Source organism: Nicotiana tabacum, chromosome 17 (genome assembly GCF_000715075.1).
Source record: "Nicotiana tabacum cultivar K326 chromosome 17, ASM71507v2, whole genome shotgun sequence".
In the NCBI taxonomy this organism is placed as follows: Eukaryota; Viridiplantae; Streptophyta; class Magnoliopsida; order Solanales; family Solanaceae; genus Nicotiana; species Nicotiana tabacum.
This window is the reverse complement of record NC_134096.1, coordinates 98,711,559-98,783,647: the sequence shown is the minus strand read 5'-3', so window position 1 is coordinate 98,783,647 and position 72,089 is coordinate 98,711,559. Positions and strand designations below refer to the sequence as shown.

The following is a 72,089-nucleotide window of genomic DNA, read 5'->3' as shown; positions in this document are numbered from 1 at the left end:
ACACCTTTTATTTACCGCCTCTCTAGTGTTGGCTTACTATTTTGGGAGGTCTTGGTTACATGTCCCCTACCTTTGTAACTTTTGACTATCAAATAGACAAGGTTTGGGTCTAGGCCAAACCCCTCACCACCACAAGAGATGAAAGCCTGGGTGGATGGATTAAATAAAGAAAAATTACACGTGAAGCTTTTGAACTATCTAGTTGACATCGTTTTCGTCCATCAATAAATTCCTTAGCATAATGTGTTGGAAACTACTCTCTCCGTTCACTTTTACTTGTCCATTATACTAAAAATATATTTTCACTTTTACTTGTTCACTATACTAAATCAAGAGAAAGACAATCTTTTTTTCTTGTTTTATCCTTATCATTTACTACTCATTCCACAAATCATTTCCCAAGACATTTGGAAATGCTATCATTATTATGGGTAAAATTATAAAATAAATATTTTATTTATTATTTTTTAAAGGACGTGAAAAGTCCAAACACTACTAGAAATTCAGTAAAAACGACCAAAAAAACCGACCAACGTTGGTCGATAATGGCCAAAAATCAACCAAAATGCGACCATTTACGTGTGAACTGTATTTTTGTGGTCGGAAAGGCATACCGACCAAAGTTGGTCAGAAATTACCGACCAACTTTGGTCGGTCAATTAAATTCAAAAAAGAAATATTGCAAAAAAAAAAATCGACCAAAGTTGGCCGGTATTTTAATTATGTAATAAAATGATTCACCATCTGGGAATCAAACTGGGGTCTGTACTGTGGCAAGATACTATTCTACCACTAGACCATTGGTACATTTTGTTTTAAGACTGTCTTTTATTTGATTTATACTCTTTAATTATATTTTCGCACGAAAATAACCGACCAAAGTTGGTCGGTTTTATTAAAAAGTAAAATTACCAACTAAAGTTGGTCGGTTATTTTAAATGACCAGCCGAATTAACCGACCAATTTTGGTCGATTTTTTTAATATTAATTTTTATTTATTTTAATTGAAAAACCGACCAAAGTTGGTCGGTTTTTTGAAAAATAAATTTTGCGGGACTCAAAAATAGTTTCCCGCATTTTTGCGCCAAAGAAAATCGATCAAAGTTGGTTGGTTTCGTAAAAAAAAATTAAAAAATAAAATATTTTGATTTTTTGACCGATCAAAGTTGGTCGGTCGACCTTGGTCGGTTTTTGCTGAATTTCTAGTAGTGAAAGTAGACAACTAAAAGTCTAACGGAGAAAGTAATTATGAATCAAAAGTCAAGTTAATTAACACTGATGCTCCAACTTCAATATATATGTACTATACAAATAGGGTTAAAATAAAGGATGTTTACATACTCTTGACATAAAAAAGCTTCTAATGTATAGGCAAATGTGGATAAACAATTGCTTTAGGTTGCCGGTTTGAACCTAAGTATGGCAATCTTGTACTATCTTTTTAGATTTTTTGACTCCCCAAGTTGGCCGTTGATACCACCTAACAGTAAGAGAGGAGCTAGAGTATTAGACAAAGAGTGGTTATCTAGAGGCGGATCCAGAATTTAAATTTTATGGGTTCAACTTTTAAGATTTTTAATATTGAACCCATTATATTTTTAAAGTTATGGGTTCAAATCTATTATTTTTGTAATTTTAATAAATTTTTACACATAAATTTCTACTCAGCGTCGAAAGTTATGGGTTCAATTGAATCCATAACTAACACTCTACATCCGCCTCTGACTAAGACGATTTCAATAATTTTTGCTTAAGAAATCCTGTAAATTAAATATGTATGAATATGTTTAATTGCGAACCTAGTAACTAAGATGAACTATTAGTTTGGTGATAAATTCAGAACCCATAAATTTTAAATTCTGACTCCGCCTCGGCCCGACAGCTTTCATAGTAAGTGTTTGTCTGCAAGTGATTATCACACAAAGAATGCACGAAGAGTAGTTGGATTAACTGAATTCTGAAAGGATCAATCTTAGAAAGGATAATAGCCAGGGTGATGATGGCAATTTTGGGTTTTGTGGTATGCTGTTTAAAAAAGCTATAACAATATTGGCCTGATTAAAAACGGAATGTCACGAGAATAAAACCCACCAATTCAAATGGGGTTTCTTTTCCCTAAATTTAGCAATTTGTTGATGAAACGATTGACTATCATCACTTGTTCAGTACTCGTGTGACCCATATTCATCCTCATCCTCCTCTAATATTGCTTTGTATGCCCCTTGTCTTACAATTTTTCTTACGTCTTCATCATTTGGCTTCTAATGTAGTGGAGTTTGTTCTTTATAATCGATCTACATCGTCTTTTATTTTTCACGTTTTCTCTTTATATTCATTTTATTTGATCTAGCTAGATTGCTTCGTTTGACTATATGAAAATATTACAACAATAATTTTTTTAATAGAGTTCATTATATGCATAAGAATCAACCAACTAAGTTTTTAAACTATTTGAGGTCAATTAAGATTGAATATTGCTGTTTTTTCGCGAAATCTATTTTAGTAGAGCGTATAAGGTCAATAGCTCGAGAGCACTCAATGGGCTAGGGTACCCCTATGGCCCTAGCTAGTAATTAATGGTTAAATATTTGTAGACGGGATTTAAAGTTGGATAAAATTGGTTAGGTATTTTGGACAAGAATAAATGAATCATCTCATTTTTGGCAGACATATAGTACTAATATTTTAGTATGGTCGAGCAATATAAAAGATTTTCACATTATAAAAGTAAAACTTGGTTCGAATTTGATAAATTTAACTATTTATTCTTCAGACGCCAGCGTTTTCGTACCCCTTTTCCTGAATTCATTTTCATTTCCAAAGAAACAATAGATAATAAGAATAAAATTTATTTACCCTTTTCTCTCTTACACTTACTTTCCCTGCCGTTCCACCCAAATCATTAATTTATGGGTATGAAAAAACAACAGAAACGTAGTAGAAGGAGTAAAAGATCGTAATCCGTGAAGAGACAGAAACTTGTGCAGCTCAAAGAAGTGTGCGCATCACAGTAAATTTGTGGTCCACTATTATTTGGCATCATCACGAGGAATGCCCAACCGCACTGCTACTGCAAAACAAAAACAAAGACTTATATTTTACACTAAAGTATTACTTAATCATATTTAGTGGGTTTTTGGACATAAAATTGTGAAATTCCGCAAAAATTGGAAAAACAAAATTCAAGTTGAAAATCGTATTTTCCAATTAGAGTTGTGTTTGGACATAAATAAATTTTGCAGCTGGTTTGAATTTTTATGAGTGATTTGAAGTGAAAATTTTGGAAAATAGTTTTTTAGAGTTTTTCAAATTCCGAAAATTTTTAGAATTCAACTTCAACTGAAATTTGAAAATTTTCATGCCAAACACTGATTCCAGAAAAAAGTAAAAATTTTCTATGGCCAAACGAGCCATTGGAAATATGACGGGGAGCCTTAGAGCAATGGTAAAGTTGTCTTCATGTGACCTATAGGTCACGGGTTAGAACCGTGAAAGCAACCACTAATGTTGCATTAGAGTAGACTGTCTACATTACCCATAGAATGCGGTCCTTCCACCGATCTTGCGTGAATGCGGGGTATTTTATGTACTGGGTTGGCTGTTGGTTCCCCAAGTACATGCAAGTATACGTGGCCGTTAAATAATAAAGTAACTCAAAAGTCGGATGTCGAACCCACATAGACTTAGATCAATTGTCAACTAAGCAAACTAAAATCAATTAATTGCCCAAGATATTTAAGAGCGATATTTTTCTACTAATCTACTATTGCGGAAATTAAACACGTAACCAAGGGAGATATAGATTCCAGGGTTGTGGTCGGTTTATCAATCCTATTGAGTTTGTAATTACACTCGTTAATCCAAATTATCTATGATTGCTAGTTGACCGGATCGTTTATATAAATAGTATGTTCCCACAATACTATCCGTCTGTCCATAATATATCAACCATATATTCCTATGGTCTTGAATCTATCATGAATGAATATAATACGATATTCAACTAAGCAAGACTGTTAGGTATATTCCTATCCTAACCGCAAAATCTTTCCCCGAGCCACGGGTTCAAAAACAAGCTCTCTCCAATTCTACTCTAGAGAGAAGCACGGCTTTCCCAAGCATAACATAGATAGTAAATAGAACTCAACTACTGGCCAAACAATTAAGCAATTATGCACAGAATTAGAAAAACAACCAAAGATGATAACTCGAATTAACGGTAATATAATTAATAAACTTCAATATTCATGATAACCAACACCCTAGAACGTGAAGTTTAGCTCCACATAGACATGGTAGCAAAACAACAAGTCATCAAGAAAAAGTAAAGATTACTAAGTTTGATGGAAGAAAGATGGAATCTAATGAATTCCGGCTTCCACGGCGGCTCTGTGCTCTCCCTTCGTCTAAAGTCTCTCCAAAGTCGGTCTCCCTTCTAAAAAATGGTGTTTAATGACTATTTATATGTGTAGGAAAAAAACCTAGACGAAATAACCAAGCCCAAAACCAAAAAGGAGACAAAATAACTTTAAAACCCGGAATACGCTTGCTATAGACCGTGCCTCACAACCTCTATAGCGCGCTTGGTCTCGCGATAACCCTCGCGGCGCCCGCTACATCGCGAGCTAAATTGCTCGTGTCGCATGCTCTATAGCGAGCTAGATTGCTCGCGTCGCCTAGAATTGAGTTCTTCCGGCTTTGTTCATCGACAACTGAATGTTTCGATCTGGTTCGATTCATGATCGCATCTGCGACTTCTTGATGCCTAACATCAAATCAAATGTTAAGAACTCAATTATGTGCCCAACTGCTTAGCTTTAATTCAATTTTTTTTGCTGCGTAACTTTTTAAACTCATTTCTCATTCTCGTTTCTATTTCTTTTTTCAAATTCCCTTGCATTGTTTCTTTTTGTTTCTTCAATCATTGCTCCATATATCATTATAATGCTTCTAATCGATAAATGATCATGGTCCATTCTTATTGTGTATAAAATACATATAAAATTTCTACTTTGTTCTCAATTTCGTCTTCAACGTACCTACACATAAAATAGACTCAATTAAGCATAAATATAGTATAGTTTAGCATTAAAGCCCCAAAATATAAGGTAAGTAATGCACTAAAAATATATAATTATAACCAAATATCACTGACCACTCTTAGGCATCCTTAGGTTTGCAGAAAAAAAAATTGTATTGAGATATAATGCAGTAATTGTAATATTTAGGTTAATAATTCCTCACTTATTTTGTGTTTATGATTTGTTTGGTTACTCATTGCAATTAAATTAAACATACAGTATATAATCTAATATTAGTATGTATTTGGTTGTAAAGTGGATAAATTTTTATTTTTATTTTCTTGATAATATTTTGAGTAGGACTTTGGCAAGAAGGGAATTTTGTTGGTTTACTTGCTTTATCCGAATATAGTCTACTCTTGAATATTTATCCCACAATGAATGCGATATAAGGTTATACCAAAATTTCAATATAAAATGATACTGGTATTACTTATACAACCAAAAAAAGTATAACCAAACAAGCTTAATACAAGAACTAATTTTTATAATCTCGGTATCCAAATCGATCTTTGGAATTGAATTGTAGGTTTAGCATAAACATATATTACAAGTAAATTCCAAATCCTACTTTCCATTTAATAAGTCAACACGCCGTGAATTCAAATTAGTCGGAATTCTAAAGAACATTGAAGAAAAAAAAAAGTGCAAATAAATCCTACTAAAATCTTTTCAGTGCAACTGCTCTTTCTATATCTGTGGTCTTCAGCCTTGTTCCTATGATAATATGGAAGACTCAAAAACACTGCAAAATGGTCTAATCAATGCCCGACTTGGGGCTGTAGTTATAATGATTCTGACATTTGAGGTAGCCCTTTCTTCTTCTTCTTCTCATCGATTTTTGGTGTGTGTAAATGTAAAGAGTAAACAGCTACTTTTACCTGCCCCCTTTCGCCTTCTGTTGACTGCGTGCTTGAAAGTAGTTGAATCTGCAGAATTTGTAGTATATAGTAAAAGAAAAGAAAAAAAACCAATGGTCCTTTGCTAGCTATCTTCATCATTAATATAACTGGAGTGAAGTACTAAAACAGATTTGATTGATAGACGCTTCTTTCAATCTTTCTAAGATTCAATCTCCTATGACCTATCATAAGCTTAAACTACTACTGATATGGCAGGAAGGATCATCTCATTTTCTAACCTCAATGGGATTAATTAAACTTTTTGCTTATCAATGTCGTTTTTGAAAGACTAATACAACATGGCCACCTTCTGAAATCAGCTTATTTTGAGAAATATTTTTTCTCAAAAGTACTTTTGGAAATGAACAATTTGAGTTTGACTAATTAATTTGAAAATCACTTTTGAGCAGCAATTAGTGTTTGACCAAGCTGTAAAAAAGTACTTATAAGTGTATTTTTCTCAAAAATACTTCTGAAGAGAACGCTACTTTTTTCTACTTCTAATCAAAAGTATTTTTTTTCTTTTAAAAATTTGACTAAATAATTCAACTTTGAAAAAAAAAAAAATACTTTTGGCCTTGGAACCGCTTGGCCAAACTAGCTAGAAGAAACGGGAGCAAGAAGAGCCAATTGTGTACCTTTTTTGCTCAGCGGCAATAGTTGAAATTGCTGTAAGGGACACAAAGTATTGCTTGGAGCAATTTTTCGACAAAGGTTTTGTGAAACTATCGTTGTCGTTAATAGGTAGACTATCATTTTTTTTGCTACTAATTTGATTCATATAGTAGTTATTATCAAACAATGAAAAAATATTGTAATTTCTCGTTTCAAACAGAGGAATATTTTCCTTTAGTTCGTCCATATATGCGGAATGATTTTCAGCAAGCTTAGTTATGCAATTCTTGTCTGTTTAACAGGATACACGAGCTTGTGTATATAGCGTTGAATTAATACAAAGGACAAATTAATTGGTATTTACATTGATAATAGATTCACAGTCAAATTAATTGTTACTGCTTTCTTTTTCTTTTTTTGATCAGAAGGTTTATCAGAAATAGTCTCTTTACCTCAAGGTACGGGTAAGGTCTGCGTACACACTATCCTCTCTAGACCTTACTCGTGGGATTATACTGGGTTTGTTACAACAAATTTGTCGTTGTTGTAGTCATATATTTCTGGAATTATTTTGAGATTGTTTAAATATAAGTGCTAAATATACCCATAGACATGTAAATAATAACACATTATTTGTGTAAAAAAAGGTACAATCTAAGATAACATTTGGATGAAATTTGTATACTCTATGCTTTATTGATTTATGAATAAAATATTCTATAATTCCATTAAGAAAAATATGACGGTTAGACCAAAAATAGCTTAAAACTTGTTTTTCTTTTGTTTAATTGTTTGCAAGTGTCTGGTAATAGATAATTGTTCTCTGTTTTGGAGGAAAAGTGTTAGTATTGAAGTTCTAAAAGATGTTCTTTAAAAACTTTAATGATTTAACTTAGCAAATAGCAGATTATGACCGACTGAGTTGTATACGGTTAAAATCGGGACCATCCGATTATACTATTTGATCGAGACCGAGAGGTCGCATTGAAGGATGGCCTCGTAACGGAATAGACTAAACCATGAGGATAAGGTACCGAGTTCAAAATCGAGGTACTTGTCGAAATCGAGGCTAGTAGCGATCGAAGCCAAATGAGACAGGCATCGAGCAAGATCGAAGATAGCACAATAACAGAAAGGCGAGATATCTGTGACTGGTCGAGGATCATCGCGTAAATCTCAGAACAGATCAAATCAGAAACGGTTAATTAGCTAATCATGGGATTTTCTTCTGTAATTATAATTATACCATAAGTGAAATTTCTCTACTATTTAAGATGGGGTTCTAATCATCTGTAAGACACATTGTTCACATATATCAAAGTAATATGATTCTCTTTCTCGTTTATACTATTGTTCATCAGCTTGTTATATTTTAATTGTTCTTGCATCAACCAGTTTGAGGGTATCCAAATTCGAGGGCTCAGTTCCATTCTAACACTGGTTTGCTTTACTTTATAGTTCATTTCTGTTATTAATCTTCATATTTATCAATTGGTATTAAGTGAAATCACGTATCCTTAGAACCACATTATAAGTTTAATTGTTATCCAATTTTAAGGGTAAACAGTTTGGCGCCCACCGTGGGGCCAAGGGTAATAGTAATTGCTTAATACTGATTCCGATAACACACTGCTTTACACTTGTTCTCGTAAGAATCTTTATTTTCAGGATAAACATGTCAAACTCACAAGCAACGCCTACACATGGTGACAACGGCCTCGGATTTTACGGCGAAAATGACAATATAGCCGCCCCAGGGATCGAGGCACCTCAGACTGACCTAGAGGGAGCACCAATTGCAAATCCCGTCGATATCAGTTCACATGTCGCCCTAAATGCAAATTTGGGCATTGATCCCGAAGGTAGCGTACGCAGGGAAGTTCGATCAGGTGGTCGAGGTACGCACGGCGGAAAAGATGGTGGAGTTAGCCTCCAATTGATTTTTGAAATGTTACAGGCTCAACAAGCCGCTATAGTACAACTACAAAATCAGCACCGAACACCGAGTAGGATTGAACCAGAAGTCGTCCACAAGATCGAGCCTGTGCCGAAAAATTCGAACGCCAATGAATCGGGGACTGACCCCACCGTTATGAAAATGCTCGAGGAGCTCACTAAACGGATTGAATCGGGAGAAAAGAAAATCGAGGCAAATAATAAGAAAGTAGAGACATACAACTCCCGGATTGACCAAATACCGGGAGCACCACCGATTCTAAAGGGTATGGATTCAAAAAAATTCGTACAGAAGCCTTTCCCTCCAAGTGCGGCTCCGAAACCCATTCCGAAGAAATTTCGAATGCCAGAAATTCCTAAGTACAATGGGACCACCGACCCTAATGAGCATGTCACTTCTTATACATGCGCAATAAAAGGGAATGATTTGGAAAACTGTGAGATTGAATCTGTTATACTGAAGAAATTTGGAGAAACCTTGTCGAAAGGAGCAATGATATGGTACCACAATTTGCCGCCTAATTCCTTCGATTCCTTCGCCATGGTTGCAGACTCCTTCGTAAAGGCACATGCCGGAGTAATAAAGGTTGCGACTAGGAAGTCGGACCTCTTCAAGGTGAAACAAAAAGACAACGAAATGTTGAGGGAATTCGTATCTCGGTTCTAGATGGAACGCATGGAACTACCACCGGTCACAAACGATTGGGTTGTTCAAGCCTTTACTCAAGGTTTGAACGAACGAAGTTCGGTGGCATCACGACAGCTAAAGCAAAATTTAATTGAATATCCAGCGGTAACCTAGGCTGATGTACATAATCGGTCCCATCAAAGACCAGGGTCGAGGATGATCAACTGGGGACCCCGTCCGGTTCCGTTTATCCAAACAGGCCCGTCGGCAGAACTCAAAGGTATATCGACAGAGAGCCCCGGTCGAACAGAGATCGGTACCAACCATACAACGCAAATCGTAGAAACAGCGGCCTAGGATGCAATCCCATCTGGAATGATCGAAGGAACGATCGAGGACAGAGCTCTCGAGGGCTCATGAGCAAAAGTGGCTTCGATAAACATGTTGATCCCACAGAAGCACCACGATTATCAGAATACAACTTCAGCATCGACGCATCAGGTATTGTGTTAGCCATTGGGAGAATCAAAGATACTAGATGGCCCAGACCCCTACAAACTGATCCATCCCAAAGAAACCCCAATCAAATATGCAAATACCATGGTACACATGGTCATAGAATCGAAGACTGCAGATAATTAAGGGAGGAGGTGGCCCGTCTATTCAACGAAGGTCACCTTCGAGAATTCTTGAGTGATTGAGCTAAAAATCATTTCATAGACAGGGATACAAACAGGAAAAACGAGTAGGAAGAACCACAGCACGTGATTCACATGATCATTGGTGGGGTCGATATTCCACAAGGGCCCGTGTTCAAACGTACTAAAGTATCAATTACCAGGGAAAAACGAACTTGAGACTATGTGCCAGAAGGCACTTTATCATTCAATGACGAGAAAGCAGAAGGAATCTCACAACCCTACAATGATGCTTTGGTAATATATATCCTTATGAATAAAATTCAGGTTAAACGTATTTTAATTGATCCAGGAAGCTCGGCCAATATTATTCGATCGAGGGTCGTGGAGCAGCTCGGCCTACAAGATCATATCATACCCGCAGCTCGGATTCTCAATGGCTTCAACATGGCGAGTGAAACAACTAAAGGTGAAATCATCCTACCAATAAATGTAGCCGGAACTATTCAAGAAATAAAGTTTCATGTGATCGAGGGCGATATGAGATACAACGCACTGCTCGGAAGACCCTGGATTCACAACATGAGGGTGGTCCCCTCAACCTTTCACCAAATGTTGAAGTTCCCAACACCGGATGGAGTAAAAACGGTGTATAGTGAACATCATACTGTCAAAGAGATGTTCGCGGTCGACGAAGTAATACTGGGATCGGAGTCCAAAGGAAAACAGGAAGCTAAATAGCAACCACAGCCACAAGCCTCGGCTCAGTCGGAGAAGTAGGGAACGGATGAGGACGATGACTACTGGACCCCTCAATTCTTCATAAAACCCAAGGATTCTGACGCCACCAAATCGACAGTCGAAGAGCTGGAGCAAGTCATACTGATCAAGCATCTACCCGATCGAAAGGTATACATGGGTACGGGGTTAACCCCCGAGCTCAAGGAAAAACTCATTAAATTTCTTATCAATAATATGGATTGTTTTGCTTGGTCCTACCTAGATATGACAGGGATACCGCCGGAGATCACTACACATCGACTGAGCTTGGATCCGAAGTTTCGCCCGGTAAAACAAAAGAGAAGGCCCCAGTCCGAGGTAAAACATGCATTCATCAAAGACGAGGTAGCCAAACTTCTCAAAATAGGATCCATTCGGGAAGTAAAATATCCCGAATGGTTAGCTAACATGGTCGTAGTACCTAAAAAGGGAAATAAACTTAGAATGTGCGTAGACTATAAAGAATTAAACAAAGCATGTCCTAAAGACTCTTTTCCTCTGCCGAATATCAATCGCTTGATCGATGCAACGGCCGGCCACGAGATCCTTAGTTTTCTCAATGCCTACTCCAGGTACAATCAAATACAAATGAACCCGGAGGATCAGGAAAAGACATCGTTCATCACTAAGTACGACACCTATTGTTATAACGTAATGTCGTTTGGACTAAAAAATGCTGGTGCCACTTATCAATGCTTAGTAAATCGAATGTTCGAAGAACAAATAGGTAAATCAATGAAGGATTATATTGATGATATGCTAGTTAAGTCCCTGCTCGCAGAGCACCATTTGACACATTTGCAGGAAACCTTCGATATACTAAGGAAATACTACATGAAACTCAACCTGGAGAAATGTGCATTCGGGGTCGGCTCGGGAAAGTTCCTCGGCTTTATGGTATCAAATCGGGGGATCGAAATCAACCTTGATAAGATCAATGGAAGACATCACAGTCGTGGACAATGTTAAGGCCGTACAAAGATTAACAGGCCGCATAGCCGCCCTAGGCTGATTCATATCGAGGTCTTCAGATAGAAGTCACAGGTTCTTCTCACTGCTAAAAAAAAGAACAATTTTGCATGGAACCCGGAATGCCAACAAGCATTGGAAGGATTAAAGTGGTACCTCTCGAACCCGCTACTGCTTCATACTCCGAAAGCGGACGAGCAACTCTACTTGTACTTAGCAGTCTCGGAGATCGCGGTAAGTGGGATCCTAGTTCGAGATGAGCAAGGTACGTAATTTTCTGTTTACTATGTTAGTCAAACTTTAGGTGAGGCCGAGACCCGGTACCCACACTTAGAAAAATTAGCGCTTGCCCTAATAAGCGCCTCTAGGAAATTAAAATTATATTTTCAGTGTCACCCGATCTATGTGGCGACTACTTATCCCCTTCGCAATATTTTGCATAAGCCCGAACTTTCGGGCCGATTGGCTAAATGGGCCGTCGAGATCAGTGGGTACGATATCGAGTATCAACCCCGAACGACCATCAAGTCTCAAATCATAGCGGACTTCGTGGCCGACTTTACGCCAGCCCTCGTACCCGAGCTCGAAAAGTAACTATTATTAAAGTCGGGTACATCATCGGGGGTGTGGACCCTCTTCACAGATGGCGCTTCGAACGTGAAGGGGTCCGGGCTAGGCATCGTTTTGAAGCCGCCCACGGGTAATACAATTAGACAAGCTATCAAAACTTCCAAGTTAACTAACAATGAGGCCGAGTATGAGGCCATGATTGCAGGTCTCGAGCTAGCTAAAGGTTTGGGAGCAGAGGTCATCGAGGCCAAATGTGACTCCCTGCTTGTGGTAAACCAAGTCAACAGAACCTTCGAGGTTCGAGAAGATCGAATGCACTTGGACAAACTACAGGTGACTATACATCGGTTTAAAGAATGGACCCTACAGCATGTGCATCGAGAACAAAACAGCGAGGCCGATTCCCTTCCAAATTTGGGGTCATCAGTCGAAGACAACGAGATTAGCTCGGGGACTGTCGTACAACTTTCAAGGTAATTAATCGAAGAAAGCCACGCCGAAATCAACTCCACAAGTCTAACCTGGGATTGCAGGAACAAATATATCGAGTACCTAAAGAACGGGAAGCTTCCGTCAGATCCTAAGGAATCGAGGACTCTACGTACGAAGGCCGTACGATTCACATTGGCCGAAGATGGAACACTATATAGAAGGATGTTCGATGGACCACTGAAAATATGTTTAGGACCAGGAGATACCGATTACGTCCTACGAGAAATCCATGAGGGCACATGCGAAAATCATTCCGGTGCCGAATCATTGGTTGACAAAGTCATCAGAGCAGGATACTATTGGGCCGATATAGAAAAGGATACAAAAGAGTTTGTTCGAAAGTGCGACAAATGTCAAAGGTATGCACCGATGATTCACCAACCCAAAGAGCAACTCCATTTAGTCTTATCCCCATAGCCATTCATGAAATGGGGAATGGATATCGTCAGCCCTCTACCATTGGCCCCAAGTAAAGCTAAATTTATTTTGCTTATAACTGACTATTTCTATAAGTGGGTTGAAGCACAGGCTTTCGAGAAAATTAGAAAGAAAGAAGACATAGACTTCATCTGGGACCACATTATATGCAGATTCGGGATGCCTACCGAGATCGTATGCGACAATGGAAAGCAATTCGTCGGCAGCAAGATGACAAAGTTTCTCGAAGATCACAAAATAAAAGGATCCTGTAGACGCCATATCATCCTAGTGGGAACGGACAGGCCGAATCAACAAACAAGACCATCATTCAAACTATAAAGAAAAGATTGGATGACGCTACGGGAAAATGGAGAGAAATATTACCCGAAGTTCTTTGGGCGTATCGAACAATGTCAAAATCTAGTACCGGGGCAACACCGTTCTCATAAGTATATGGCGCCGAAGCTCTGATCCCGGTTGAAGTTGGGGAACCTAGCATCAGGTTTCGATACGCAACAGAAGAGTCAAATCACGAGGCTATGAATACAAGCCTCGAATTGCTAGATGAAAAACGTAAAGCCGCCCTCGTTCGAATGGCCGCATAGAAACAGCGAATCGAAAGGTACTACAATCAAAGAGCCAATCTTTGACACTTTAAAATCGGGGACTTAGTTCTGAGGACGGTCACCCTCAATACTCGAGACCCAAACGAAGGAAAACTTGGCCCGAACTGGGAGGGACCGTATCAGGGCCTCGATATCATCAGAAAGGGATCCTACAAACTTGGCACGATGAATGGTGAATAATTACCAAACAATTGGAACATATCACTCCTCAAACGATATTACTGCTAAGGTACGACCTTCTCCATTTTCGTTTATATTTTATACTAACCATTTGTAGGTGTTTAATTGAAGACACCAAAGGATTTTTCAAACACAAAGTCCCTAGGTCTGAAAGCACGCATTGCACTTTTTTTTTTCCTTAGACCGGTTGTTTTCCCAAATGGGTTTTTTCGGCGAGGTTTTTAACGAGGCAACCATTGTTCGTGCTAACTTAGAGCAATTCAACAGTATCTGAGGCTCCTTTACAATCAACCTCGAATACTGGGGGCATCACCCTCGGATAGTTACAAGAAAAATACTTCGTGTCGATAGGGTCTCGATAGGTAAAGGACCAAACGGTCAAATGAACCGTATCCATGTAGATTACTCGAGCCCTAATGGCAAAACATGTACGCATGTATAATCTATTGAAAGAAGTATTTTTCCTTACCATATGTTCCATGCTTTAGAGAAATTTATACTTTACAATTTCATACTTATGATCTATTGTGGAAACTGGTTAAGGGCCGATCACAACTGAAGTTCAAGAAATTTACCCTATACTCGGGGACTGCCGTCCAAAAAATCGACATGATCGAATTACTAAACCTCGAAATCGTAAGACCTTAAAAAGGCAATCCTCGATTTTATAGGCCACGACCACCCCAAACTAAAGGTTACGGCCAAATTAACACGGTGCGCGGACGTCCGAATTCTGTTATAAAACAGGCCTTCAAATATTCTCATAAACCGGTTAAAAAAGGCAACCCTCGGCTGAATTACTAAGGGTCTCGATAATATCGACCCTCGAAAAACCCTAAGGGATAGCGAATTGTTCGAACTCCCGGACAATTTTGTTCTAAGGCATAACAAAGCAAAGGACTTCGATAACACCAATCCTCGAAAAACCTAATGGGTACAAATTTATCTCGTGCTAAGGCTTGACAAATTTTTATGATTAATTTTTCAAGCCGAAAAAAGGGAAAAGCCATTCTTTTGAGGCCATATCGGCCTAATTCAAGAGCCTAAGGGCCATTTTATTTTTTAAGTTCGAGAAATCGTCCTTACTCAACTAAAACCTAAGGGTAATTCTACTTCGAGTTCGAGCAAGCACTCACTCGATTTTAAAGACTACACTGGTCCGACTTCGGTCTAGTTGCCTAAAGTCCCAAACTTGTGAGCAAAATCCCCATAAGACATGAAGGAATGAAAGAAATAGAATTTTTACGAAGCAGGAAATAGAATAAAGACAAGTCAAAGAGGAAAAAGATCTATTATCTATACGAAAATATTTACAAGGACCGATCAGGGTCCCGCACAAAAAATCAAAAAAGAAAAAGCCTAAGATTCCTGGTTTTCCTCAGGGGCAGCTTCTTCTCCATCGAGGTCCTCCCCATTCTCGGACCTGCTCTTGCTGCCATCATCATCATCATCGGAAGAGGTCAGCGCTCTAGCATAATCTTCATGCTCTTTAGCCTTTATTATCTCGTCGGTAAGATCGAAACCTCGAGCATGGATCTCCTCGAGGGTTTCCCTCCGAGATTGGCATTTGGCGAGTTCAGCAATCCAATGTGCTCGGGTTTGAGCGGTCTTGGCTGCCTCTCTCGCTTGGACTTGAGTGGCTTCAGCATCGGCCCGGTAGACAGCCACGATCGCCTATACCTCGTCCTTTGCCTTTTCGGCTTCAGATTTGGCCTTTGCAAGTTTGGAAGTCAATCGAGCCTCGAGCTCCTTTATTTTCTTTGCCTGAGCTGAGCTCTTCTCCTTCATGCATCAAAAATGACTTTCGACCGATGATAATTGGGCTCGAGCAGCCTCTTTTTCAGCAGCAAAACGGTCCATACTTTCTTTCCACCCCAAGGTCTTCGCCTCCATCATGTCGATCTCCTCGCGGAATTGCTCGATCCTCTCGACCTTTTACTGTAGCTGTGAGATTGAAATGTTAGCCACCGTTCCCGAATCGAGCCCATGAGCTTTTAAGATTTTTATTACCTGCTCGATTAGGTCGGTCTGATCTTGGTGAGCCTTGGCCAACTCGGCTCGGAGGTCCTTGATTTCTTTTTCTTTTTTCCCTCTAAGAAGTTTAAGGGCATTTCTCTCCTCCATGAGCCCTCGGAGGTCGGCCTCACATCAACTCAGATCTTCTCGGGACTTTGAAAATGCCTCCTGATGGAGCGCCAAAGCCTATACGTAAAAAAGAAAGGAAGTTAGACAGGAAGAGAAGAAATAAACTAAGTATGATATCGACAAAGGGAGTTGAGACTCACCCGATTCAAGGCTTGTTGAGCTTCATCGAAGAGACTCGATGCTTCATTCAGGTCGGTAGCATCCTCGACCCCGATAAAGTAACCACGGAAGGGGTCCTCCCTTCCATGGGCCTCGTCTACTTTGGGAGTCTTCATAGCTTGGGCCTCCCGAATTGCCTCCTCGGAAAATGCAGGGAGAATCGGCGAGTCTCTAATATCTATTGCCCCAAGAGAGCCACTTAGGGCGTTCTCCTCGCTGCGAAGGGCCTTGGAGACGGCCCCTTCAGACATACCCACCTTTTTCTCACCTCGGCGGGAGGCATCTTCGATCTTCGATGACTCAGGGACTTTGCCCGAGTCCTTTTCCAAGACCCCCTCGGCTCGAGGCGGAATCTCCTCAACCACCACCGACTCAGCAGCCTTTGGGGCCTCAATGGTTTTCTTCACTCGGGCCACCAATTCCGAGCCATTGTCTTCATCTTCCTCCCTTAGCCGTTGAATCACATCCGCAGGCAGGGCAACAGTGTCTTTCTTTGGCTTACGAACTGGATTCTTCTTAGGCTTTGGATCCTCAGAGGTTGAGGTCATTTTCCTCTTCTTATCCTTCGTCGGCTTTGGAACATGGGTCGAAGTCTCCTCCTCATCAGACGGGGGCCTCATGACCGCATCCTTGCCCAGGCATGTACACGAGAAAATTGAATAAGTAGAAGAAGGGCATCTTAATCAAATCATCAAATACACAAAAAGTGGGCTTACCATGAGTCTTTGCCCTCCCAGTTGCAGCATTTCTTTACCTGCTTAAGGTATCCCTCAGTTATCGAGCATATATACCTCGACATTGGCTCGCATCGACCAGGAATCGATGAGGCTTTATCGGTCTTGAAATCGGAGTTTAGCGCGCACTCCCCAGGAATGCATTCCTCAAGACGGGGTTCCACCGGCGTTTTTTCGTTGGACGGTTGAGAAGATGAAGCAGCTTCTTTTTGTGGTACCGTTTTCGACATTTTTTGCCGTTTTTGTGTAAGTTTGAAGAAGAGGAAGATAATAGGACTTGACGTTTGAGAAAGAATTAACAGCAAAACCTGAAGATTTGTAAAAGAGAAGAACTTAGGAGATGTAAAAGCATTGGAGATTAGAAGGAAGTAAAAGTAAAGTTTGAATCAATGAGGAAGGAGTCTATTTATTGGATTCACGGCGATGGTTCAAAGGCACTAGTGGCCGACCACCAACTGACACTCATTAATGACTTGGAAAACTGTACCGATGGGACATTTCGGTCACTCACGTCGCTTACGTCACAAGGATGATGTCATGACAGGTCGAGGTAGAAAATCGAAGGCTCAATTGGTTTCTTGTCATTTCACTCCAAAAAATAAGGGGACTATCTGTATACGGTTAAAACCGGGACCACCTGATTTTACTATTTGACCGAGATCGGAAGGTCGCATCGAAGGATGGCCTCGTAACGGAACTGACTAAACCACGAGGATAAGGTACCGAGTTCAGAATCGAGGTACCTGTCGAGATCGAGGCTAGTAGCGATAGAAGCCAAATGAGACAGACATCGAGCAAGATCGAAGATAGCACAATAACAGAAAGGTGAGATATCCGTGACTGGTCGAGGATCATGGCGTAAATCTCGAAACGGATCAAATCAGAAACGCTTAATTAGCTAATCATGAGATTTTCTTCCGTAATTAGAATTATACCATAAGTGGAATTCCTCTACTATTTAAGAGGGGGTTCTAATCATCTGTAAGACACATTGTTCACAGATATCAAAGCAATATAATTCTCTTTCTTGTTTATACTATTGTTCATCAGCTTGTTATATTTTAATTGTTCTTACATCAACCAGTTTGAGGGTATCCAAACTCGAGGGTTGAGTTCCATTCTAACACTTGTTTGCTTTACTTTATAGTTCATTTATGTTATTAATTTTCATATTTATCAATTGGTATTAAGTGAAAACATGTATCCTTAGAACCACATTATAAGTTTAATTGTTATTCAATTTTAAGGGTAAACATGAGTATATTAAATAAATATTTTTCTTCATTGGAAACAAGAAAGAGAGAAAAAATCAGCAAAAGGTTAAAGTCTTGGGTTAAAAAGATAAAATTCTGTAAATTGTCACGTTTTAACTTGGATCCCGAGCAGGAGCTGCTATATAATCTGTATTTGGGTGGAAAACAATAAGTTTTTTTTTTTAATTTAAAATGGTAATTTTTTTATTTTTTTTCTTTAACATTTGTGTTGTTTTGTAAGACTAAGACCTTACGGTCCTGTGGTCCAATACGTTAATGCTGCACATTATGCAATGCCCATTATACATTGACTTGTTAAAAGGAAAAACACATAAACTTCACTTCTAGAAGTGCGCAATACCAATTGCATTGCCATTCAAACTATGGTTATGGTATGCTATAATAAGGTTATCTGTTCTTTTTTTAAAAAATATTTTCTTTTAAATTCTATTTTTATTCACACAAGTAAAAGAAAAAAAAATATCGCTTCATTAATATTTCTCCTATTGGCCTTACCAAGAACGGTACAAGTAGAAACTAGATTTTTCTAAATAACAGTAGTGTCCAGAAAACTTATGTGTATTTCAACTATTTTATTGAATATTTGCTGTGTTTTATCTGCACAAAAATAGGAAGATCCAACAGATTTTTCCAATGTATCATTTTTGGGTCCAATAGAATTCACAGGTACAGGAAGAAGCCCTATTTAATAGAGATTTTTTCTTTCGATCATATTTCGATTGTTAATACGATATATAAGGACCGCAACTACAAAGAGTATTAACACCCTTGATCGTGAAATTTCAATTACTTGTTGAACCCTATAAATTGCGTGAAAGTAGGATACTCCAAATTCAGGAGTCAAAGAGTTTTAGAAAACGTTCTTGATGGAAAATAATTGAATGAAGGATCCCATTGAATTGAATTGGGTCCATGAATCTAAGAAATGGTGATAATTCTTGATCTCTCTCAATTCGAAAATCCAGGATTTGAATTGCTGTCCTCTCATTGATTCCTCCTAAATTGCATTGATTTATCCTAAAGATTTTATTTCAATTGAAATTTGGTTATTCACCATGTACGAGGATCCCCGCTAAACATTCATGGCTGAATGGTTAAAGTGCCCAACTTATAAATGGCGAATTCTTAGGTTCAATTCATACTGGATGCACGCCAATGGGACCCTCCAATAAGTCTATTGGAATTGGCCATGTATCAATAGAATCTCATCATCCATACATAACGAATTGATGTGGTATGTTCATATCATAATATATGAATAGTAAGAACAAGCGTTCTTATTGAGACTATAACTCATAGGGAAGAAAATCGATTTATGGATGAAATCAAATAAGCAGTATTTATAGACAAAAGTATTCGATTATTCGGAAAAAATTAATATACTTCTAATGTCGAATCGGGATCAACTAGGACAGAAATAAAGCATTTGTCGAACTCTTCTTTGGTGTCAAGGTAATAGCTATGAATAGTCATCGACTGCCCATCAAATCTTAGGATAAAATAAAAAAATCACATGCTCCCTCGTTTTACTTTGTTTGAACCTATTTGACTAGGTACGAAATATAAGGATAAAAAATATTTTTAAAACTTGTGATCTAAACTCTTATATCTAAGATTCGCACTCATTTTGGTTGATCATTAGACTACCCTTGGGTGCAAGGCTGGCTCCAATGTTCTACCTAATAACGCTTGTGCCTTAGGTCCCTAAATTTGGGGGGCCCATTTTTTTTTTTATAGATAGAACGGGTTTATATGTACTTTAAAATAATAATATTTTATACTTTAATACAAAAGTAGATTTTTCATATAGAAAGAAAGAAGTTTTTTTTAGATATGTAAATAAAGTAATCGTTTAACTTACTTATAAATAGGCAGTGTGAATATTTTTTCTAACGTCTGAATTTGAGTTGACGTTTTTTTGAACTAAAACGGTTAACATAAGATAATATACTCTAAAATCTAATCGATATAACTCAATCAAATAAAAAGTCTTGATTCTTTTTCAAATGCTTATATTACCTAAGACCAACAATGTCTTAATAGAAATTTAATGTGGTGGCTAAATAATCAATTGAAAAGAAATTATTAGAAGAAAACGATTGCAAAAATAATTATTAATAATTTTGTATCTCAAAAAGTTAGAAGAATAGACTCCTAATAAAAATATATTATAATCTTTTTAAAAAAATTAAATCTCATATTAGGCCACTTGAGCCGACATGCTTGGGTGCCCAAGTGGAAATAAGAATTAGGAGGGCACATAAAATTTTCCAAAAAATAAGTGAACACAAAGAACCACTTTTCCCGTTGGGTTTAAAAGACATTCTGGAATTGTCTTAGTTGGCCTCTTTTTACTCGATTAGAAAAAAGCAAAATTGGCTTGTCGTCCACTTAATACAGCCCCAAAGAATTCGACCGTTGAAATCCTTATGCTGAACGGTCGTCTTTCTGTATAATAAATAATGTAAACTCAACTGCTGTTATAACAAAGTATCGTTCTCTCTCTCTCTCTCTCTCTCTCTCTCTCTCTCTCTCTCTCTCTCTCTCTCTCTCTCTCTCTCTCTCTCTCTCTCTCCACTTTACAATTAAATCTACCTAAAATCTCTCTGCTACTTGTGTACAATAGTTCATCAATGGAGGGAAAGCAGATTGCAGTTGTACCAGAAACTCCCATTAATGAATCCCTACAGGAAACAGTTCAATCAAAAACTCCCATTAGTAAAGAAGCTACTGTTGCTGTAGAACCAGAAACACCGCCGCTACTAATTCGACCAACAATTGTTCTTCAAAATTCTCCAATCAAAAGTGGGAATACCCCTGATCGCCTTAAGCTCCCTAAGCCATTCAAATACCCTGAAAGGTATAACTTTTCTTTTCTTTTCTTCTTCTCTTACAAATTAAATTCTCTATGATTGTGGAATCAAAGTAGAGAAAATTTTATTAGAATTTCAATAAATATTAAATTTCGAAAACGTAAGTTGAAAATAGGTTCAGTAGTAAGAAATCTTGAATTCGCTTGAGGAATAAACTGTGTTTCTGCAGGTACACAAGTCCAACTGATCAAATGATGTCCCCTGTTTCGAAGAGGCTTCTAATTGGTAGAAATAGAAAGGCCAGCACACTATTGCCATTGCCACCCTCCAAAAATCGACCACATCATCAACCTATGGTACGTATATATTATATGCATTCGTAATTTCTGTTTCTTTTCCTTCATTATATCTAAGATGAAAAATGTGAATTTTGTGTAACCTTTACCCCTGCAGGTTCAAGGTTTACAGCTTCAGGAGTCTGGTCTTTGTCAACGTTTGAATTGCTGATATTGGGATTATTCATTTTTATGACTTCCATCAATATTATTGTAGCTTCTAAGTCTACTAAGTGATTTTACCTTTACAAATCCTCCTGTAATGCGAAAAGAATATGCTTTTATAAATATAAATATGTAAACTTTGACCGCAAAATTCTTGGCTTGGTCACTGAGTTGAATATAAAGTTTCCTTGTCTCCGGCCATGCTAAAAAAGTACTTAAAACACAAACACTTGTTCAAGGCCAACTTTAAAGAGTAAAGCAAATTAATCACTATTTGGGGGAGACGCTCAGCAATTGCTTCTCCATACAGTACGCAAGCTTTCTAGATATTTTCTTGTAATTACAACACACTTACTAAAATACACTCCTATGACTATAATTAAATACAGGCTCCGCCAAACCTGACTTTTGGGTGGCGTCGTTTGCACGACGGTGACCACAATTTCATGCACTTGTCGCGTTTAATTTGTTATAGCAGCTTACTTACTTATTAATTACTATTCCTTCGATGATAACAACTCAAAATTTAAATTTATAATAGGTCTTTCTTTTAATTCTTTTTTTTTTTTACTTTTATAATTTCAGCATGGAACTTATTGTAGATCTAATGTTTATTAAGATTTTAGTAGGTTTTTAACAAAGATATCTATAATCCATAGAGGCGGATCTAGGATTTTTAGTACATAGGTGCACTACTAAAAAAAAAAAAGAGAAAGAAATGTATTAAGTGGGAATTGATCCCTCTTCCTCTTGGTAAATAACTCAACTTTCAACCAAGTGCACCATTCAACCTTCTTGGAGCATGGGTGTCAGCAGTTTATATTATACCAATTTTAAAAAATATGTATATTAAATATTTAATTTTACGAAGAGACCATGGGTTCACGAACCCCGCATTTTACCCTATGAATCCGCCTCCGATACTCCGTATTGAAAGTTTTGATTCACATGAACCCGTAGCTAAAGGGCTACATTCGCCCCTAAATCTGTGTCATATAAAGTTACCTGCTATCAAATCAGCAAAGCAAATGTGCAATTGAGCTCGAGAAGAGCTTTTATGTTGTCAGTATATAGAACTTAAACTGCTGAAAATATAGGCTCCATCTCTAAATAATGAAAATATGGATAAGATAGCCTCATATCACATCCGAATGCATCCATCGATTGGGGAACATGGCTTGGAAAACGTGGGCCGGGTAGGCACCAATTGGACCAAGCATTCATACCCGACCCGAATATTGAGTATATTCTTCGGATATATAGAGTTGGCGCCAACGGTTGGTTTTACAGTTATACGGAAAAACAGATCAGTCATCACCGAAATGGCTGCTTGGCCTTCCTTTTTTGAAGCAATAAATTTACCTAAAATAAAACCCTTAAACTGATCCTTTTATTTTTTTTTCCCTTTGGTTTCTATTACTTTTTTTCTGAGCCCTAAATCATTTGTATTTCCTATTGAAGTTTATCCTCTTAGGAAAATTATAGAATTTCTTCTTTTATTCAAATTCGAATTCATTGGATTTTTCAATCTCTTACCTCACAATATTGATTGAGGGGTAAGTAGCTGTATCTTTTTTATCTTTGGATTATCATTAGCAAAAAGGATACAGCTAGTAATCAAGATTTGATTTTGAGGATTGGTGGGATTATAGGTAAATTCAATTGCTTTTGGCTCTTTTTCTTTAGCATTAAAGCTCATTTCAACACCAAATTCTGTCAAAAAATTAGAGCCTGTAAAAAGAAACTGAATGATATTTTATTTTTTTTGGCTAGGTGAAATTAAATTTGAATCAGACATATGATTGAGCGTTGGAATAAAACAAGTCCAAATAGATGAAATTGAATTGAATGATATTTCCTGAAGTGGTGCTGTTGATTAAAAAGAATTAGTCAGGATATTGTTTAAATTTCTCATTTATGTTTCTTAAAATTCAGTCTAAAGGATTTATGATGTTCATTCTGTTTAGCAGACTCCGGGTCAGGAAATTAATTGTGTTGCTATCTCCTCCAAGAATTTTAGAGATAAAAATGTGTAAGCTTTTTTTTGGTTTCACGTGTTTCCAACTTCCAAGAATGTCAAAATGACCCTTTTATTCCCACTTTATTAAGCGAAACAAATATGGTTCTCCCTCCCCTCCATTTTAAATGAATTTTTAAGGAATCCACCTTTTAACATTAATTAACAATAAAATTAATCATATTAATTTTAATTTGCTCATTAAAAAATATAACAAACTACTCCTAGGCTCTTTACTCCAATGACAACTTTAGAAAGAAGAAGTTAATTGCTTCTTGATATCTGAAAAAATCAAATATTATGAACCACAAAAAAAATACCCCAAAAATCACTTAAAGTGAACTAGAGGGAGTAATAAAAATGTATTTGGTTCTCTGAAAGAAGATTATAAAACTGGAAGAAATAAATTATAGACAAACTTTATAAGCACAGGCATTAAGTTACAGTGGTTTCTTATCACCTTTGTCCAGAAATATCAGTAGGTTATTCCAAAGCAATGTTTTACTCCCAACTTACCTTTCAATGTTTTTTGCTGAACAAGTATTTGTGCTAAACTTCATTATCTATCAAATTCTGTTTTAATATCAGCCAATTCTGTCTTAAAAAGTATGATACCATAGAAAAGATAGTATGCATTTTGTTGAATTGTTCATGTTTTGCAGGAGAAATATTACTCGAACTACATTAAGCGCTGAAAATACTATTGATTGGACAAGAAAAAAAAGGAAATGGAGAATTGGAGTAGTGGTAATATGCCTATAATGCAACATCCTGAGACTAAGCATGAGGATAGAAAACCACTTATGGAAGTGAAAACAACTGGTTTATATCCTTCCTCATCTTCTCCGTCATCGCCTTCTTCATCTGAGGATTCAATATTGGAACTAAGTACTAGTCGAAAGGACCCTCTCGGAGATTTATATACAAAGTCTGAAAAAGATTCTTCTTTATCACCTAGTCCAGCATCTTCGTCTTCTCCTGATGTTCCTAATCAGACACCACAGTGGAGCATGATAAGTGCATCTCCGCGTGGTGAAATGGAGGCTCCGCCATTTCCTGATGAATGGAATGGAGCTAACCCTTCGCCGATGAAGTCTCCTCCAATACATACTATGGGTCATCCTCCAGGTTATGACCCCAATCGTATTCCATCGTCTGTCTTCTCAAGCAAGCCTACTAATCCTATGGAATGGAGTACTGCTTCAAATGAGTCATTGTTTAGTATTCATATGGGAAATAACAGCTTCTCTAGAGATCAGTTCAACATGATGTATAGATCTGGAGAACTAACTAAGCCAGAAGAATGGAGTAATTCTCCGGCCAATCCATATAATGCACAACCTGAAGTTAAATCCAATGAAAAGAAGAGCCTACCTCCAAATCTTCCCCTGCCTCTTGTAGAAATGGCGACAGATAGAGAGGTAAAGAGTGCAAGTGTGGTGGAGGGTCCCGCTATGCAAGAAAAGATTGTCGAATCCCCCAAAATAGTCCCTGTGGAAAATCATGAAAATAACATCAAAGACAAGACATCTAATGTCGACGATGTTCAGCATTCTGCCTCAGCGCCCAACAAGTCAGATGATAAAGCTGTTCCCCCGACTGAGGCAAGTCATGCTTCCTCACCCCGCCTCTCCAATGAGAGTGGAAACAGCAGCAGTTCCTTTGCTTTTCCAGTGTAAGATCTTTTTTTCACGACTTCCAGTTTGAGGGAATGCAATGCACTATGGTTTTCTTTTCTGCTTCTGTTCGTGTGGAGGTATCTTGTTAGCAGATTGCATCTAAAACTATCCTACATATCAATTTTGTATGTTTTGATTCTAAACACAAATATCGACAAGCTTTCTCTTTCATGGGCCATATGTTTACTTGCTTCATGATTTTTAGATCTTTTGGTGCTCAGTTCACACATGCTAGCTTTCTTTAAATAAGCATTGCAAACTTGTAGAAAGTTTAGTATGTATCTAGTACTTTTTGGTCTATGTTCAGTTATAAAATTTTGCTTAAAAGAAAAATAGCCTCGTGAAATTTAAGGTGTTTTACTTTGACAGAAGCTTCTTTTTTTCTATGAGTTCTGAACTTTAAGAAACATATATAGAAGTGCAAGTATCTCTAGCAACTGATGACTTAATTGAGAAAAGGGATAAAACAGCAAGAACTTCTCTGCTGGATTTTACCTTCTATTCCTTTTTGGATCTGGACTTAATCATGTTATCGTTTTGCTAAATGTGCGGTCATAGTATAACCTTCTACTACTTGTTTTGTTCTTCCGTTGTCTACTCTCTCTCTCTCACACAGAAATAGTGTGCTCACTTCTCATTCTGCTAAGGTTTCACATTTAAGATAATCTTGTTAGTTTTTTTATTTTCAATTTTGGGTGAAATGCGCTCTGCCATTGTTCCGTGCATGAAATACATTTGAACTGTTTATAATTACTTTTGGTTCATTGCAGACTACTTAATGACGCCGGGAAAACTGGCTCACTCAAAGCAGCTTCTGCTAAAATGGAGAGGCATCAACCTCAACCTCAACCAGATTCACAACCAGCAGTGCAGCCACAATCACCACCACGATCACGGCCACAACCACAACAACAGTCAAAACAACCAGAGTCACAGCCTAAATTGGCAGCGACCACTTGGTTTTCTTGTTTCTCTTGCTGGCCGCGATGTTGTTGATATAGGCTTTATCCTTGTTCTTTGTACACACGAAAGACTAATTCATTTGTACTTAATCAAGGAGGACTCCTGGTTGGGTTAAGGGAAATTAGAAGTAGAAGTGTTTTCATGGTAAATTGTAAATTTTCTTTTGGCATGTGAGATAAATGTGAAGGCATTTGGTGTTACATTTAATCCAGAGAGGTCAATAGTATTTACGAAATAGTTCAGTCTTTAAAGAAGTTTAACACAACTATATTGGGAATGCATGATAAGCTATATGGGTTGAGTTTTGATGCCCCGGGCTTTGGTCTAGCAGTAATAACGCAACACGTGATGTGTGAATTACCTACATATCAGAGGTTCTGTTACGAATAATTTTCTCCTTTAACATACGTGATGCTGAAGGGTTGGATGCCAAACATTTTGTGTTTGAGGCTTTGAACCATTTTCCAATTTTTATTAGGCATAATTTCTGTGGCAAGTTTTTCTAATGGTAAGTTGCTTTTAGCATTAGTCACTAATAGAGTGAAAACAAAGTAGAAAAAGTTCGCATGTCGAGACTAATTAATATTGATTATTGGTCGAGGATTGTAGCAAAACGAAACCCTGAAAAGACAAGCTACTTCGTCCAGTGTTAAATAAGCAAATTGAACGTTGAATTTTACCTCACCACATGCACCCGGCACATATGGACAACATCAAAACCTGTCAGAAACTTGCAGAATTTTTTTTACCTAGTAGTTGTTCAAACAGGAAACTGCTGAAAACAAATACCATACAACAGATATGATCTCCTAACAAACTATGTAACAAGTACAATACCAATCAAATGAGAGAAACATAGGAGGGAAAAGTATGAAATGAAAACAAATGCAAGTGCCTGCCAAGTAAATCTACAGATACAATATTTGACAAAGTACTTTGTAGTCATAACCTCCAATAAACAAAAAGAGGGGAAAGGATGAGGTTATGAAAACATACGAAAATGCCTCCCAAGAATATCTACATACTCCATTTGACAGAGTACTTTTTGGTCATAAAGCTCCAAAAACCAAGGTAACTGATCTGTATTCTAAACACTCTTCTAGATTTATATTCTAGCTAGAACAACAGCAGAGATTACAAAATATTCCTGTCAACCTGCCATCCAAACATTTGTGCTTCTTTTCTACTCACCCAGTAACCATGCTACATTCTTCATGGATGCTCCAAATTCTAGTAAGGTGAAAGCAATAGTAGATTCTTTAATGGAAACAAAATTTCGAGAGAGAAGGAAATTTTAAGATGAAGAAATTTAGGATTGTTGGTAACCATGAAGCTGGAATGAAAGATTACGAGATCCATCAGCATAGTTGGGTGGATAGAAGCATGATAACAATCCATCCGTTTAACATAAGGTTGACCATGGTGCAGAAAGCTGCCCACTATATCAGCTGCAATGGCATGTGGAAAAGCATTCCACAAAAGTAAAAAAGATGTTGCTCCTACGCCAGTGTCATCGATGCACTGAACAAACCGTCTCCAACGAAATTGAGCTTCTTTTAAAATCCATAAATCCAAGATATTTGATCCATTTCTGACTAGGACATGTTAAAATATTGAAAGAGCTCTCTCAACTAGGTATCTATTCTGGTACCACTATTATTATAAGTTTCTGGAAGAGTGATAACAACTGGTTGCCAACCAGAGTGCGAAGTTTTAATCCAACGCTTCAGCGTGATAATCATATCCAGGATTTGAATTACTTCACCCAATGTAAGGTCTTTTAAGCACGAGTTTTTAAGAATCAGAGCTGCTTCATACCTGATGGCAAATGGACATCAGAAAAAACTCTGGAAATTACTAAAAAACATGCAGCAGAATTCGTTTACCTGCATTCAGATGCTGCTATTGCTGAACGTCCAGCAGCTGAACAGAGAAAATTCTCAATCGCATTCCAAGTTGCATCTCGATACTGGTTAAGATTTCCACCAAGTGGATTAACGCAATTCCAGATCCTCTCAGTCCTACCAACATATAGCTCCAAATTTCCTACTTTTATCTTTAATATCATCTGTTGCTCTAGTGCAGAATTTAAGGCTGCTGTAACATCAGTATGACGATCTTTTGAGTTACCATAACGTACACAATAAGTAATGTTTTCTTCTGTTGGCACAATCTTCTCAAGCTTCAAAGTATTCAAGGCAAGCAAGATGACCCCTATAAGACCTTGAATGTGTTCAGGAAGCTGGAGACCCAAATCTGAATTACCAGGAACAGATTTAGAAATCCCCAATGAGGATGAAGGGAAGGAAAACTCAGGACGTGCAGGACTCTTGTTAAGAGAACCGTCGATATCACCCCCAACTGCAAGCAAATTAAGCCGCCTCAAGAAAACTATCTGGCCTAATAAAATTCAGTTTCGGTCAGAATACTTCCCTATTTTGTCAATTTAAAATTAAAAGCATAAAACAAGTTAATTGGGCTATCAGATAAATTACCCCTAACAGCATCAGGATGGCATACAAATGGTGTAGAAAAAACTGCAGAACTTTCAGGTCGTGGAGGTGCAGGCTGCAAATTGTTCTGGCAAGAGTTCGAATTCACAACTTTATCTGGAACTAAAAGAGGTTGAGATTGAGTACGCTGAGCATGCTTATTTTCTATGAATTTACTGCTATGGTTCTCTGAACTATCAGGCTTTGCGAAAAACTGATGTGGTGCAAACTGCTTTGGTGCAACATCTGGTTCTTGTGGGCAATGGCTGCTACTAGTTTCTTCAATTCTAGCTGGCATACTTGACATGCCGGTCATATTCAGTTTATTCGAGTTCTTAGGTACGTAAATAGCTTTAGTTTTAGTATCAGCAGTGCGTCCAGGATTAGATAACCTTTGGGGTCCAGAAGCATTAGTATTGGCATTGGCTTCGGAATAAGCAGGTTGGTTCACAGATATAGGTTTAGTAATTGGAGTCAATGTTGATTCTTGGCGTAATGTCTTAATGCCATAAGAAAGTTCTCGTGGAGATCCTCCAGCAGCAAGGCTTGTCCACTGCCACACATTCTTGGCAGCAGCAGCAAGAACAGCAGAAGCTTGTAAAGGTTGTGCTAGAAGAATATTATATCTCCTCATGCGTAACTGATGAATGGCATTGGAGAAATCCCTATCTCCCGAAATGAGCAGATAATTCGCAGGTGCAGGATTGTCCACTGCCCAAAATAGCATGTCCACCAAAATTTTCTTGTCACTTGCATCCTTAACCCCTGTTACATGAAACAAAATTCAATTTTTTTCCTGAGAAGGCAAAATTCAATTGGCAATACGCATTTATACTTAGCTTGAAAACACTAAAATGTAAGAAGGATGTAACTAACAACAACAACTACCAATCCCAAGCAGGTTGGATTGTTAGGGCCAGCTATATGAATCCTTATTGTCCATATACTATATCTAAACTCCTTTCAATATAATATATAAAGTTAAATCTCTAGAAGGGCTAACAAACTCCTAAAAATATTGGACCTAAAGGAAACGGACTAACACAACTAAAACTTAATCCCACTAATTGGTATATCCTAATGAAGATCTTTTTCTTCAATTTAACCTATTTTTCACTAGGTCTGCATGGATTCCTCCCAAATGATTTTAGGTCTACCTCGTCCTCTTTTAAAACGTTCACTCGCTAGGTTTTTCACCTATCAACCGGTGCATCTGAAGTCAACGTAGGACATGATCAGACCATTTCAAATGAATTGCTCTCATTTTATTCTCAGTGTATGCTACTTGTATGATATACATTCATCTTAGCATCTGCATCTTTGTGACACCTATCTTTTTCTTTTTTTTAAAAAAGTAACTAAAGATTATATAAATTTATGCACTAAGCCAGTGCATCAAGCATAATTACAGGTTGTGCAACATTCACTCTGATAACACTTTGGTAGCACTTATCCATTTTAACCATCCTACTTTGGTTCAATATGTAACATCTCCATCTATCATATCATTCTCCTAGAGCATCGAGCCTAGATATCTGAATTGTTTATATTTAAGTACTGCAATCCCGTCTAACCTCACCTCAACTTCAATCTTCGTATACTAGCTAAACCTGTTGTTCATATATTCAGTCTTACTTCTACTTTTCTAAAAGCCTTACTCTCTACCGTGCTTCTCCATTGTTCAACTTTTTTGGTTGACGCCAAGCTCGCTTCCAATTACCACAATAACATCAGAAAATGTTGATGTAACCACTTCATCTGAAATCTTAAGCTGTGAGAGAATGACACCTTTATTTATTTATTTATTTGGATGAAATGACAAATGTAGCAAACTGGACGGTGAGGATTCATATAGTCAATCTCAACTAGCTTTGAATTGAGGCTTAGTTGTTGCATTTTTTACTTATTATTTATATTTGCAACATATCCTATCAAATAAGGTGTAAACCATTTCGTCTTTTAGATAGACATGTATATCTATTTTGATACATGTAGCAAGATGAAGCAAGGGTTTGCTAGTGTACCGGCCAGGACGTGATTGAGAGCGATTCCAGTACTAGAGAGAGCATTTTGAACGGGCCAGGGGATGCGATTGGTGTCGCCATAGGCAGAGATGGTGACAGGTCCGTGATAGTTCATCTTCATCAATGCCGCGCTTATATTCTGAGCGATTGAGTAAGGGTCGCATCCCCTTGGCACCTGACAGTTCTCTATATCCCACCACACCGACGTCTTTGCCCCCGCGTATTGCGGTTCCACCGCTGCTCCGCTGGGAAAATCCGCCGCCGCCGTCAATCCGTCTCCGGCCATCGCCTATACAACGATTTTCTCTGACTCTGCTACCATTTAACCCTCATTCTTCTGATTATCTTTTTTACTCTACTATTTTGTCATACCTCTATCACTTCGCAATTCCTCAACATTCAGTTCCTCACTGTCCCACTATCCTTCTCTGAATTTACCAAAATAACCCCCTCTCTCCTCTCTTGAAACTAATGTGTGGGTATTTATGGGAATTTGGTTTGCCGTTAATATTATAACTCTTCAAAAACAGGCGCGATTTCCAACTATTTAAGAGAGAGAAGAAAAGGAATGAGAAATAGAGGCCGGTGTTTGGTACTTCAATGTACTGTATTTAAAAATTTGTGTATTCGATTTACAATTTCAAATATCATACCAAAAAGTAATTCGATACACTTCATTATTTTTTCTGCTTGGTTCGCGGTGAATTCTAATTCAGTATTCCTTTAGTACTGGGTTGAGATCTGTATTCAATCCAAAATAGTTGCACTAAGACTTGAGATCTGTATTCAATCCAAAATAGTTGCACTAAGACAAGTGTTACGTTTCAGAAGGTGCAACTTATTGCTCAAGGATTCATAATCTCTGTATATATAACAATATATTGCAATCAGTGACCCACATTCCCATAAATATTCATCAACGGGGAGTTTATTGATGGATCGTATATCATCCTGAATATGCACAAGGTAATTTCCTTGTCTAGTTAGGCTGGGTTAAAGGAAAATGCTAAACAAGTTTTTATAGTTACAGGAAATACTTACCGAAAAATCAAAACTTGAATATCGAGATCCGTATCGAAGTAATGAACAACCAAAAATTTCACACCGGATAACCGAAGAACCGATATCGAAATACCGAATTAACTCGGTTCGGTCCGGTCCGGTTTTTAGGTTTTTCGGATTTTATGCCCATCCCTAGAAAAAAAGGGAAAAATCGACTAGAGAGTATAATTTTATATTTACTTTTTTCCGGGCGTATTATACTCTGTCCATTTTAAAATGTTTTGACAAACTCCATATTATACTATAATATAATTTTTACGTACTATTTTTTAATTTGAAGTCTTCTAACTTAATGTAACGTTTTTGCTCTTTCAAATTAATCTTTTAATATTTTCTTTTACCGCTATTTGTTTAATTTACACCATGACTGTAAGGGCAAAGTTACGATATCCGAAGGGTGGTGTTGAAAAATTAAATTATATATATATAAAATACTAAATTTTAGAGGTGCATAATATATATAATTAACACTCTTTGTCAGAGAATGTTTTTCGCTTTTTTCAATAAACACCCTTTCGGAATTTCTCGCTTCGCCGTCAGACTAGTTAAACCAGTATCACTTTTGATTCGTGTAATCTTAATCTATTCTCTTGCAATCAGATTGTGTTTCCATCATTAACTGTTGAATATGTACATATGCAAATTTTACTCAACCTTTCAATCTTTTATTTTACATAGAAATTGTATTTTTAGTAGCTTTCTTACTGCAATATAATAGTCTTTCCATGTCACTTGATTTTTGCAATTGAAATTAAATTATATACATTCAACATACCTAACTCAACATTCTTAGGTAATAATCAAATAAAAAAATTGGAGGAGAATTGATGATTTTATTTCAATTACCTTGTATTATTTAAATGGAGTAACTTAGAACCATTTCTCAATTTGCACGTGTCAATCCTTGGGCAAGGCGTGCTTATCTTCTCTAAATCGTTTCAATTTTATGAAATGTCCTACTTTACTATATTTAGAAAGGCAAAGGGCCAAATATACTCATTTATTTTCGAAATGGTCTAAGAATAATCTTCTTTATACTATTGGGTTATCTATACCCTTTCCGTCATACTTTGGAACAAATATACTCTTACTTTGGATGGAGTGTCACGTGGCAACACCATATAAAAACGACCCATTTTTTTTTACCCGATCTGTTTTAAAAAATTCACCACCCGACCAATTTTAAAATTCAGTTTTTTTAGCTTTTTTAAAGCATATATTTTGTAAAAACTGAAAAATTTTTTTGTAAAAACTGGAAAAAAAAAAAAGAATTTGCAAAATATATATTTTTAAGTCTTTTCGATTTTTTTTAAAGTATTATTTTTGTAAAAACTGAAAAAAAAATTGTAAAACCTGAAAAAAAGACTCTCCTAAAGCAGTGGACTACACATGCATTAGTTTAAAAAAAATAAAAACATTTTGCAAAGTCTTTTTTTTTCAGTTTTTACAAAAAAAATACTTTAAAAAACTGAAAAATATATATTTTGCAAATTTCTTTTTTTTATTTTTTCAGTTTTTATAAAATAAAATTAAATTAAAAATGCTTTAAAGTAAAAACTGAAAAATATATATTTTGTAAAAACTGGAAAAAAAAATTACAAATATATATATTTTTCAGTTTTTTCAATTTTTTAAAGTATATTTTTGTAAAAACTGAAAGAAAAAAAAGATTTTGCAAAATATTTTTATTTTTTAAAACTAATGCATATGTAGCCCACTACTTTAGGAGAGTCTTTTTTTTTCAGTTTTTACAAAAAAAATACTTTAAAAAAACTGAAAAAACTTTAAAATATATATTTTGCAAATTCTTTTTTTTCAGTTTTTACAAAAATAAATTCCAGTTTTTACAAAATATATGCTTTAAAGAAACTGAATTTTAAAACGGGTCGGGTGGTGGGTTTTTTAAAATGGATCGGGTAAAAAAAATGGATCGTTTTCATCTGGTGCTGCCACGTGACACTCCATCCAAAATAAGGGTATATTTGTTCCAAAGTATGACTGAAGGGGTATAGATAACCCAATAATATAATGAGAGTGAAAGGGTATAGATAACCCAATAATATAATAAGAGTTATTCTTAAACTATTTTCGAAAGTATATGAGTATATTTGGCCATAAATCATATTTAGAACGGTGGTCATACATTCACAACTTAATGTAACATTAGACTCGAGTGGTGGAGCATTTGATTCTGCATTGTCATTAAATAAGGGGTACCCTACAACTGAAAAGTAAAGTAGTCCTAAAAGATAACTTTTTGAACATCAAGGCCCCACTTAAGCATAAGTTTGGAATATAATATTCTAAATTTAAGATAAATTAAAGTTTATTCAGCGTATGATATCAGTTGGAAAGGAATTACGACCAATTTCCACCCAAAATTTGATTAAAGGATAGTCAAGAGCCGAGTTTTGTTGTGCGGATGCCGAGAAAGGTGGTAAAAATGTTTACTAAAAGAAAATGGCAGTAAATTTGCAGCAAAAAAGAAAAAAGGATTATTCTGAAAAAAAAAAGGTTTATAATAATAATAAGAAACTATTTTCTCTCACAATTATGCAATTTTAGCAGGACTTAGTTTGGAGCTAAGCCCTTCTATTAGAAGTGGTCTATAAATTTCCCACAACTAAAAAGCAAAAAGGTAATTTTTTGATACTTCAACTTCTTTTCCTGCCAACCAAACGGTAGAAATCTTAGATTTTACCTCACTGACAAGTATAAATTACACTGACTTATAATTCGTAGTTGAGGCATTTATACGAGTTTTTTCGGAAGGAGCAATAAAACGTTTTTCTTTGATAGCCTGAACAAGCTTATTTCATATGCCTTTAAATAATACGAAAATAAACAATAATGTGGGGATTAAGTAATAGGCTTGTCACGACCCAAAATTTTCACATTCGAACCGTGATGGCACCTAATATTTCACTTGCTAGGCAAGCCAACGTTAGAATAATATTATTTATTTTTAAAATAATTTTAAATTTATTAATAACAAAGAAACAAATGCGGAAGCAAAGTTTGAAATATAGTGAATAATTCATAAAAATAACGGTGTCTAAATACCATCCCAGAATTGGTGTCACAAGTTCACGAGCTTCTAAAATAATGCAAATAAAGGTCTGAATAAAGTAAAGCTATCTGAAAATAAACACACAACTAAAGTAAAATAGGCGGGGACTTCAAAACTGCGGACGCCATGCAGTTATACCTCAAGTCTCCTTCGAGTAGCTGAAATCCGAGCAAGTCTATGGTACGCCGCCGGGACCAACTCCAAAATCTGCACAAGAAAGTGCAGAGTATAGTATTAGTACAACCGACCCCATGTATTGGTAAGTGCTGAGCCTAACCTCGACGAAGTAGTGACGAGGCTAAGGCGGTTCACTTACATTAACCTGTACGCAGTATTAATAACAACCACAAATAATAGAAATAAATCAGGTAACTCATTTATAATAATTGAAGCCAACCCAGCAGTCATAATCCATTATTATTTCAACCAATTCTGTTGCAGCGTGCAACCCGCTCTCACAATATATTCACTTTCGGTTCTGTTGCGGCGTGCAACTCGCTCCTCCAATATATTCATTTTAATCAAGTCTGTCATATATTTATTTCAATCAAGTATATATAGAGACGTTTAAATAAGTCTGTTATATATTTATTTCAATCAAGTATATATATAGACTTTTAAATAAGCCAGTTGCGGCGTGCAATCCGATCCCCCCAATATTGACTTTTCATTAAGTCTATTGCGGCGTGCAATCCGATCCCCCAATATTGACTTTTAATAAGTCTGTTGCGGCGTGCAACCCGATCCTCCAATATTAACTTTTAACAAGTCTGTTGCGGCATGCAAACCCGATCCTCCAATATTAACTTTTAATAAGTATGTTGCGGCGTGCAACCCAATCCTCCAATATTAACTTTTAATAAGTTTGTTGCGCCGTGCAACCCGATTCTCCAATATTAACTTTTAATAAGTCTGTTGCGGCGTGCAACCCGATCCTCCCATATTTTCATTTCAATCAATTTTTATTGAAGAAATTCCCCAATAAACGCAACAATTAATATAAAATCATAAGACAACAAGCATACAACAATTAGAATTTAATTATGAAACAAACAATGACAAATAATAATTTATTATAGAAATCAGGGAGAAAATAGGCAGTTTAATATTTAATATGCTAAATGTCAAATAACAATTAAAACACATAATTCAAATAGCATGTAACAATTAATGCAGGAATTCAAGAATTAATATTTTGACAAAGAATAAGAGAGAAACAATTATTATAATAATTAATTTATGATTAAAAATAATTTATGATTTTTCAAGTAAGCAGGCAAACAATTAATTTGACGACGTATAGACACTCGTCACCTCGCCTATACGTCGTTCACATGCAATTCACATAACAAATAATTTAAGGGTTCTATTCCCTCAAGTCAAGGTTAATCCCAACACTTACCTCGCTTTGCAAATTCCAATTAATTATTCAACCACATCTTTTCCTTTTAAATTTGCCTCTGAAAGTTTCAAATCTATTCACAAACAATTCAATAGATTCAATACTAATCATAGGAATTAATCCCATATGAATTTACACATTTTTCGGATAAAAATCTGAAATTCAATAAAATACTCGACAATGGGACCCACGTCTCAAATGTCGAAAAAACTCGCGAAATTCGAACACCCGTTCCAATACGAGTTCAACCATACAAAAATTGTCCAATTCCGATATCAAATAGACTTTCAAATCTAAATTTCTCGTTTTTGAAAGATTTTAGAAAAAATCTGATTTTTCTTCCATAAATTCACGGATTCATGATATAAACGAGTATGAAATCATGAAATATAATCAATATAGGATAAGGAACACTTATCCCAACGTTTCCCGTGAAAATCGCCCAAAAATTCGCCTTAACCAAGCTCAAAATGACCAAAATGAGTAAAAATATCGGACTCTTTGATATATACACTGCCCAAGCATTTTCGCACCTGCAGTCCCTGGGCTCGCACATGCGAGCTCGCATCTGCGAGAAAAATCTCGTATCTGCGGAAAAGGGGCTGCCAGCCAATGTCCGCATCTGCGTAATTAGCGCGCATGTGCGGACACGCTTCTGCGAGAAGTTGTCCGCTTCTGCAAATGTGCGGGTGCGTGCAGATTTTCGCACCTGTGGACTTTTGCCCAGCCATGCCCGGGCGCATCTGCGAGCTCGCACATGCGGTCAAAAATCCGCAGGTGCGATTATAACAGAAGGCAAAAATACATATTTTGCTTAAGTCCAATTCTTGATCCGATTTCAATCCGTTTCACTATCGGCGTACTCGGGCCCCCGTACGAATATACCAACAAATCCAATAACATTATACGGACTTATTCGGGGTCTCGTATCACGTCAAACAATGCTGAAATTACAATTCACACCCTGATTCAAACTTTGAGTTTTAAACTTTTCAATTTGCAAATCTCGTGCCAAAACATATTAAATGAATCCGGAATAACTTCAAATTTGGCACACAAGTCATAAATGACATAACGGAGCTGTTCAAATTTTTAGAATCGGATTCCGGCTCCGATATCAAAAAGTCAACCTCGTGGTCAAACTTGGAATCTTTAGCCTTTAAATTGCTAGTTTCGTTAAATGGTCATAACTTGAGCTAGTGACCTTCAAATTAAATTCTGGGCATACGCCCAAGTTCCAAATCACGATACGGAGCTACCAGAACTGTCAAAACACTGATCCAGGTCCGTTTGCTAAAAATATTGACCAAAGTCAACTCAGTTGAGTTTTAAAGCTCTATTTCACATTTTAATTCATTTTTCACATGAAAACTTTCCGAAAAATTTTACGGACTGCGCACGCAAGTCGAAGAATGATAAATGGTGCTTTTCAAGGCCTTAGAACACAGAATTATTTATTAAATTTAAAGATGACATTTTGGGTCATCACAAGGCGGTAGTGTTATTTGTACATAATGCCTCTTTACAATTTTGAATTTAAAAAAATGACTTTTTTAGATCTCTTATGTGTACAAGACAGATCTCTTACGTGTAAAAATAAATCTCACATGTGTAAAAAAAAGTAGAGTTATAAAACTAAAAACAAGTTTGTAATGAGCCAAAAAACCAATTGACACGACAGTGCTATTTGATGGAAACAATGTACATATATAGTTGTGCTAGTTGATTATATTAGCCTTCTCATTTTACATTGCCACTTGTTTGAAATACATTGTTTAATCTGGCAAATCTCGTCGTGTGCATCTTGAGTGATGGTGGATTAAGAATTATTTGTTGGGTTTTATTAATTAAAACTAAAAGAGGTGTGAATGATGTTGGGAAATTTAACCCTCACAAAAATAATATTCACGGTATACGACTATAATAAATGCGGATTACTAAAATACTGTAACCAACGGTAATAATAAGAGAAATAAGGACATCTAGATTTTTACGTGGAAAACCCTTCTGAATAAGAGAAAAACCACGGCCCGAGAGGAGCAACTCATTTCACTATAACGAGGATTTTACTATTTGTGGTATCGAGTAAAATACTCCAAGACCACTAAACACTCAAAAGAAATAACCCTCTTTTGATTTTTCCACCTCACTACAATACCGCTCAAACTCTCTATATTTCTCCTCACAGAGTATTTTTCTTCTTACTCTGTAAATCACTCTATTTCTCTTTGTTTTGGTGTGATTACAAATGAAGGTAGAGGCACCTATTTATAGTTGATGAATGCTCATATTGATGTATGCAATGACATCAATATTCACTTCAAAAGCTAGTTTCCTAAATTGAACTTTTAAATTGGTTGGTTTGACAAAACCAAAAGGAAGCTTCATCTTCTTTCACACGGGCCATGTGATGGATCCAATAAATGAAAAATGATGGGAAAAGAAATGGAGGGAAATAAAATTTTAAATTAGTCCCTCTTACAAAGGAACTTTATCACTCGTTGGATAGGAAGAGAAAAATCCTTGTGCTTATATAGAAGCACTTCTTCTCGCTCTTAGAGAGTTGAGAAGAGAGCAAACCTTGCGTCGTCGTTGTCGCCGCTCGCTCAACTCGGTTCGACTTTGGATTTGTTGATAATTTTTTGGACCAGATTTATTTTCCATTTCTGTCATGTAACCATTTCCGTCATTTCATATTTCCTTTCCTAATATTTTTTTCCAACAATCAAATTCGCGACCAGCCATTCCGTTTAACAGAAATTCAAATAATTTCTGTCGAATGGATACCTCTTCAAACGAACAAGCACCTTCGCACCTGTTGGGACTCAATGTTGTTGGCTATAAATAGAGAGGCTCAGCCTCATTTTTCATTGCCGAATCTGAAAATCTCTCCCCTCTATATTCTGCATTCTACATTGTTTTTCAAAGCAAAAACGTAAGCATTTTGTTTGATTTGCTCCGCTATTTGAGTTCGCCGAAATTCTGTGATTTGAAGTGCCGCTATTACAAAATAGTTATTTTGTTCTATCTTGGGAGGAATTAATTCGAAACCTTAGGCAACTGTTAGGGGATTAAATTTCTTAAGGACACACAGAAAACTTGTGGGCTCGAAATTTTCGGTTTTTGTTTTCTTAAACTAACGTCTGACTTTGAATACACAATTCTAACATTATTGCACTAGGACTACCATCCCTCCATCGTTAAAAAATAGGGATGAGTACATTGCTATTAAAACTGAATTACCAAGTCTCTTTGAAATATATTATATTACCAGTAAAATCTCAAGATTTTAGATTAACTACTGTGGCCTATCCAATTTTTCCAAAGTTTAGCACAGTATCTCTTCTTTTTACCACTTTTATATTACTTCATAACTGTAACCAGACTATTTCTACACTTGAATTCTTATCGATCTATATACTTAAAGTCAATAACAAACGGAATTTTTGAAGAAACTAAACGACAGACCAAACACTTAGAAAACTGCCATGTCGCACGATAATTCTAAATTTGGATCAATTTTCTCCTCTTTTTGTTTCTTTTGCTCGTTTTCGCAAGTACTTATATCTTCTGGCAATCTAAAAGTAGATAACTATAGTACGTATATATTGATCCATCATTTGAAGGTGCAACACAACGCACCTAAGGCGACGTGTTTAATCTCAGGTGAAGTACACGAATAGTCTTTAGCCACCAACGAGTCTAAAATTGAGCTTTGCCAAAGCTTAAGAATGAAGTTCAAGTTCAAACCAGGTTTGAAGTTAGCCTTTAGCAAAGCCAACTTCAAACCCGAAGGTCTAAGAAAGCAAAAGCAACAAGAGGTTCGGTCCAAAACCTGGCAATACATTAAATAGTTTTTAAGAACTGAATATATTTTAAATAGGGGTACTACAGGCAGCTACCTAGTGTCATTTCTACTTTAATCTCCCTACCGACCAGTCCGCTTTACCACTTTTTAGCCCATTATGTCTTAATATGTTATTCTTTATTTTGTTTGAAAACCTTGTGAAAATTATTCAGCTATCTATCACGATTGTAGCCTCTACCATCATACAACATTGTTAATTGTTATGCAAAGGAATATTTGCTTCACACTTCAATACCAACTATCTACTCTGTTCATGGTGACAGTACTAACAGCACTTCCAAATATGCCAAAAGAACCAGTAGCAGAATATCTGTCCATTTGACACTGAGGATTTTGTCCCAACCGTTGCAATTATAGCGGATAGAAAAATAAATATAATATGACTAGCAAGATAAAATTGAACCTTTCATGTTAACCCACATTAGCAGTTACTTAAGTTTCTCCACAAAGAAAGAAAACAACTGGATACATAACTCAGTTTAGTGTAAGAGACCCATACAAAGAGCCTTCAAGTACTGTCAAGTTCTACACCTAAGTCCCAGTAAGTTGCTCCATGGCACAATGAAAATTTCGGCTAAAAATTTACGGCTAACATTTTCTTTCCCAAGGCATAATCAAATAACTCAACAATGGATGTTGCGCATAGGCCTATCTCTACCTATGTGGGATTGAGAAGAGTATTATATGAGGTTAAAAAAATCAATATTTCATTGAGCATCATAAACCCTAAAACAATATTACAATAAATAACTAATATCAAGGTTAATGGAGGTAGTACTTTGCAAAGAAATGCAACTCTTACCAAAATGGTGGAGGGCGTATGCACAAGACCCGCTCTCATCAATCTGCTTGATACTCTGATTCTAACAAATGAATTCAAGATGGCATTTAAAGGATTAACGGTTCTCATGCAGAGTGGCTGCTAAGTGGGCTTCGCCCAAGATGAGAGACCCTAGTTGAAGGAATAAAGGGTGCTTCCTCATCCACTGTTGAATCCGGAGAACCATTCCTTGTACCTTTTCCTCCACCGTTCTTAGCAATATCATCTGACACATACAGATCGAATGACTTCTTCTCCATTTTAAGTTCCTATCAGAGGCAAGGTGCAGAAAGTAAATATTTTGGCACTGCTTGCAATAAAAACCATCTTAACTAGAATAAAGAATTGCATGCAAACAGAAAATTCCACATCGGATGGAGACATGCATAATTAATAAACATGAAAGCTCAAAATAAGTTTTAAAATGACTAGGAAAAAAATTGTCAGAAGATATAATTATAAGCTTATAGAACGTATTTGTTAACTGTTGATTATTAGTTTACATTCATGTGCTCTCTAGCCGAGGGTCTATCGGAGACAGCAGGAGGGTAGGCCGTAGGGGGTAGTTCTGCGTACACATTACCCTCCCTAGACCCCACTTGTGGAAATTTACTGGGTTTGTTGTTGTTGTTGATTATTACTTTATTAGTTTACGTATGAAGTGTTTATTCTCTAGCTCCTGCCTTATTCCTTTTTCTGTTCATATCGAAACCCTTCTCTAGACACGCTAGGATGAATTTTATATTTGGAAATTGATATTGCAAACCAGGATTCCAAAGAACCAAAAACATGGATCATATGCTGGTGATATTTTGTGCAGTTTTTATTTAAATTTTTTTTGAAAACATCAAGAAAATGATGAACGAAGAAAAAGAACAAAAACTTAAATAGAAGAGACAGTGCAAAGTCTGACACTCAAACTTGAAAGTCATTAAATCAGACCTTAGCTGTTCGTTCAGTAACACTATCTACAGGAAGTTGAACAGCTCGAACGTCCTTCATCTTCAAGTAGTTATACATCACAACACCGCATAATGCTATAGAAAACAGAAAAAGTTCATTAAGATGTTTGATCGCATAAAGCTCCCATAAATAGAAGGAACCAAGCTTACCAATGGCATAGCCTGTAATATTAAGAGTGGTTATTGTCGACTCTGGAAAAATTAGAGTTGAGAGGGCAATAAGTATCCAATCTTTCAAGACACCGGCAACTCGGATGGTTACAGCACCAGTTCTACCAATCACTAAGAAAATTGAGAAATTCAGAGCAAGAGCACAAAGTGCATTTGAAAAGAAAATCCAGAAGTTGAATTGAATTTGTGAGACTTCCATCTCAGGCTTCTCCAGAAGATACCACGGGACAAAAAGAAAGACAAAGCTGCATATTGAAACATGTAATCATAAGTAACTAGAAGAAACAGTACAGCACTTGCATGAGGCTCCAAAACAGAATAAAGACAGACATATAAAATACAGAGATCATTCTCATACTTGCTTATTATCAGGTGACACATAGCAGCAATTGCCTCGTCATAGATCTCTCACTAACTGAGGTAAACATAACTATGGATTGCGTCTATCTATGTACAGAGAACAAATTTACTTTAAAAGAACTTGCAAGCAAATACCAATCTCTCTAGCATCATTTCTACCTCTTTCGACTCCATAAGACCAGCGAGGACACAGTAATCAGTCATGCCAGATGCAGGACACAGCTAAACACATAACAACGTGCTAACAGAAATATAAAGGTCATTGCTTTCGAAAAGGTATATATTTTAGAGTCAGAAATGCATAAGAAAGAAATATGTGGTTACACCTTCCAACTTGAGCTATAACACTTGGAAGCACATACTCTCATGCAATTTGAAACTAACAGCTTTAATAGAAGTGTCATATGGAAGTGCCTCTTTCAATATCAGAAATTGACTGATTTGAGGTTACAGTGCAGTCATACAGTCATAATCTCTCTCTCTAAGAAGATATCACCTATTCATCTGCACAACATGATAGCAAATAACTCAACGAACGAGATAGAAGATGAATACCTGCAAGGAGCTATGTAATATAGGCTGGTGATAGGATTGAGAGTTAATCCCTTCTTCTGAAGCAGAACTTGAGTTAAGACCAGCCTAAGAGCCTCAGCAAATATTCCAGTGACCTGATACACTGTACCAACTACATTGAAGTGAATTTCTCCATAGGAGGATACTACAACGCCAACACTGACCAGCACCATGTTCATGAATATGTCGCATCTTAACTTGTCAATTCCACAAATAACAGCCATGACAAAGGTGGCCACTGGCACTGTCATTTCAACACAAAGCTACAGCCAATTAGTACATTCGCAAACATTGGGACAGACAACTAAAAAAGTGTTACCCAGGCATACTTAGAGCTTTCAGCATCTGGATAAAGGCTACAGAAATGAACAGATAAGCTGTGTTCCCAAACCTGCAAGAAAATAACATATGCTGCTTTTAGAAACACAATTATTAGAACTTCAATTCATGTGAGTAATGAAACATATAGGAACTCAGTAACTGAAACAATCAGTGAAACTCTCCCCAAAGAAATATTCTTTTGGCAAACAACAGTGGAAAACATCAATTAATTCTATGAGACAATAATTCACTCATTTGGCAATGATGCACAAAAATGTCTGATTTTCTTATCGCCCCAGTTCTCATAGCTTTACTATATTCCACCTCTGCTTTCCTAGACAAGTAAAGTGTCAAGGAAGAACAAGGAAATCTAACCGGCCAAAAGTCTTCCTCTGTTGTAGCACAACTAATTCAATGAGAGAAAAGTCAAATAGAGGAAAAGCATTTGGCTATATACTTGAAACCAATCAATAAACCCATTGTAACAGGTGACATACAAGGTTAAAATAAATACTTCCTTATCAAAAAGGTTGAAACAAATTCTCAATTCAGCTCAATACTAGTTCATTAACCTGAAACGTCCAAATTGCTTAGGACAGTTTAAACACTATTAGCTAGATAACCCAAAAGGTCGAGGTTTCCTGCATCATCAGAAACAGAACAAGAGAAGCAGGACTACGTTCTTTTTTCTTTACACTTTCCAGTATTGACTTCCAACAAGGTGACTGGTTAGTTGGACATAGGTCCAATGAGCAAAATTTATGCCAATCTAACACATCCTTCTTTTAAAATAAGAGCAGATGAAAATAATATCATGTAAAACAGTAAAAGTACTCTTTTAGGTTAGATTCAAGGGTATACACGGCTTCGTTGTTAGTGCATGAAAAGTAGATATCACATATCCGGAATAAGTTAACAGTCAATTTTCATATATCACCAATATGCATTCATAGCTAATCCATTTATCACAGTTTGAGCCAACCATCAATGACCCATTTACTTATGAGATTGCACAACACCTGTCATGTGGACATTTTAACCAAATGCAAACAAGACATTCAGTTCCTCAAAGTAGAATCTTACCAAAGACTTGAAGCAAAGAAAGCACTAATGGGAATGACACACGTCGCATATCTGCAGATTCAGTAATAAATAGTGAAATAAGACAGCATTACATCTGAAGACAAAGTGGATGCAAAGGAGCAAATTCTTACATTACAAATGTCATTTTGACAGGCGATACAACCTGCACAAAAAATAAACATGAATGGAAGGAAATCAGCTGAGCCCTAGTCTTATGCATCAAATGGAATGAAAAATCGCGCACGATAAACTAATTTCCCTTCGAGTAGACGAAGAGTGAAGCTAAAGCCATCCAAATGCCAAGTTAGATATCCAAAACATGAATAAATTTATGAATTTATTTATCGTTGCAAACCCTCCCCATGCGCCCAGAGGGATCTAACATGAGGAATTCTGTAAGTGGTTCATCAGAATCACCGCAAAAACCTCTCCTCAGGCGTCAGGGGGGTTAAAAGAATATGATCAATCATTAAATAGCAAGTGCTTTCTCAGAAGTAAGCTCCCGGGAAAAGTTCGCATCAAAAGCACAAAAAAACCTTTGTGAAGTGTGATAAAGGCTGAAAAGTAACATGTGATGAGTCTCTTCAAAATCCATGACAAAAATCGAGACTGGTGAAACGTGAATGATGCATAACAACAAACAAAGAAAACATTTTTACAACAAGGTCAATAACTAATAGGTAAGCAAGAAGTTTTCATCAAAGAGCAGAGTGCAAAATGTTGCAAGAAAGATGAGACTGTTAATACCAATTACAATACCATACCTTGAAGACACGGATAAGAAGGAAAGCTACTAAGCCTGAAAAGCCCATATGAATCATTGTAAGTGTAATTGGTAATGGGAAATTGAAATATTTTGGTGAAAGAACCCACTGCAAAAACAGAAACCAGGAAACCAAAATAAGAATCATTAGCTCTTACTGATAGCACTGGCAAGATAAAGAATCAGACCTGAATGATACAGAAAAATATACTGAGCAGAATTAGTGTCTTTTTCTTAAGACGATGTTGCACTAGTGCAGAGCGGAAATGAAAACATCATACAGCAAGAGCACCATGTTAGAGGTTATGTGTCAGTTAGTAACATGTTGCTTATCCTGGAGCATGGCTTATCCAAAGACCATCTATCTTTTCTACTTCTCCCTTTCCATGTCCTCCTTCCAAACAAGTAATTACCAAAAACTGAAGCTCCAAAATGTTAGTCCATTCCTTTTTCCCCTAAGTAAAATCTTTCCCTGCAGCATACTCAGTGAAAGCGGAGACATAATTGGACCTAAACCTACGAAACTGCTAAAGGGTGAATGGTGGAGGGAGGGAAAACGAGAATACGAGAAAAAAATAAAAAGGAAAACTTAGAAAGGAATAAATATCTAAGTGCATTCAATTTTAACATTGATGTATGGACGAACTTTCTACAGTTTCGAAAGTTTGAGATGCAACAAATATCTTATGACAGAAGATAAAGGGAACTATCATTAATTAGGTGGAAATGCTACAGACTAAAGGTTAGAGGGAAATCTATCCTCTATATTTTAATGTTAACAATAACAACTAGTACTACGTCTCAAACCCAGCTAGTGGGGACAACTACATCAAACCTCATTTTCCATGTCGCTCCATTTGGACGTCTCATTCCAATACTCAATAATTTGGAGCTCTTTAGTACTAAAAGTTATCTACATTTTCTCACATACAAATTTCTAAACAAGCTAAAAAGACTCCGAGCAAACATTTTTCAAATGTAAGTGTACAATATGATTAAGCTTGAAACCAACTAAGTAGCTGTTATTGTCCAATGGATCTTCTGTTTCTATTGTGTTCTCTTTTTAGTCAAATCTACATGAAACACCAAGAGATTGTCAGCTTTTTAGACATTTTCGTTCCATGTGATTTGAATCTATTTCATGCTCTTTTAATACCTTCAATAACCATGATTTTAAGTAAATGACTATCTTTTAATGACCATAGACCAAACATGTACAATATAATATGTGTGTGTGTGTGTGTTTTTTGTGTACAAGCATCTGACAACATCATTGGTTTTCACATCAACAGCCACTTAGATTATTACTCACACAATGGTTGGTTCCCCACCAAAATATTTTCTCTTCCTTCATGTTGTTTGGTGCGCTTGGATGGAACGCAAGAAATTATTTTCCAATTTTCGTTCAGTGCTGCATACAATAGACCCTTGTGGTCCGGTCCTTCCCCGGACCCCGCGCATAGCGGGAGCTTAGTGCACCGGGCTGCCCTTTCAGGCTAATTTTACAAGTTGATCATGGATTACCACCGGCTTGATCAAAACTTCCCATACTTTTCTTCCTCAATGAAGAAGCTAACAACATGAAAACTTAATTTAGTTACTTCTGGAAGCCAGAGGCACAATATTGATAACAGCTTGTTACTTTTGGTTGTCCTTCTCATAGGTTGCCAGAACCACAGTTTTAATCTAAAGTGTCCCCTTTTAAGTTCTGACCATATTCTATTGAGTTGCAAATCTAGAGCGTAAGACTATAACCAACGAACAGTGATCCATACAACAAATGAAGTGAAAGAAAGTCACACGACACTAGAGAAAACGAGATACCTTGTTATACAAAATAACTCCTGATGAAAGTGTTATATAGACAAAGAGATATATATACGTCAACACAAGTTGTTTGCTGATCTTCATCTTTTCTTCTATGACACTTTGCGATTTGGCTAGCAGGCCTCCAATCTGCCTAAAAATCTAACAGATGCTCTCCAATCTGGCTAAAAATCTAACAGATGCTCTCCAATCTGAAGATCAAGAAACTCAAGTCCACAATAATTTTTGCAGATAAGAGGTACACCATCAGCTCAGCTGCTGTTTATTCATTAGAAGATGATATATAATGTGCCAAGTCTGTTTCTGAATATGCTGTTATTGTAGCAGGTTTTGATAGAATCTGGAAATAAATGATAAAGTAAGGAACATTTTTTATAATAAAAAATATATTATAAGAACACCTCATTTTAACAAGGCAATTAAAACATTCTCATCAGATAAACATGGAATCAAACAAATATTGTTGATATTTTATCGACTTTCACTAGAAACGGATAACTTTGTGATGAAGAGCAAAACTTTACTGGCATCACATGTATGACATGAAAAAGAAAAACCATGATAACTGCTAAAAAAGACTGCAAATGCAACCATTATATATGACTCTGCCTCTGTGTGTGTGTCCAGAAACAAACATTAGTTAGATATGAACGAACAGAAGATCAGATGTAAAATGAACAATGTCAACTTGTCGGTCCATGAAATGCAATATAACAAGTTACCTCAAGAAGATTTGGAGACAAAATAATACAAGATAATGGCATACAGGCTAGTCAGGGTTTAAGAAAGATTGAGTCTATTAGTATGCACAAAACAGTTAGCAGCATGAATAAAATAGTTAAGACACATAATACAGCTTTTTTATATAACTTCAATGAATAATAGCTGCAGTCATTCTAGAGCATGGTGCACATTAGTATGAAATGTAGAAATTTACGAACTAAAATTGGTAGCAAGCTCAACTTCAACTTGAAACTTATCTTTCTTTTTTTCGCTTTCTGTAACTGAAACTTAGAAACTCGGCATATATTTCAAACAACTAATGATATCAAGCAGCTCACTAAGCCGGAAATTAGCAGTGTCCAGTTATCAACCATCAGCATTTTCCCAATGCTGAATAATGAATATAATCCACACAGGTAAGCATATAAGTAAATTCTAAAAACATACAGCCAACGGCGTTTAATTTAAAGTCTGCAAAGAGATTAAAGCATTGCATATGAACTACAAATGAATGATACAAATAACTCATCGCTAGAGCAAGCATGTGAGTCACGCCAAAACATAATTCAGAAGAAGAAAAAAACAATACTACCAATAATAACAATGCGCATCTGCAGCACGTAAAGTATAATAAAAACAATAAGAATAAAAATGAGAAATAAAAAATTAAGTGAGAGCATAAGAGGAAAAACTGAAACAGGGGGAAAACGACGAATCAGGTGTGAGGAATTAGAAATGGAAGTAAAGTCCTTACAAATAGAACAAACTCGAGAGGCGTAAGCACAGATCTGAGGCAAGCGAGGTAGAGAGAAAACGAGATGCGATCAATGCTCGCCCGCTCGATCTGGAATGGTTAGTTTAATCGTCTCGATTCTCGAATCCGTTGCCCTAATAATACAATTCTAAATTCGTAATGTTTATTTACCCCGTAGCAGGGGCTTATTGCGCCTAAGTGAGCAAGATCAAGCAATGTGACTGAGAGTGAAGCTACTAAAGGGGCTGAAGAGGGAGATGCAGTGTTTGTCCCAAACGTAGAGGTGCGGTTAAGACACATGCGTTTTCTTTGCCCGCTCTTACACTCCACACTCGCCAATGATAAATTTATGTGATATAGTATTACTCATAGTTTACACCGCTGCTACATAATCACGATGCTATAATATTAATCTAACCCATAACCCTAGAAAAAGGGGTTTCTAACCACTCATGTTCATAACAACAATCAAAATAAGTACTTATAAGCTAAAATCAATCATAAATTGAGGTTATTTTTTGTTTGACCAAGACTTTTACAACTTTATCCCTAATAATATTTATTAATTTACAAAATATTTTTCCCAAAATAAATTTTCTAACTTTCGTTTCATTCCACATTCGTTGTTCATATTTTTCTTTACAAAGAAACTTTTTGATTTATAATATTTTGTAAAGTTTTTAAGAATATTTTAGTCATTTTAATAAAAGAACAACTTATCAGCATTTTTTCACCAAACACATCAACTGTTTTTTATTAGTTTCAGCACGTCTATCCAAACACGTAAATGATTATTTAAAAACTCATTTTCGACACTTAAAAATACTTTTTAGCAATTCAAGTTTATTAGCAATTTACAATCAGCTAATCCAAACGGGTTTTATATTTATTGCCCTAACAAATCTATCAGACATAACGAACCGTATTAATGTGGCTAAATCTTAAAGTTAACTAGTCAATGTGGATGTTTTGCTTATGGTTCATTTTGTATGACTTTCAATATAATTATAGAGATTTTTTTTTGCACAAAATAAAAATCTACTTAAATGACCTAATTATATCAAGCTGCATATCCTTATTCTATCTTCCACATGCCTCACATTTGAACTTAATATTGAATGCGATCATTTCTAATATTGCCTAATATTATATTACTGCTCATCAACACATTTGACACTCATTCGATATGTTCAAACTTGAAGAATCAACGATCACTTTCGTGTAGAATTATTGATCTAGTGATTGTTCTATAAGACTTGCATTTACTTTGTTAGACTATTGAAATAGAGGCAGATGAGATGTTTAGAGTTAATAGGAATTCATTACAACTTGAATTACGACATTTTTGTAGCAATGCATGCAAAATCTGTATAAATGTCTGCATTATTCCTTTTGATTTACTCAGCTATACAAACAATTGGAAAAAAAAAGTGCGTTCCCACTTGCATGTAGCATATATTATGTACAACATTTATCCCTGTTGGAGAGTAATATATAATAGGTTAGCTCTAAGGTCGATTTTGTTTGTAATATTTGTAGTCCGCAATCCTTGTCAAAACACCAATTTCCTGCCTTGGATTAGATCGCGAAAAAGACACATATGTAAAGTTGACAACAATACGTCATGTCATAAGCAATCATCAACCAAATCTTGAATCTTGAAAGTAATTGTATTTATAAATACATGAACTTTCTCCGACGCATAGATCTAAATCTACCATTGTCCATATAACTTTATTTACTTCATTTTTTTGTAATCTGTTATTTCTTGCCTTTCATCTGTGTGTCTAAAGTATGAGTTTTATAAAATATCTTATACCATAGAAGTCTCACCCAGGTCCTGAAGTGTTTTCAGAATGTTTGGAACAAATTGTCTTATACTATCAATCTATAGCACTTAGCCTGAAAATAAATAACACAAGTAAACTGAACGAATTTTTTTTTTATTTCTGCGTTGCTAAATTAAACTGGCTACTTTTAGTAGTCTTTTTTTAATCTTTAAGGTATACATAACATTTTGGGTGTGTTTGGTACGAAGTAAAATGTTTTCCTCGAAAAATGTTTTCCCGTAAAATGAGTAATTTTATCACTTATTTTCTCATGTTTGGTTGTTGAGTAAAAAACTTTTTCCGAAAAATATTTTCTAGTGTTTGTTTAGAGAGTAGAAAATACTTTTTAGAAAAATAATTTTTTATGCTACTTACCTTACTCTCTCCCCCTTCCTTCTCACAAATCCTCATGTTTCCTGTACTCCCCCCCCCCCCCCCACAATTACTCTAAATACCCAACGTTTTCAAGACTATATTTTCTTCAATAATTTAATTATTCTTTTAAAAATTCACACAAGCTCAAAAGGGACTAATGTGTTGGTTTACTTTTTCACTCAAAAACAACGTTGAAATTTGTGCTACATAACTAAAAAGAAAAAATACTCTTTTTTTTGTTTGAAAAAGAAATTGCTCTTTCTACAACATGAAAAATTATTCATTTTGTTAAAATGAAAGAAAATACTTTTTCTACATCATGAAAAGAAAATACTCATTTTGTTGAAATGAAAGAAAATAAGTACCCTTTTTACATCATGAACAGAAAATACTTTTTTTCTGAAATGAAACAAGATACTTTTTTTATATCATGAAAAAAAAATACCCATATTTGTTGAAATGAAAAAAATAAATTACTCTATCTACAACATAAAAAGAAATTACTCTTAATAATATTTCTATTTAGGGTAGGGATAGGGCAGGGTTGAGGGAGAGTTGGTGGGTGTGGTGGGGTGGGGTGGGTTAGAGGTGGGATGGGATAGGTGTAGGGGGGTGGTGAGGATGGAGAACAGGGTGGGGAAGGTTGAAAAAGAGTTTTAAAAAATATTTTCCCTTATCTTGATAGGGAAAATATTTTCCTCCAACTAGAGGAAAATAAGTTGATTAGGAAAATATTTAGCTAGCGTTTGGCCATAGATTGACAAATTTGTTTTGAAAAAATTGATTTGGGTGAAGTTTGGTTCGAAGATGAAAATGTGTTTGGACATCAGTTTTCAAAACATATTTCTTTTCTTTTTTTAAACATGAAACATGACTTATACCCACAAGTTCTAAAAACTATCACAATGCCCAACCGTACCTTCATCAATAACATTCATTATCATTATCATAAACCATAGTCCTGAACATAAATAAATTTGGTACAAAATTATCATTTTTATAATGAACTACATAATATACTATCAGATGACCGAGAAGACGAAGCATTACTGTTATAAAATAATAAATGGTGGGCTCTTTTATAAAATTTAAAAGATTGGGGCAATTTTTAAAATATGTAACAGTAATATTTTGGGCCAAAATCAGCTTTTGAGCTGGTTTTGGCATTTGGATTTAGGGATTTGGAAATTTTCCAAAATATGAATAAAATTTATGAACAAACATATATTTGCCAAAAAATATTTGGAAAAAAATTGGCAAAATCTATGACCAAACGGGTCCTTAAGCCAACCAAACATGAGAAAATTGGAAATACTAAACACACCTTTTGTTTACTTGATTAAAAATACATAAAACCCGGGGAATAACTAGAGTACAGGATTAAAATCTACAAATGTGGAAGCTTAACTTCTTGATCTATCCTTATCGTATTATTCAGGGGCTAAGGCAAGGCAAGATTGCCTCAACAAAAACAACATTCAGCTTGCTTGTTGTTTACCCTCAAAATCAGATAACAATTGAATTTGTAAGTCGTTTTAAGGATACGTCGACTAACTTGACACAAAATGATAAATTAGATTGTAATTGAAATAAATAATGATAAAGTAAATACAAACCACACGAATTGAACAGTCTTAGTATTGGAAGGTTAATCACCCTCGAGCAAGGTACGCTACGATCGGTGTGAGGATTCAGGAGAACAAAAGCTTAAAGAGAAATAATAATAATGTATTGCTTTGAGATGCGTGTTACAATGTCTTCAATGAATTATCAGACCCCTTTTATATAGTAGAGGAGTCCTACTTTAAGTACAATTATATAAAAGGTAAAAATCCCTTAATTTGCTAATTGTCGGTTCCTCATCGATACGCGCGCGAAATTCCCGCCGCAATATCTGCCCCATTACAGATATTTTGGTCTTTCGTTAGTTATGCTAACAATTTTTTTCTGAGTTCGTTCGGCTCAACTACGGGGTCTCGGGACTCAAAGTTCTCGAAGGCAGGTATCCTGACCCGGGTTCTATCCCAGTATGACTCGGGGCCGATCTTCAGTCTTGTATTGTCATGTTCGGAGCCTGTCCTTTCATATCTTAGGCGAACTCGGTATCGACCGTATACAAATAGTCTCCTCATTTTTTCGGAGAGTAGATGACGAGAAACGACATAAGCTTCTGATTCTTTCTTCGACACCACACAACAGAAATGATAAAACAGTTGAAACGTCTCGTCAGTCAAGTCCTAATGGCATTAAATGTTTGTCAGTTGCTGGTCGGCCACTCCTGGATGCGAACCGTCGTTGAAAAACTATAAATTCCCCCTCATTTGCTCATTCAAACTTTACATTCAAATCTTCTGCCCTCGTACCTTAGCAATCTTAATATTTTCAGGAATTTATATTCGGTTATTTGAGATCTTTTTATAAGAACTTCTTTTCGTCTTCATCCCAAACCATCAAGTGTACTTTTTTAACTTCCTCCTTTTCCCTTCATTTTCAAACAAATGACGAAGACTTCAAAAACTGTTCCCCAAAAAGAAACTCATTCTACCTTACGGTCGGATACCGAAGAGACCGTTTTGCATACTGTTGTCGAGGAACCAGTACCGAAACCTCCTCTAAAAATGTTCATCCCGGAGGGGTGCCCTGTCAACGCTGATTTTAAGGTTGAAAAGCCCTTCTCCGTACCAGGCCAGTGTGAGGAGGCCTCGGAGTACATCTGCTTGATTACCGAGGATATTCTCTCCAAAGTCAAAAAGAATTGTAACTGGGTCGACAAATATACGGTGGTTCCCGAACCTGACGAAGCCATCACCACCCACGTTATGGGATTTTAAAGTGTTTACACCTATACCTTCACGATGGGTCCCTTAGAGTCGGTTATTATCGACTTTTGCAAAAGATATGAGGTAACCCTTGGTCAAATTCACCCTTCTTTCTGGAGGATCGTAATCCTCCTCCGTTTTTTCGTAAGCAAGATCGAAGGGTGACCGTTCACTATCGACCACCTCATGCATTTATACAGTCCCCGACTCTACCAGGGGGGACTGATCAAGCTCGCCAGTCGAGCCAGTAAAGCCCCATTCTCAAGTATCCTTGAAGAGAGGGATCGAGGTTGGCTGGGCCGTTTCGTCCGAGTGAAGACCTCAGACTTGATCCCGGTCGAGCACATGTTGTTCCCTGAGAAGTGGAACATGTCACGTAAATATAATTTTGATTCCAAAATTTAATTTATCGCTTTTTCCTTCTTTTTTATCGGTGTTTTGTGGTGGTGCAGCTATTGCCTGGATCCCGAATGCAATTTCTCGACTCAAGGAATAGGTCGAGGGCATCGTGCTACAAAGGCCCTATTTCGAGCGCTCATGGCGCGAACTTTCAAAGGGTCGATGGGACGCTCGTTCCCATGGTGAGATCCCTTTTACGGGTAAATAATACTTGAGTTCCTTTTTGCTCCATTAATTTCTCACTTGTTTTACTTCTTTTTGCAGGTTTACCCAAGGATGTCACACTGAGGCCTCCATCCGATGGCGAGAACCTCCATGTCGAATCCCCTGCTTTGATACATGCCGAAAAGAAGAAAAGAAAGAGGGCTCTGAATTCTCCGAGCTCGGATAAGAAGAAAACAAAGAGAAGGCCGGTGCGCAAGCCTAAAGAAAGTACCAGCTCTCGAGCACCTTCTTCGGATTCACTCTATCAGTTGTGGGATGAATCCGAGGAAGAAGATGAAGCCTTCGATCTGATGGCACGCATGTCATCGCGACTCGAAGGGCAATGGGCATCCGAACCGGAGAAAGATGAGGCCTATTCTACCTCAAGTTAGGGAGGCCGACGAGGAGGCCATGGCCAAAGCTCCTCGGGATATGGGCGCCCCCCTCCCCCCAAGTAAGCTCACGGTGTGATCGACATCACCGAATCGCCTTCGTTCAGTGAGTCCATGTACAACGAGGCTCAAACGGTGAAGGAACTTCTCAATGAGGGGGTCCTCGGAGTGGACGAACCCTTTCGCGGCTTTTTCGATGGCGTGGATTCTAGCGCCACGGAGGACGTCACCGGGTTGGGTGACTTGGATGTGCCGAAGAAAAGTTCATCTTCGGGAACAAGTGGGCTTTCTTCAAGCCCGAAGCTGGTCAACCGGTTTCCTGCTCCGAGTGTGAATCCCGACCGGAAGCGGTCGATCGTCATCTCCATTCTTGAGGATGCCCGAGGAGAACCAATCCAAGATGAATGAGGTAGACGCATCATGCCTGTTCAATGAAGCTCTACAGACGCTAAACCGGGTAACTTCAAATATCCCTTAATGATTTCAGTTTATACTTAGACTAATTTGTAGATAATCTTAATATTTGTCTTTGTGTCTACAAGCCTCAGTACTTCATCATGAGACTTTTCTCTGATATCGGGATGAGCTAAACCATCTTGAGGCCGAGGTTCGAGGGCTCACTGAGAAGAGAGATTCTTATAAAATTCTCAGCGATCAGTGTGAGGGGAAGGTTAAGAGCCTCCGGGCTGAGCTGGAGGTGGCTCGGAAGGAGCATGCCAATTTGGTCAAGCAGGTAAAAATAGTTAAGTTTAGTGATGATGAGCTAGGATCGGTGAATAATGGTCAAAATTCGCAGGTCCAATAAAAAATTGATTGGATCGATCAACTGCGAGCTGAGATGGATGCTGTCAAGGCCGAGACCGACGAATGGAGGGGCAGGATGGACCACCTGGCCTCGGAAAAAGAGACTGCTCGGGCGCAGCTGGCTTCGGCTAAGGCCCAACTTCCAGCGACAAAAAAAGGCCGAGGTGCAAGTTAAAAGGGTTGAGGAGCTCCAGTCTCAGCTAAATATAGTCGTCTCTGATCGAGAAAATCTTGTCAAGGAGATGGAATCGGCCAAGTCGGTGGTCGTTGTTGTTAAAGTCGATGCCGACGAAATGGTGGCCCAATATAAGTCCGATGCTGAGGCGGTCCAGGCCCAAATGAAAGATTTTGTCAAGCATGCTAAGCGGCAATCCCGAAGGGAGGTCCTCGAGGAGATTCATGCTCAAGGTTTCAACTTGTCGGTGAAATCGAGAGCGCTAAGGGGCTCGAAGTCGAGGCCAAAAGGTTGGCTTATCCCGAGGAAGGATCCGAGAGTTAGAGCGGATCCGAGGGCGAAAAAGACTCCGAATACCCAGGCGACGAGGCTGGCTCCGGTGGAAACCAGGCCATTTAAGTGCCTTGTACATTTTTTGTATTTTTGTACTTGTGTACTTTTTGTCAAGGCCATTTGGCCTTGTAAAGACTGTATATATATATAATATAAGGCTTGTTTTTCCCTTCGACAATCTCTGAGTTTTGTTGTGTGCTTTGCTTTATTATTTATATTTGCAAAGATCGAAATGCCATAACATGAACTAGTTAGGTCATGTTCGGAGGTTCGAACAGGCATTGCCTTTCGACATTATTTTGCCTAAGGCATCATGGGGTTTCGGTGTGACCAGAACTTTTCCCCAAGGTACTTATAATTTTTTAGATTATAGTTTGCCGAGGGTAGCCTTTAGAATGCGGTTTAGAAATTTTTCAAGGCCTTGTTTTTTATTACGGGTCACGGACGTATCTGAGTCATTTTAATATGGCCGTAGCCTTTTTAGTTCGGGTTTCGCCCAATGGGATTGTCACCTCGAGTTATCCAGGCTTGCCTAAGATAACAATCCCCGAAAGGGGATGGCCGTAGCTTTTAATGTTCGGGCGCTGCCTAATAGGTCTTGTGCCCCCGGGCTCTGATAGCCCGAGCCGTTTGTTTTTGGATGGCAGTCCCCGATTGGGAGTGATTGTTTGAACCCGGATAAAGGTGGCCCTTGGGCTCGATACCTTTATTGGATCGAATGTAGGAAATTCCTTAAGAGGAAAGAAAAAAGAGAAATTCTTAAGGGACAAGATATTTATCCGCAAGGTAGAAACTTCTTTTTATTCTTGTGCATAATAGCTACACATGTGTACAAATTTTGTGCTAGGGCTCGAGCAGTCTGTGCAGGCATGATTCATTTGACCATTTGGCCCTTACAGTAAATCCTATCGATTGAGCCGAGACCATTCAATCATAAAGTTTCTTTCCTTGCTAAAGTCATTATCCGAGGGTAATGCCCCCCAATGCTCGGGGCCGATCGTAGAGAGGACTTGAATACTATTATCGTGATCTTAGATACTGGTTCATAATCGGCCTTTAATTCTAAGTTAGCACGATTTATTGTTGCCTCATTAAAAACCTTGCCGGAAAATCCATTTGTGACAAAACTAGTTCAAGGAAAAAAGAGTGCAACGCGTGCTTTCAGGCCTAAAGATTGTATCGTACTTTGATGCTTGCCTGCAGGTGTTAGTTTGGAATGCAAAAAGAAATAAACTAGGTCGTACCTTAATCTTAGTACCACTTCAGGTGAGCTATGTTCCAGTTGTTTGGTAGTTGCTCACCGTTCTGATAATTTGATAAGGGCCTTCCTAGTTTGGTCCTAACTTCCCTTCGTTCTGGTTCCGGGTATTTAGTATGACCTTCCTTAACACTAAGTCCCCAATATTAAATTGTCGAAGGTTGGCCCTTCAATTGTAATATCTCTCGATTTGCTATTTTTGGGCGGCCAACCGGACAAGGGCTGCTTCATGCCTTTCATCTAATAGATCTAGGCTCATATTCATAGACTCGTCATTTGATTCCTTGGCTGCATATCGGAACCTGAGACTTGGTTCTCCAACTTCTATCGGTATCAGAACTTCGGTGCCATAAACCAGTGAGAACGGGGTGGCCCAGATATTGGACTTTGATGTCGTACGGTATGCCCATAAGACTTCGGGTAGGATTTCCTTCCATTTTTCTTTGGCGTCGGTCAACCTCTTTTTGAGGTTTTGGAGTATGGTTTTGTTGGTCGATTCTGCTTGCCCATTCCCCCTAGGGTGGTGGGGTGTCGATAGGATCCTTTTGATCTTATGATCATAGAGAAACTTGCTTACTTTGTTGCCGATGAATTGTTTCCCATTGTCGCATACGATCTCGGTCGGCATTCCGAACCGGCATATGATGTGGTCCTAAATGAAATCGATGACTTCTTTCTCCTTGACCTTTTCGTATGACTGGGCTTCCACCCACTTAGAAAAATGATCAGTCATAAACAATATTAATTGAGCCTTACCGGATGCCCATGGAAGGGGGCCAACGATATCCATTCCCCACTTCATGAACGGCCATGGCGACAAAACCGAATGCAGCAGCTCCCCGGGCTGATGAATCATTGGAGCATGTCTTTGACATTCATCACATTTTCGTACGAACTCCTTCACGTCCTTTTTCATATCGATCTAGTAGTAGCCGGCTCTTATTATTTTTTGAACCAATGATTTGGCGCCTGAATGATTTCCACAGGTGCCTTAGTGGATTTCCCTCAAAACGTACTTGGTATCCCCTGGTCCTAGACATATCGCGAGTGGGCCATCGAATGTTCTTCTGAACAGGGTTTCGTCTTTGGACAAGCTAAATCGGGCTGCCTTTGTATGCAGGGACCTTGATTTTTTTGTCTCCGATGGTAGTTTTCTGATCTTCGGATATTCTATATATTTAGTTCTCCAGTCCCAAGTTAGGCTCGTCTAGTTAATTTCGGCATGGCCTTCTTCCACTACCGATCTCATAAATTGTATGATTGCCCTCGAGTTAAACTCGTCGTCTTCGACCGATGATCCTAAGTTAGCAAGGGCATCGGCCTCACTGTTTTGATCTCGAGGTACGTGTTGCAAAGTCCATTCTTTGAACAGATGTAATGTTACCTACAACTTATCCAGGTACCTTTGCATTCGTTCTTCTCTAACCTCGAACGTCTCATTAACTTGGTTCACCACAAGGAAGGAGTCGCACTTGACTTCGATCACCTCTGCCCCCAAGCTTTTGGCTAGTTCGAGACCTGCAATCACGGCCTCGTTGTTAGTCAATTTCACAGTACTAATAGATTGTCTAACTACATTGCATGTTGCTGGCTTCAATACGATGCCAAGTTCGGACCCTTTTGCATTCGAGGTGTCATCCGTAAGGAGGGTCCAGATCCCCGAGGAGGTAACTGAGTTGATTAATAACTCTCTTTTAACCTCGGGTATTAGTGCCGGTGTAAATTCAGCCACAAAGTGTTCCAAAATTTGAGATTTAATGGAGGTTTGGGGTCGATATTCAATATCGTACCCACTGAATTCCACGGCCCATTTGGCCAACCGGCCCGAGAGCTCGGGTTTATGCATAACATTCCTCTACGGGTAAGTAGTCACTACGCATATGGGTAACACTAGAATTATGGTTTTAGCTTTCTAGAGGCGCTTAGCAAAACGAGCGCTAGCTTTTCTAGGTGAGGGTATGTCACAACCCAATTTCACATATAGGCCGTGATGGCGCCCAACACTACAGCTAAGCAAGCCAACCAGTAATTTAAACCCATATTCTATTCTTTAAAATTAACCGAGTAATTAAACTCTTCTTACTTGCAAGAAAAAAAATAATATGAAAAAGATCTGGTAAATTAAAATATCCAATAAAAATAATTAAATCAAAACATTCTACTAGTGTGTGTGCCAAGACCTGGTGTCACAAGTGTATGGGCATCTAGTAAATTATATAAAAATTTAAATACTTTCTGAAATAAAATAGACAAAATAAAATTTAGGAAGAGGCACTGATTGCTTCAGAATGGCTCAGAAGGGCAACTCAGGTCCAACTATAGCACATGTCTCAGGTCCTCCACAAAAAGTGTAGCATGAGTACGTAAACAACGTGTACCGAGTAAGTATCAAGCCTAATCTCGAAAAGGTAGAGATGAGAGATCGACTTTGACACTCACTAAGGGTCAATAATAATAATTGAAATAAAATGTAGAATTATTTAAATCAAAATGATTCATAGGGCTATCAATAATCTTATTTAACCAACAGAAATAATTAAATTCATTCAAATGCAACAATTTTCAATTTATTAATTAAATTCACAAGCTAAAATTAAAATATCAAGGTATCATATAATTATTATTATTATTAGGCACGATTTCTGCCAAAGTCGTACGGCCCGATCCAGAGTGTCGTGTATACTGCCGAGGGAAGTGCGGCACGATCCATAGATGCATCTATACTGTCAAGGAGTTCGGCCCGCTCCACAAGAAAGGAGGACATTTTCTTATGTACCTCCAGAATGAGAGTATATTTATTATAAGATTAATTCGAGAGGATGAGCAATTCCTTTTAACAATTAATTAATTTAAACAAAAAATTAAGTATATATGAGATTTCCATCTTTTACTAACTTTCCCTAAAATTTCACAATATAGTTCAAATAATTTAATTAAATAAATGATACAATTTACGCATATAATTCATGCTTTGAGTCTTAAACTACCCGGACTTTAGCATAGATAGTAGCTATGTACGGACTCTCGTCACCTCGTGCTTACGTAGCCTCCACAATTAGCAACAATTATTAATTTAATCACCTATGGGGTAATTTTCCCCTCACACGATTAGACAAGAGACTTACCTTGTCTCAAAGTCCACTTTCCGATCAAAATGTCACGTAAAAACCTCAATTCGATGCCAAAAAATCCGAAATTATCCAAAAGTTATATAAAATAATTAATACATGTTCAATAATTTGGAATTAGACTATTAAATAAATTACCCTATATAAAATGGTAAAATTTCTAAAATTTACCCCAGGCCCACGTGCCCGGATTCCGAAAATTTTCAGAGGAAAACGTTGTCCATAATCTCAAGAACTCAAATATATAATTTTTATCAAATTTCAGAACCATTTTCGTGGTTAAAATCTCATTTTTATAAAAATTTAGGTTTTTCATCTAAACCCATGATTTCTAAGATTTACAGGTTATAATCTATCCATAATCTATGTATTTAACTCAAAGTGTGTAGGATTAACTTACCTTCTAGTTGCTAGTTGAAATCCCCTCTCAAAAGCTCTGAAATCGCTCGAAAATGGAGAAAAATGGGCTAACAATTGTCTAAGCCCCGATTTTTTAACCATTCTGCCAAGCAGTGGTTTCGCACCTGCGGAGGTGTACCGCACCTGCGGAAAAGCCTCGCAGGTGCGAGTTTCACTTGACTGCCCCCCTCTCGCATCTGCGCACATTTCCTCGCACTTGCGCGTTCGCAGGTGCGCAAAAGCATCCGTATCTACGGTCGATTGCCCCTTTCCCTTTCCGCTTCTGCGTACAAAAACTCGCATCTGCGAGGGCAGCACCTGCGGCTGTCCAAGCGCAGTTGTGAACGTACCAGAAGTAGAAAACTTTAGTTCTTCCTCCAAATTCCAAAATCGGTCCGAGCCTCGTCCGGTTAACACTCGGGGGCCCGCCCGAACATGCCAACAAATTTAAAATCATAAAACGGACTCGCTCGAACTCTCGGAATGTGTAAAACAACATCAAATATAAGAATCATACCCCAAACCAAATTAATTCAATTTAGAAATTTCAAATTCTTCAAACTTACTGTGAACGCGTCGAAATATACTTATACTACTCGGAATGATACCAAATTTTACGTGCAAGTCTTAAATTACCATACATAACTATTCCCGAACTCAGAATTTCAAACGGACCTCAATTACTCCAAAACCTACTCCAAACCAAATTTAAAGAACTTTAAACCATCAAATAGTTGATTTTTACTATTAAGCGCTAAAATGTTCCCGGGTTATCCAAAACCCGATTCGAACATACTCCCAAGTTCGAAATCATCATACGAACCTATTGGAAGTATCAAATCCCTATTTCGGGGTCGTTTTCTCAAAATATTGACCGAAGTCAAACTTGGCCTTTTAAAGCCAAACTAAAGAATCAATTGTTCCGATTTTAACTAGATCACTTTCAAATTCTGAACCAATCATCCCCGCAAGTCATAAATTAATAAAAGTACATACGATGAGTTTTATTTAGGGAAATAGGGTTCTAAAAGTAAAAATGACAGGTTGGGTCATTACAGGGTACCTAGTTTCGGCCTCACCTAGGGTCTTGCTAACATAGTAAATTGGAAATTGCGTACCTTGCTCTTCCCAGACCCGGACTCCACTTACCGTTATCTCCGATACAGCCAAGTACATGTATAGTTGTTCGTATGTCTTCGGTGTGTGAAGCAGCGTCGGGATTGATAGATACTGTTTGAGTTCTTCCAAGGCTCGTTGGCACTCCGGGGTTGATAAATGAGGATTTTGACTACTTATTTGCGCCTTTTGACTTTTGTTTAGTTCAAAAATGTTTAAAGATATTCCCCAAAACTGTTGAAATATGCTTACTTGTAGGATTATTGGAAAATGATCCATTACGATGAAACCAAACTCAAGAGGAGTGCTTTTGAACAAGGACAAAAATCAAGCATAAAAAGCTAAAGTGCGGACCGCATAATTTTATGTGCGGTCGCAGAACATGAAGAAGAATTAACAGAGCTGCAATGTAAAGTGCGGACCGCACAATAATTGTGCGACCGTAGAAGTCAAGGTTGAGAGAGTTCCAACTCCAAGCTCAGCAAGAATTGCTGATCGCGCTATAATTGTGCGGTCGTAGAAATCAAATGTGCAGCCGCACCCAGAATTGTGCGGTCCGCAGAACTCAAGAGACGAGGCCACAGTGCAGAATAGTGCGGCCGTAGATCCAACCCCTGTCAAGAGCGGAAGCAAAGTGCGGACCGCATATAGCATTGTGCGGCCGCAGAACCTCTGAAAGGGCAATTTTGCCGAAAATTTCAGCTATGTATAAATAGACGTTTTTGACGAAATTAGGTTAAGTTTTGAATAGCAGAAAGTCTGTAGCCGTTTTTATTTATTCTTTGAGGCAACTTTAGTTTATATTGTTGATTTTACATTGGATTTTCATCTATTAATCATTCAATATGAGTTTTGTCATCTTTTCTTCTTTATTTTCTTCAATATCCACTACGAGTAGCTAAATTTCTAGCTAGGGTTGTGACCCAACCCTAGTGTGGGAACCTAATGGGTGTTTGATTTAGTGCTTGTTTATGGTTGGGTGTGTATTATTTAGCCTAGTTCTTGCTATAATTGTAGAATTAATGGTTACAAACATTGGTTCAAGCCTATTTGACTTGGTCTCTACTTGAGAAAGAGAGACTTAGTCTAGGAAAACTTGGCTAACAAGAGTTTGGGATGAAATCAAGTGATTGATAGTCCCAATTAAAGGGTTGAACCTAGAGATAGTAAAACCTAACTTGAGCAATTTGTCAATTGTTTAGTTCAATATCCATTTGGACTTGAGAAAGTCAAATTGGGCAAAACCACTCTCTTGCCGAGAGGTATTGAGTGGGTATTTGAGTGTTGATTGCTATAATACACCCCGACCAACGAAACTCGCTCTAAAGCTCACAACCCGTTAGGCAAACACCAAGGTGGAAGTCACAGTCCTAGACCTTTTACATATTTAAAAAACAACAACAAAAACATTCTTCTCTAGTTTCATATTTTTCAATTGCAATCCTTAGTATAATTTTAGAAGTAAAATCAAAACAAAGCCTCTGGAAGTGCAACTTAGACAATTCACGTGCTTAGACCAAATACATATCACTAATCCCATCTACGCTCCCTGTGGATTCGATCCCGACTCCAAGTTGGATATTATTATTGCAATCGACCGCTTCACAACCCCAATTTAAGGTGTGACTTGGGCGAGATCAATTTTTGGCGTCGTTGCCGGGGAGCATAAAAATGGATTTAGCTATATATTTGGTTTTGTGTGTGAATTGTCTTCTTTTCCTTCCGTGTTACTAATCTTTTTGGTGAAACAATTGTAGGTGAAACAATGGCTCTTAACAACAATGATCCTCTCGGAAACATGCCTTTGAGGGATATGGACGTGGAAGATGACCAAGTTGAAGAGGTTCCTCTTGAACCTCAAGCAAATAGACGAGGCCGACCGCCTCAAGACAACGTTCCCGTTCCACCCCCACCTCCACCAAGAGCGGATCCACACCGGGTGTTGCCGAATGAAGGGTATGCAAGTGCCATAGTCCCGCCCCGCATTAGGGCGGGCAACTTCCAGATCACAAATGTTATGCTCACATTGCTAGAGCAACAGGGATTCTTCACCGAGGCTCCGAGTCAATATGCATATAAACAGTTGAAGGGGTTTGTGGACACTTGCTAGGGGAGTAAACAGACCAACATCTCCGAAGATGCTCTAAGGTTGAGGCTATTTCCTTTCTCTCTACGGGGGAAAGCCTTGGATTGGTTAGAAAGATTGCCAAACCATTCCATCCGTGCATGGGATGAATTGGCATAGAAATTCATTGCCAAGTTATTTTCTCCCAGGCATATGGCTACTCTTAGAGACGAGATTCTGTCATTCAAACAAGAACCCAATGAGCCTTTGCATGAGATATAGGAGAGGTACCGAACTATGGTGATAGAGTGCCCGAACAATAACATGACGGGGGCTATGATTCAACAAACTTTCTATATGGGGATCAATACTACCAATCAATGCGTGGTCAACCAACTTGCCGGTGAAAATCTCATGACAAAACCATATGCCGAAGCTTGTGAGATATTAGATAAGATGGTGGATACTTCATCGGCATGGCAAAGTAGAGCACATGTTCCTCAAGGTGATCCAAATGTGATTCACCTACATAAAGAATTGCATGATCACGGGCAAACAATTGCCGAGTTGACCACTACAATGAATCAATTAGCCAAAGCTCAACTTCAACAAGTTCAAGGTCCTAAGCAAGTAAATACAATGTAGGGTGTCAATATTGTCACGACCCAAACCGATGGGCCGTGACGAGTGCCCGAGTTCTACCTATCGAACACCCCCTAAGCATTCGTCTAAGATATAAATATAAAATAAGTGTCGGTCATGCATAATGTATGGAATACGGCAGGGCTAGCCGACAAGGCCACATACTATCTAACTATACATGACTGTCTACAGATCTCTATTAGAGTGTACAATTGTATAAAGGATGGGACTGAGCCCCGTCGTACCCATATATATATATATGTAAACATATCGTACCAAAACTCAAAGCAGCTCTGGATCAAATGGAGCACACCAACTCTTGCTGATCAAGGATCCTAAGAAGGGGGACCGTCAGCCTGTCTACCTGCACGTGCGAGCATGAGTATGTAAAGCATGAAAATCAGTACATAAAAGACATAGATGAAACATGGGGTAAAGAATTCCACCTGTGAGTCTAAATAACTTTGTGAATCCTGAAACATTTATAATATCATGCACGTGCGTGTAAATGTCGTATCATGCATAGGTATAGGTGTACATAACATCATCAAGCCTCTGAGGGCATCCCATCATATCATCTCGGCCACTGTGGGCAAATCATCAACGTATACCAGCTGATCAGGTAGTGGTGCATATATAACACCTTAACCTTTTCCCATATCCCATATACGTATAATATATGCGTATATAACGTCATCTGGTCAAGGGCCAATGTACATGTATAAATGCATGAAATACATAAGAAATACGTTAATAAGATTTCTCGAATATAATAAAATCAATATGCCTTTCGGACAAACTTTATCAAATATGTATTTTTCTGAGACCCATGAACAGAGGATATAATAATAATTCACATGGGGAATCAAGAATATAGACACCCCTAGTATTTTTATGAATAGAGTCATTTATGAACATTGCGTATTTTGCTCGTTTCGTTTGTATCATTTGGATCATGCCAAAAAAAAAAAGGGATAGTCTAACATACCTCAAGTCGTCAATGCAACTCAACAACAAGCTTATGACAACTAGCGCGCCAACCCTATAGCAAATAAATACGTGTACAATTTAGATGGCGGTAGTATATTATGTATCTCAAATGATAACTCGATTCTAAAATAAAACGGGCAGCATTTTCTCTGATTTTACTGCTCTCTCAAGCCTACTATAGGCGAGATACAAACATAATACAATCAGCAACTAAAAACCAACCTAATTACAATCCGGGACCTTCAATACAACAAAACCCCCAAATATATCATAATACACCCAATCAACAAATTATCAATTAGCCTGCAACTACAACGACGAGCGACCAACCTACTATCCTACCACATGTGGAGTTTCTCCACGCCATTTTTATCCTTCCAAATCCATAAATCAGCAGCACAATAGACAGCCCAAAAGCAACACAAAACAGCCTACAAAACAGTCCACTACAAGTCAAATAACTCGAACTCACGACTTTCGATCACCGTCCCGTGAGGTCTAACTATTAGAAAATGAATTTATCAACTTTTCTTGATATTTTAAAGCTTAAATACAGAAATTAAAAAATTTATTAACTATTAAATACATTCCAAAACTCAAACTACAAAGAAAAAGAGAGGCGATATAGTGATACTTACGTCGTAGGGATTGTTCTGATGTTATCGCTTCTCGATTTCGTACCCGGGATGTTAGTATTATTTGAAGCTATTAGAGAGTTCAAGGACCGTTTTTTATGGTGCCTCTGGTCAGATTCTAAGTAAAATGAATAGAGAGAGAGACGAGTTAAAACATATTTATCAAAACTTTTGAAAAGTCAAAAGGTGCTAGCTGGGCACCCTCTCATTCGCCCATCTTCCGACGCTTATATCTTTTTATCCGGATATCGTATGAATGAACGGTTAAGAGCGTTGGAAACTAAATTCCAAGCCTTCAATTTGGTATATAATATGTTCGAAAAAGACCTCATATAACACACGAAATTTATTTCTCAAAAAGCTCTGTTATAGGGCAAATTCTTAGTCGGTGTTTTTGCAACTTTAATCCGATTTTCCCCAAACTTTATGTGTTTTGTACAAATATATATATATAGTCATATTATGACTTTAAACTCATTTAAATCATGATTAACAAGTCTCATATTCATTATACGTCACCTTGGGACGTACAAGGTGTAACAAATATGATGGTAAATAAGAGAAGGCAAAAATGGTCAACAAGTGCAAAACCGTGCGGAACAATATGTGCAAGAAGATAGTAGATTTGACCAAGATGAATCTTACAATGAACAAGAGGAGGAAGTACAATATGTGAACAACTTCTAAGGGCAAAGAAACAACTCTCAAGGCCCGAATCAACAATAATGGCGATCTCAAGGTAATCAAGAGAATTGGAACTCAAATAACCAAGGCAATTGGAGTGGTGGTAACAACCAAGGTAAATGGAACAATCAAAACAATCAAGGAAATGGGAATGGTCAAAACAACCAAAGCAATTGGGGTGAAAATAGTCAAGGATATTGGGGAGGCAACAACCAAGGGGGATGGAGCAATAACCAAGGGAATCGGGGGTCAGGCTTTCAAAGGCCCCCGATGTATTAACAACCAAGCAACATGCCTCCTTATCCTTCCCATGGTCCTAGCTCTTCCAACAATGAGATGGGGCGAATTGAGAACATGTTCAAATAAATGATGGAGAATAATGCCGACTCCGATGCTCAACTAGCCTCTCACAACACTTCAATTCGCAATTTGGAGGTTCAATTGGGGCAAATCTCGCAAGCTTTGAACACACGTCCTAAGAGGGCACTACCAAGTGACACGGTGGTGAACCCAAAAGGTGGGAACAACATGTGACATGCCATGTTTGTGACTACAAGGAGTGGAAAAGGTCGGGATGCAACCACCTCAAGTCAAATAAAAATTGTGGATGATGAACAAGTGATTCAAGAAGATGAGATTCCAAACAATTTGGTGCAAGCCAATGATGAAGTAAGAATTGATATTGATAACAATGTGGAGGAGACTCAAGAGAAAGTGAACCCGTCTAGGGAGCACATTATAGATATACCGGAACTGGTAGTGCCAAAGGCTAAGGCACCAATGCCAAGGCCTCCTCCTCTATACCCTCAAAGGCTTGCCAAGAAAAATGGTGAGAACCAATTCAAAAAGTTCATTGACATGATGAAAAGCATATCTATTAATGTGCTATTGGTTGAGGCTTTGGAGCAAATGCTCGGTTATGCAAAGTTCATGAAGGATTTGGTGACAAAGAAGAGGTCGATGAATTGTGAGACTATAAAGATGACACATCAAGTGAGTGCAATTGTGCACTCAATGGCTCCTAAATTGGAAGATCCCCACGCTTTCACAATCCCTTGTACTATTGGAAGCACCGATTTTGCAAAAGTTCTTTGTGATCTTGGGGCAGGTATCAATTTGATGCCCTATTCGGTTTTCAAGAGTTTGAGAATTGGGCAACCAAGACCCACATCTATGAGGTTACAAATGGTGGATCGTACTATGAAGAGACCATTGGGTATTATTGATGATGTGTTGGCTCATGTTGATAAATTCATCCTCCTGGCGGACTTTGTGATTCTTAATTGTGAAGTAGACTATGAGGTGCCTATTATTCTAGGGAGACCTTTCCTTTCTACCGGGAAGGCTCTTGTTGATGTGAAAGCCGGTGAGCTCACTTTCCGGGTGGGTGATGAAAATGTGATTTTCCATGTGTGCAAATCTATGAGGCAACCGAATAGCAATGAAGTTTGTTCGTTTATGGACTTGGTGACCGATGTGATTATTGATGATACTAGTGCCATGATGAATGTGGATAATACTTTGGAGGCCGTTTTGCTCAACCTTGATGATGATGAGAAGGATGGCTATGTGGAATGTGTGAATGCATTGCAAGGAATGGGGTCTTACACTTATGAACCCCGCAAATTGTCCTTGGATCTTGAAAATCGGAAGGCTCCTCCAACAAAGCCCTCAATCGATGAGCCTCCCACTTTGGAGTTAAAGCCATTGCCTCCATATCTCAGGTATGAATTCCTTTGCCCTTGTTCTACTTTACCGGTTATTCTTTCCTCTTGTTTGACTAACGTGCAGGTAGACTCCACATTGGCGGTGCTACAAAAGAGGAAGAAAGCTATCGGATGGACATTGGCGGATTTTCGGGGTATAAGCCTCGCCTTTTGCATGCACAAGATTATTTTGGAGGAGGATGTCAAACCCTCAGTTGAACATCAAAGAAGACTAAATGAAGAAATGCAAGAGGTGGAGGAGATCATAAAGTGGTTGGATGTCGGGGTTGTTTACCCCAATTTCGATAGTTCGTGGACCTCTCCGGTGCAATGTGTCCCAAAGAAAAGGGGCATGACGGTGGTCACCAATGACAAGAAAGAGTTGATTCCTACAAGAACGGTGACCGGGTGGAGAGTGTGTATGGACTATCACAAGCTCAACAAAGTCACAAGGAATGATCATTTCCCATTTCTCTTCCTTGATCAAATGCTTGATAGATTGGCCGACCGTGCTTTATATTATTTCCTTGATGGGTATTCCGGCTGCAATCAAATTTTTATTGCTCTAGAGGCTCAAGAGAAGACTACTTTCATATGTCCCTATGGTACTTTTGCATTCTCGCAGATGCCATTTGGTTTATGCAATGCACCGATGACTTTTCAATGGTGTATGATGGCTATCTTCACAGAGGTGGAGGATTTCCTTGAGGTCTTCATGGATGACTTTTCAGTGATCGGGAATTCTTTTGATGATTTCTTGAAAATTTTGGATAAGGTCTTGGCAAGATGTGAAGAGACGAACTTGGTACTCAATTGGGAGAAATGTCACTTTATGGTCGAGGAAGGCATTGTCCTTAACCACAAAATTTCAAAGAATGGTATTGAGGTCGACAAGGCCAAAATAGAGGTGATTTCTAAACTTCCACCCCAACATCCGTGAAGGGAGTGAGGAGTTTCTTGGGTCCTTGGCCACAAAATTTCAAAGAATGGTATTGAGGTCGACAAGGACAAAATAAAGGTGATTTCTAAACTTCCACCCCCAACATCCGTGAATGGCAGGTCTATTCGTTCCATTTGAAACCGGGACACGAACTTTCTAAGCATATCGCTATCCTTCTGTTTTACTTTGAAAAAGGTCTGATTTCCTGGTCTCGACCTTGATGGCCCCGTCGTGTTCTTTCACGATAGAATTCGCAAGCATAACAAAGGATTCAATAGAATTATGAGGTAAGTTGTGATACCATATCATAGCTCCTTTTAACAGGGTCTCTCCAAACTTCTTCAACAGGACACACTCGATCTCATCATCCTCTAAGTCATTCCCTTTGATGGCACATGTGTAAGAAGTTACATGCTCATTTGGGTCGGTCGTTCCATTATACTTAGCAATCTCAGGCATGCAGAATTTCTTAGGGATCGGCTTTGGAGTCGCGCTCGGAGGAAACGATTTTTGTACGAACTTCTTGGAATCCAGGCCTTTCAATATCGGTGGTGCTCCTGAAATTTGACCTACCCTAGAATTATAGGTTTCCACCTTTTTGTCATTAGCTTCGATTTTCTTCTCCCTCGATTCTACCCGTTTTGTCAGTTCTTCGAGCATCTTTATGATCTCGGGGTTAGCCCTCGATTCGTTTTCGTTTGACCTTTATGCGACCGATTCATCCTTACGGGTGATTTTCCGGGGCGGATCGGGTTCAACTCTGCTCGATGCACGACTTTGGTTTTGTAACTGAGCTATCACCGCATGTTTAGCCTGTAGCATTTTGAAGATCACCCGTAAACCGATCCCGTCTCCTCCAATATTTTGTGTATTTTGAGCTGCCGATCGGGCTCCACCACGAACGCTATTCTCGGGGTCGGTAGGCAGGTTTGTGTCGATATCCACATGTGAATTAGCGTTAATCGAGTCCGCGACCGGATTTCTGATGGGATCAAGTGGCGGTACCTCGTCGCCGGGGCGCTATGTTGTTATTTTCACCTTGATGACCAGAATCATTGTCAACATGTAGGGGTGCTGATTGAGAATTCGACATTTTGAATTTTAACCTGCAATTAGAGGCACTTCAAAGAACAAGTGTAAAGTAGTGTGTGTGTTATGGAGATTTGTATCAAATAACCACTATTATCTTTAGCCCCACAGTGGGCGCTAAACTGTTTACCCTCAAAATCGGATAACAATTGAATTTGTAAGTAGTTTTAAGGATGCGTAGATTAACTTGACACAAAACGATAAATTAGATTGCAATTGAAATAAATAATGATAAAGTAAATGCAAACCACACGAATTGAACAGTCTTAGCCTTGGAAGAATAATTATTCTTGAGCAAGGTATGCTTCGATCGGTGTCAGGATTCAAAAGAACAAGAGCTTAAAGAGAAATAATAATAATAATGTATTGCTTTGGGATGCGTGTTACAATGTCTTCAATGAATTATGATACCCCCTTTATATAATAGATGAGTCCTACTTTAGGTACAATTCTATAAAAGGTAAAAATTCCTTGATTTGTTGATTGCCGGTTTCTCACCGATACGCGCCGAGATTCCCACCGCAATATCTGCCCGGTTACGGATATTTTGGTCTTCCGTTGGTTATGCTAACAATGTTTTTCTGAGCTCGTTCGGGACTAGGGTCAACTCCGGGGTCTCAGACTCAATGTTTTCGAAGGCAGGTATCCTGACCCCGGGTTCTAGCCCGTTGTGACTCGGGGCCGATCTTCAGTCTTGCATTGTCATGTTCCGAGCCTGTCCTTTCATGTCGTAGGCGAACTCGATCTCGACCGTATATACTTGTCCCGTCCAAAGTGGTCGGTTTTTGATATTACAGGCTGGATTGTCCGGTAATTCGCATTTCAATTCGGACCATTCACGTAGATATTTGTCAGACATCTATATTTGATACAGCAGTTAGTACACCTAGTCACCTACCATAATAATGTGATTTATAAGAAAGTCCACGAGAAGTTAGTACGTCTTACACTTTACATTGTCTGTCAGGCGTAAGAAAAAAATTGTTGGACACAATGTGAACCCTTTGAACGTCAACCGAAAAGATACACGAATGCAAAACCCAATTCGGCATGTTTTTTACTATACAAACGCAATTACGCAAAGGGTGAAAATTGTTTAAGCAAAATCTGGTAAAAAGCCTTTTCTTTTTCTTTCAAATTTACTACAACTTCCGATCCCTAGTGACCTCTTTTTCTTCATATATCACACTCACTATTTTCAATAAAAAATTAGATAAGACTCCGGCGAGGAACCGGAACGCAGAATAATAAAGAAGTATTTATAATAAACCCTCGGTATTCATAATATCTCCTTATCGAATTATTCTCTCTTGGTTTGAGGTAAGGATGACAAGTGGGCCGGTCCATGCTCGGGATCGGTCCGGGACCGCGGGCCAAACGGGATAAACGGATAAGTACTATTTGGCCCGATTTTAGTAGGCCTGGACCGGTCTCTTGGGCCGGTCCTATAACCGGATCGGTACCTTAGCGGGCCAAACAGTCCCAACGGCTATTTTTTTTTATTTTAAATATAGTCGTTGGGCTGTCTAAAATAGCCATTTAACCCCCCAAATTTTGTTTTAATCCCAAACTTTTTATAATTATACTTTTTTCCTATTTTCAACTATAAATACCCCATTATTCTTTTATTTTTTCTTACAAAATCATCAATCTATCACAATCTCTCTCTAATTTTCTTCTATAATTGCTAC

General features: G+C 37.7%; 4 protein-coding genes and 1 pseudogene across 7 annotated transcripts; 2 read left to right on the top strand and 3 right to left on the bottom strand.

Moving 5' to 3' along the window:
* Window positions 1–20,667: 20,667 nt before the first annotated feature.
* Window positions 20,668–21,633, top strand: LOC107781294 (uncharacterized). Its single transcript, XM_016601981.2, has 3 exons — window positions 20,668–21,029; window positions 21,212–21,338; window positions 21,436–21,633. Exons 1-3 carry the CDS (start codon window positions 20,803–20,805, stop codon window positions 21,487–21,489), a joined length of 408 nt encoding a protein of 135 aa, XP_016457467.1. The 5' UTR covers window positions 20,668–20,802; the 3' UTR covers window positions 21,490–21,633.
* A 1,276-nt stretch (window positions 21,634–22,909) lies between these two features.
* LOC107781289 (uncharacterized) lies at window positions 22,910–26,348 on the top strand. Of its 2 annotated transcripts, none has more exons than XM_016601976.2 (3): window positions 22,910–23,134; window positions 24,162–25,174; window positions 25,949–26,348. In XM_016601976.2, exons 2-3 carry the CDS (start codon window positions 24,228–24,230, stop codon window positions 26,172–26,174), a joined length of 1,173 nt encoding a protein of 390 aa, XP_016457462.2. In that variant the 5' UTR covers window positions 22,910–23,134; window positions 24,162–24,227; the 3' UTR covers window positions 26,175–26,348. The 2 variants fall into 2 exon arrangements, with proteins under 2 accessions (XP_016457462.2, XP_075089880.1); XM_075233779.1 differs by lacking the exon at window positions 22,910–23,134 and adding an exon at window positions 23,259–23,514.
* A 667-nt stretch (window positions 26,349–27,015) lies between these two features.
* Window positions 27,016–31,084, bottom strand: LOC107781288 (uncharacterized). 2 transcript variants are annotated; one of them, XM_016601975.2, is made up of 4 exons: window positions 30,658–31,084; window positions 28,637–29,398; window positions 28,028–28,502; window positions 27,016–27,959 (listed from the first exon to the last, which is right to left on the bottom strand). In XM_016601975.2, the coding sequence occupies exons 1-4, from the start codon at window positions 30,941–30,943 to the stop codon at window positions 27,773–27,775; spliced, it is 1,710 nt and encodes a 569-aa protein (XP_016457461.2). In that variant the 5' UTR covers window positions 30,944–31,084; the 3' UTR covers window positions 27,016–27,772. The 2 variants fall into 2 exon arrangements, with proteins under 2 accessions (XP_016457461.2, XP_016457460.2); XM_016601974.2 differs by having other exon boundaries at window positions 28,028–28,541; window positions 30,658–31,083.
* Window positions 31,085–32,584: 1,500 nt separating this feature from the next.
* LOC142172330 (U6 spliceosomal RNA) lies at window positions 32,585–32,699 on the bottom strand (annotated as a pseudogene).
* A 7,781-nt stretch (window positions 32,700–40,480) lies between these two features.
* On the bottom strand, window positions 40,481–48,753 carry LOC107781287 (putative sugar phosphate/phosphate translocator At3g17430). Of its 2 annotated transcripts, XR_012701348.1 has the most exons (11): window positions 48,417–48,753; window positions 46,937–47,279; window positions 45,114–45,221; window positions 44,481–44,512; window positions 44,350–44,400; window positions 43,275–43,336; window positions 42,928–43,189; window positions 41,992–42,257; window positions 41,822–41,916; window positions 40,862–41,148; window positions 40,481–40,717 (listed from the first exon to the last, which is right to left on the bottom strand). XR_012701348.1 is itself a non-coding variant. In XM_016601973.2 (10 exons), exons 2-10 carry the CDS (start codon window positions 47,021–47,023, stop codon window positions 40,966–40,968), a joined length of 1,146 nt encoding a protein of 381 aa, XP_016457459.1. In that variant the 5' UTR covers window positions 47,024–47,279; window positions 48,417–48,753; the 3' UTR covers window positions 40,481–40,965. The 2 variants fall into 2 exon arrangements, 1 of the variants encoding a protein (XP_016457459.1); XM_016601973.2 differs by having other exon boundaries at window positions 40,481–41,148.
* Window positions 48,754–72,089: the final 23,336 nt, after the last annotated feature.

Bases quoted from the DNA above. Each gene is read 5' to 3' on its own strand.
- LOC107781287 (XM_016601973.2), bottom strand. From the start codon at position 47,023: ATGAAGATCAGCAAACAACTTGTGTTGACGTATATATATCTCTTTGTC. The intron at 45,222-46,936 runs GTATCTCGTTTT...CTGTTTTTGCAG, and splicing joins GAGTTATTTTGTATAACAAG to TGGGTTCTTTCACCAAAATA. The intron at 41,917-41,991 runs GTAAGCTTGGTT...TGTTTTCTATAG, and splicing joins TATTACAGGCTATGCCATTG to CATTATGCGGTGTTGTGATG.
- LOC107781294 (XM_016601981.2), top strand. From the start codon at position 20,803: ATGGAGGGAAAGCAGATTGCAGTTGTACCAGAAACTCCCATTAATGAA. The intron at 21,030-21,211 runs GTATAACTTTTC...GTGTTTCTGCAG, and splicing joins CCATTCAAATACCCTGAAAG to GTACACAAGTCCAACTGATC. The intron at 21,339-21,435 runs GTACGTATATAT...TTACCCCTGCAG, and splicing joins GACCACATCATCAACCTATG to GTTCAAGGTTTACAGCTTCA.
- LOC107781288 (XM_016601974.2), bottom strand. From the start codon at position 30,943: ATGGCCGGAGACGGATTGACGGCGGCGGCGGATTTTCCCAGCGGAGCA. The intron at 28,542-28,636 runs GTAATTTATCTG...GAATTTTATTAG, and splicing joins CCATCCTGATGCTGTTAGGG to GCCAGATAGTTTTCTTGAGG. The intron at 27,960-28,027 runs GTAAACGAATTC...ATTTGCCATCAG, and splicing joins ATAGCAGCATCTGAATGCAG to GTATGAAGCAGCTCTGATTC.
- LOC107781289 (XM_016601976.2), top strand. From the start codon at position 24,228: ATGGAGAATTGGAGTAGTGGTAATATGCCTATAATGCAACATCCTGAG. The intron at 25,175-25,948 runs GTAAGATCTTTT...GGTTCATTGCAG, and splicing joins AGTTCCTTTGCTTTTCCAGT to ACTACTTAATGACGCCGGGA.